Genomic DNA, 72,089 nt, shown 5'->3' with positions numbered 1-72,089 from the left:
CACGGGTCATCGTTTTTCATCAGAAAATAGATTTTTTGGACTGTAGAAAAATTGATTCAAAATGTCATTTGGATTGTGCCTCATGTTGAATAATTACTTTTTAAAGCCTCAATGTGACCAAAATTGCCATTTTTATAGACTTTTTCTCCTACTCAGAAGCTTCTATTTCGACCAATTTCAGGCATTAAAATGACTCTAAACTCACCTAATTTAGTTCCAAAAGTGATAATTCACAAGCAATAGTCATTTACAGTCAAAAAATTAAACATTAAAAAATTACCATTTCTGACCATCTGGAGACAGTTCGACAGGTCACGGGTCATCGTTTTTCATCAGAATATTGATTTTTTGGACTGTAGAAAAATTGATTCAAAATGTCATTTGGATTGTGCCTCATGTTGAATAACTACTTTTTAAAGCCACAATGTGACCAAAATTGTCATTTTTACAGACTTTTTCTCCTACTCAGAAGCTTCTATTTCGACCAATTTCAGGCATTAAAATGACTCTAAACTCACTTAATTTAGTTCCAAAAGTGATAATTCACAAGTAATAGTCATTTACAGTCAAAAAATTAAACATTAAAAAATTACCATTTCTGACCATCTGGAGACAGTTCGACAGGTCACGGGTCATCGTTTTTCATCAGAAAATTGATTTTTTGGACTGTAGAAAAATTTATTCAAAATGTCATTTGGATTGTGCCTCATGTTGAATAACTACTTTTTAAAGCCACAATGTGACCAAAATTGCCATTTTTACAGACTTTTTCTCCTACTCAGAAGCTTCTATTTCGACCAATTTCAGGCATTAAAATGACTCTAAACTCACTTAATTTAGTTCCAAAAGTGATAATTCACAAGTAATAGTCATTTACAGTCAAAAAATTAAACATTAAAAAATTACCATTTCTGACCATCTGGAGACAGTTCGACAGGTCACGGGTCATCGTTTTTCATCAGAAAATTGATTTTTTGGACTGTAGAAAAATTGATTCAAAATGTCATTTGGATTGTGCCTCATGTTGAATAACTACTTTTTAAAGCCACAATGTGACCAAAATTGCCATTTTTACAGACTTTTTCTCCTACTCTGAAGCTCCTATTTCGACCACTTTCAGGCATTAAAATGACTATAAACTCACTTAATTTAATTCCAAAAGTGATAATTCACAAGCAATAGTCATTTACAGTCAAAAAATAAAACATTAAAAAATTACCATTTCTGACCATCTGGAGACAGTTTGACAGGTCACGGGTCATCGTTTTTCATCAGAAAATTGATTTTTTGGATTGTAGAAAAATTGATTCAAAATGTCATTTGGATTGTGCCTCATGTTGAATAACTACGTTTTAAAGCCTCAATGTGACCAAAATTGCCATTATTACAGACTTTTTCTCCTACTCATAAGCTTCTATTTCGACTAATTTCAGGCATTAAAATGACTCTAAACTCACTTAATTTAGTTCCAAAAGTGAAAATTCACAAGCAATAGTCATTTACAGTTAAAAAATTAAACATTAAAAAATTACCATTTCTGACCATCTGGAGACAGTTCGACAGGTCACGGGTCATCGTTTTTCATCAGAAAATTGATTTTTTGGACTGTAGAAAAATTGATTCAAAATGTCATTTGGATTGTGCCTCATGTTGAATAATTACTTTTTAAAGCCTCAATGTGACCAAAATTGACATTTTTACAGACTTTTTCTCCTGCTCAGAAGCTTCTATTTCGACCAATTTCAGGCATTAATATGACTCTAAACTCACTTAATTTAGTTCCAAAAGTGATAATTCACAAGCAATAGTCATTTACAATCAAAAAATTAAACATTAAAAAATTACCATTTCTGACCATCTGGAGACAGTTCGACAGGTCACGGGTCATCGTTTTTCATCAGAAAATTCTTTTTTTGGACTGTAGAAAAATTGATTCAAAATGTCATTTGGATTGTGCCTCATGTTAAATACCTACTTTTTAAAGCCTCAATGTGACCAAAATTGCCATTTTTACAGGCTTTTTCTCCTACTCAGAAGCTTCTTTTTCGACCAATTTCAGGCATTAAAATGACTCTAAACTCACTTCATTTAGTTCCAAAAGTGATAATTCACAAGCAATAGTCATTTACAGTCAAAAAATTAAACATTCAAAAATTACCATTTCTGACCATCTGGAGACAGTTCGACAGGTCACGGGTCATCGTTTTTCATCAGAAAATTGATTTTTTGGACTGTAGAAAAATTGATTCAAAATGTCATTTGGATTGTGCCTCATGTTGAATAACTACTTTTTAAAGCCACAATGTGACCAAAATTGCCATTTTTACAGACTTTTTCTCCTACTCAGAAGCTTCTATTTCGACCAATTTCAGGCATTAAAATGACTCTAAACTCACTTAATTTAGTTCCAAAAGTGATAATTCACAAGCAATAGTCATTTACAGTCAAAAAATTAAACATTAAAAAATTACGATTTCTGACCATCTGGAGACAGTTCGACAGGTCACGGGTCATCGTTTTTCATCAGAAAATTGATTTTTTGGACTGTAGAAAAATTGATTCAAAATGTCATTTGGATTGTGCCTCATGTTGAATAACTACTTTTTAAAGCCTCAATGTGACCAAAATTGCCATTTTTACAGACTTTTTCTCCTACTCAGAAGCTTCTATTTCGACCAATTTCAGGCATTAAAATGACTCTAAACTCACTTAATTTAATTCCAAAAGTGATAATTCACAAGCAATAGTCATTTACAGTCAAAAAAGATAAACATTAAAAAATTACCATTTCTGACCATCTGGAGACAGTTCGACAGGTCACGGGTCATCATTTTTCATCAGAAAATAGATTTTTGGGATTGTAGAAAAATTGATTCAAAATGTCATTTGGATTGTGCCTCATGTTGAATAACTACGTTTTAAAGCCTCAATGTGACCAAAATTGCTATTATTACAGACTTTTTCTCCTACTCATAAGCTTCTATTTCGACTAATTTCAAGCATTAAAATGACTCTAAACTCACTTAATTTAGTTCCAAAAGTGAAAATTCACAAGCAATAGTCATTCACAGTTAAAAAATTAAACATTAAAAAATTACCATTTCTGACCATCTGGAGACAGTTCGACAGGTCACGGGTCATCGTTTTTCATCAGGAAATTGATTTTTTGGACTGTAGAAAAATTGACTCAAAATGTCATTTGGATTGTGCCTCATGTTGAATAATTACTTTTTAAAGCCTCAATGTGACCAAAATTGACATTTTTACAGACTTTTTCTCCTGCTCAGAAGCTTCTATTTCGACTAATTTCAGGCATTAATATGACTCTAAACTCACTTAATTTAGTTCCAAAAGTGAAAATTCACAAGCAATAGTCATTTACAGTCAAAAAATTAAACATTAAAAAATTACCATTTCTGACCATCTGGAGACAGTTCGACAGGTCACGGGTCATTGTTTTTCATCAGGAAATTGATTTTTTGGACTGTAGAAAAATTGATTCAAAATGTCATTTGAATTGTGCCTCATGTTGAATAATTACTTTTTAAAGCCTCAATGTGACCAAAATTGACATTTTTACAGACTTTTTCTCCTGCTCAGAAGCTTCTATTTCGACCAATTTCAGGCATTAATATGACTCTAAACTCACTTACTTTAATTCCAAAAGTGATAATTCACAAGCAATAGTCATTTACAGTCAAAAAATTAAACATTCAAAAATTACCATTTCTGACCATCTGGAGACAGTTCGACAGGTCACGGGTCATCGTTTTTCATCAGAAAATTGATTTTTTGGACTGTAGAAAAATTGATTCAAAATGTCATTTGGATTGTGCCTCATGTTGAATAACTACTTTTTAAAGCCACAATGTGACCAAAGTTGCCAGTATTACAGACTTTTTCTCCTACTCATAAGCTTCTATTTCGACTAATTTCAGGCATTAAAATGACTCTAAACTCACTTAATTTAGTTCCAAAAGTGATAATTCACAAGCAATAGTCATTTACAGTCAAAAAATAAAACATTAAAAAATTACCATTTCTGACCATCTGGAGACAGTTTGACAGGTCACGGGTCATCGTTTTTCATCAGGAAATTGATTTTTTGGACATTAGAAAAATTGATTCAAAATGTCATTTGGATTGTGCCTCATGTTGAATAATTACTTTTTAAAGCCTCAATGTGACCAAAATTGACATTTTTACAGACTTTTTCTCCTGCTCAGAAGCTTCTATTTCGACCAATTTCAGGCATTAATATGACTCTAAACTCACTTAATTTAGTTCCAAAAGTGAAAATTCACAAGCAATAGTCATTTACAGTCAAAAAATTTTACCTTAAAAAATTACCATTTCTGACCATCTGGAGACAGTTCGACAGGTCACGGGTCATCGTTTTTCATCCAAAAATTTTTTTTTTGGACTGTAGAAAAATTGATTCAAAATGTCATTTGGATTGTGCCTCATGTTGAATAACTACTTTTTAAAGCCTCAATGTGACCAAAATTGCCATTTTTACAGACTTTTTCTCCTACTCAGAAGCTTCTATTTCGACCAATTTCAGGCATTAAAATGACTCTAAACTCACTTAATTTAATTCCAAAAGTGATAATTCACAAGCAATAGTCATTTACAGTCAAAAAAGATAAACATTAAAAAATTACCATTTCTGACCATCTGGAGACAGTTCGACAGGTCACGGGTCATCATTTTTCATCAGAAAATAGATTTTTGGGATTGTAGAAAAATTGATTCAAAATGTCATTTGGATTGTGCCTCATGTTGAATAACTACTTTTTAAAGCCTCAATGTGACCAAAATTGCCATTATTACAGACTTTTTCTCCTACTCAGAAGCTTCTATTTCGACCACTTTCAGGCATTAAAATGACTATAAACTCACTTAATTTAATTCCAAAAGTGATAATTCACAAGCAATAGTCATTTACAGTCAAAAAATAAAACATTAAAAAATTACCATTTCTGACCATCTGGAGACAGTTCGACAGGTCACGGGTCATTGTTTTTCATCAGGAAATTGATTTTTTGGACTGTAGAAAAATTGATTCAAAATGTCATTTGGATTGTGCCTCATGTTGAATAATTACTTTTTAAAGCCTCAATGTGACCAAAATTGACATTTTTACAGACTTTTTCTCCTGCTCAGAAGCTTCTATTTCGACCAATTTCAGGCATTAATATGACTCTAAACTCACTTAATTTAGTTCCAAAAGTGAAAATTCACAAGCAATAGTCATTTACAGTCAAAAAATTAAACATTAAAAAATTACCATTTCTGACCATCTGGAGACAGTTCGACAGGTCACGGGTCATCGTTTTTCATCAGAAAATTGATTTTTTGGACTGTGGAAAAATTGATTCAAAATGTCATTTGGATTGTGCCTCATGTTGAATAACTACTTTTTAAAGCCAGAATGTGACCAAAATTGCCATTTTTACAGACTTTTTCTCCTACTCAGAAGCTTCTATTTCGACCAATTTCAGGCATTAAAATGACTCTAAACTCACTTAATTTAGTTACAAAAGTGATAATTCACAAGCAATAGTCATTTACAATCAAAAAATTAAACATTAAAAAATTACCATTTCTGACCATCTGGAGACAGTTCGACAGGTCACGGGTCATCGTTTTTCATCAGAAAATTGATTTTTTGGACTGTAGAAAAATTGATTCAAAATGTCATTTGGATTGTGCATCATGTTGAATAACTACTTTTTAAAGCCACAATGTGACCAAAATTGCCATTTTTACAGACTTTTTCTCCTACTCAGAAGCTTCTATTTCGACCAATTTCAGGCATTAAAATGACTCTAAACTCACTTAATTTAGTTCCAAAAGTGATAATTCACAAGCAATAGTCATTTACAGTCAAAAAATTAAACATTAAAAAATTACGATTTCTGACCATCTGGAGACAGTTCGACAGGTCACGGGTCATCGTTTTTCATCAGAAAATTGATTTTTTGGACTGTAGAAAAATTGATTCAAAATGTCATTTGGATTGTGCCTCGTGTTGAATAACTACTTTTTAAAGCCTCAATGTGACCAAAATTGCCATTTTTACAGACTTTTTCTCCTACTCAGAAGCTTCTATTTCGACCAATTTCAGGCATTAATATGACTCTAAACTCACTTAATTTAGTTACAAAAGTGAAAATTCACAAGCAATAGTCATTTACAGTCAAAAAATTAAACATTAAAAAATTACCATTTCTGACCATCTGGAGACAGTTCGACAGGTCACGGGTCATCGTTTTTCATCAGGAAATTGATTTTTTGGACTGTAGAAAAATTGATTCAAAATGTCATTTGGATTGTGCCTCATGTTGAATAATTACTTTTTAAAGCCTCAATGTGACCAAAATTGACATTTTTACAGACTTTTTCTCCTGCTCAGAAGCTTCTATTTCGACCAATTTCAGGCATTAATATGACTCTAAACTCACTTAATTTAGTTCCAAAAGTGAAAATTCACAAGCAATAGTCATTTACAGTCAAAAAATTAAACATTAAAAAATTACCATTTCTGACCATCTGGAGACAGTTCGACAGGTCACGGGTCATCGTTTTTCATCAGGAAATTGATTTTTTGGACTGTAGAAAAATTGATTCAAAATGTCATTTGGATTGTGCCTCATGTTGAATAATTACTTTTTAAAGCCTCAATGTGACCAAAATTGACATTTTTACAGACTTTTTCTCCTGCTCAGAAGCTTCTATTTCGACCAATTTCAGGCATTAATATGACTCTAAACTCACTTACTTTAATTCCAAAAGTGATAATTCACAAGCAATAGTCATTTACAGTCAAAAAATTAAACATTCAAAAATTACCATTTCTGACCATCTGGAGACAGTTCGACAGGTCACGGGTCATCGTTTTTCATCAGAAAATTGATTTTTTGGACTGTAGAAAAATTGATTCAAAATGTCATTTGGATTGTGCCTCATGTTGAATAACTACTTTTTAAAGCCACAATGTGACCAAAGTTGCCAGTATTACAGACTTTTTCTCCTACTCATAAGCTTCTATTTCGACTAATTTCAGGCATTAAAATGACTCTAAACTCACTTAATTTAGTTCCAAAAGTGATAATTCACAAGCAATAGTCATTTACAGTCAAAAAATAAAACATTAAAAAATTACCATTTCTGACCATCTGGAGACAGTTTGACAGGTCACGGGTCATCGTTTTTCATCAGAAAATTGATTTTTTGGATTGTAGAAAAATTGATTCAAAATGTCATTTGGATTGTGCCTCATGTTGAATAACTACGTTTTAAAGCCTCAATGTGACCAAAATTGCCATTATTACAGACTTTTTCTCCTACTCATAAGCTTCTATTTCGACTAATTTCAGGCATTAAAATGACTCTAAACTCACTTAATTTAGTTCCAAAAGTGAAAATTCACAAGCAATAGTCATTCACAGTTAAAAAATTAAACATTAAAAAATTACCATTTCTGACCATCTGGAGACAGTTCGACAGGTCACGGGTCATCGTTTTTCATCAGAAAATTGATTTTTTGGACTGTGGAAAAATTGATTCAAAATGTCATTTGGATTGTGCCTCATGTTGAATAACTACTTTTTAAAGCCAGAATGTGACCAAAATTGCCATTTTTACAGACTTTTTCTCCTACTCAGAAGCTTCTATTTTGACCAATTTCAGGCATTAAAATGACTCTAAACTCACCTAATTTAGTTACAAAAGTGATAATTCACAAGCAATAGTCATTTACAATCAAAAAATTAAACATTAAAAAATTACCATTTCTGACCATCTGGAGACAGTTCGACAGGTCACGGGTCATCATTTTTCATCAGAAAATAGATTTTTGGGATTGTAGAAAAATTGATTCAAAATGTCATTTGGATTGTGCCTCATGTTGAATAACTACTTTTTAAAGCCTCAATGTGACCAAAATTGCCATTATTACAGACTTTTTCTCCTACTCAGAAGCTTCTATTTCGACCACTTTCAGGCATTAAAATGACTATAAACTCACTTAATTTAATTCCAAAAGTGATAATTCACAAGCAATAGTCATTTACAGTCAAAAAATAAAACATTAAAAAATTACCATTTCTGACCATCTGGAGACAGTTCGACAGGTCACGGGTCATCGTTTTTCATCAGGAAATTGATTTTTTGGACATTAGAAAAATTGATTCAAAATGTCATTTGGATTGTGCCTCATGTTGAATAATTACTTTTTAAAGCCTCAATGTGACCAAAATTGACATTTTTACAGACTTTTTCTCCTGTTCAGAAGCTTCTATTTCGACCAATTTCAGGCATTAATATGACTCTAAACTCACTTAATTTAGTTCCAAAAGTGAAAATTCACAAGCAATAGTCATTTACAGTCAAAAAATTAAACATTAAAAAATTACCATTTCTGACCATCTGGAGACAGTTCGACAGGTCACGGGTCATCGTTTTTCATCAGAAAATTTATTTTTTGGACTGTAGAAAAATTGATTCAAAATGTCATTTGGATTGTGCCTCATGTTGAATAACTACTTTTTAAAGCCTCAATGTGACCAAAATTGCCATTTTTACAGACTTTTTCTCCTACTCAGAAGCTTCTATTTCGACCAATTTCAGGCATTAAAATGACTCTAAACTCACTTAATTTAATTCCAAAAGTGATAATTCACAAGCAATAGTCATTTACAGTCAAAAAAGATAAACATTAAAAAATTACCATTTCTGACCATCTGGAGACAGTTCGACAGGTCACGGGTCATCATTTTTCATCAGAAAATAGATTTTTGGGATTGTAGAAAAATTGATTCAAAATGTCATTTGGATTGTGCCTCATGTTGAATAACTACTTTTTAAAGCCTCAATGTGACCAAAATTGCCATTATTACAGACTTTTTCTCCTACTCAGAAGCTTCTATTTCGACCACTTTCAGGCATTAAAATGACTATAAACTCACTTAATTTAATTCCAAAAGTGATAATTCACAAGCAATAGTCATTTACAGTCAAAAAATAAAACATTAAAAAATTACCATTTCTGACCATCTGGAGACAGTTCGACAGGTCACGGGTCATCGTTTTTCATCAGGAAATTGATTTTTTGGACTGTAGAAAAATTGATTCAAAATGTCATTTGGATTGTGCCTCATGTTGAATAATTACTTTTTAAAGCCTCAATGTGACCAAAATTGACATTTTTACAGACTTTTTCTCCTGCTCAGAAGCTTCTATTTCGACCAATTTCAGGCATTAACCCCTTCCCTGCTCATGACGGAACCGTTCCGTCATGAGCCACGGTTGTCGTGTGCTCATGACGGAACGGTTCCGTCATGACAATCCTGCCGGCGGCCGCTCCGCCTGCGCGGCGCTGTTTCCCCGCCTGTGCGGGGCGACAACGCAAATGGGCGGAGTCATGACGGAACCGTTCCGTCATGAGCACAGCTCAACTGTGGCTCATGACGGAGCGGCTCCGTCATGAGCACAGGCCCGCCGCGCTGCCCCCCTGCCCCCCCCAGCGCTGCAGCGGAATGTCCGCAGCAGCGAAGGGGTTAATATGACTCTAAACTCACTTAATTTAGTTCCAAAAGTGAAAATTCACAAGCAATAGTCATTTACAGTCAAAAAATTAAACATTAAAAAATTACCATTTCTGACCATCTGGAGACAGTTCGACAGGTCACGGGTCATCGTTTTTCATCAGAAAATTGATTTTTTGGACTGTGGAAAAATTGATTCAAAATGTCATTTGGATTGTGCCTCATGTTGAATAACTACTTTTTAAAGCCAGAATGTGACCAAAATTGCCATTTTTACAGACTTTTTCTCCTACTCAGAAGCTTCTATTTCGACCAATTTCAGGCATTAAAATGACTCTAAACTCACTTAATTTAGTTACAAAAGTGATAATTCACAAGCAATAGTCATTTACAATCAAAAAATTAAACATTAAAAAATTACCATTTCTGACCATCTGGAGACAGTTCGACAGGTCACGGGTCATCGTTTTTCATCAGAAAATTGATTTTTTGGACTGTAGAAAAATTGATTCAAAATGTCATTTGGATTGTGCCTCATGTTGAATAACTACTTTTTAAAGCCACAATGTGACCAAAATTGCCATTTTTACAGACTTTTTCTCCTACTCAGAAGCTTCTATTTCGACCAATTTCAGGCATTAAAATGACTCTAAACTCACTTAATTTAGTTCCAAAAGTGATAATTCACAAGCAATAGTCATTTACAGTCAAAAAATTAAACATTAAAAAATTACGATTTCTGACCATCTGGAGACAGTTCGACAGGTCACGGGTCATCGTTTTTCATCAGAAAATTGATTTTTTGGACTGTAGAAAAATTGATTCAAAATATCATTTGGATTGTGCCTCATGTTGAATAACTACTTTTTAAAGCCTCAATGTGACCAAAATTGCCATTTTTACAGACTTTTTCTCCTACTCAGAAGCTTCTATTTCGACCAATTTCAGGCATTAAAATGACTCTAAACTCACTTAATTTAATTCCAAAAGTGATAATTCACAAGCAATAGTCATTTACAGTCCAAAAAGATAAACATTAAAAAATTACCATTTCTGACCATCTGGAGACAGTTCGACAGGTCACGGGTCATCATTTTTCATCAGAAAATAGATTTTTGGGATTGTAGAAAAATTGATTCAAAATGTCATTTGGATTGTGCCTCATGTTGAATAACTACTTTTTAAAGCCTCAATGTGACCAAAATTGCCATTATTACAGACTTTTTCTCCTACTCAGAAGCTTCTATTTCGACTAATTTCAGGCATTAAAATGACTCTAAACTCACTTACTTTAATTCCAAAAGTGATAATTCACAAGCAATAGTCATTTACAGTCAAAAAATTAAACATTCAAAAATTACCATTTCTGACCATCTGGAGACAGTTCGACAGGTCACGGGTCATCGTTTTTCATCAGAAAATTGATTTTTTGGACTGCAGAAAAATTGATTCAAAATGTCATTTGGATTGTGCCTCATGTTGAATAACTACTTTTTAAAGCCACAATGTGACCAAAGTTGCCATTTTTACAGACTTTTTCTCCTACTCAGAAGCTTCTATTTCGACCAATTCCAGGCATTAAAATGACTCTAAACTCACTTAATTTAGTTCCAAAAGTGATAATTCACAATCAATAGTCATTTACAGTCAAAAAATTCAACATTAAAAAATTACGATTTCTGACCATCTGGAGACAGTTCGACAGGTCACGGGTCATCGTTTTTCATCAGAAAATTGATTTTTTGGACTGTAGAAAAATTGATTCAAAATGTCATTTGGATTGTGCCTCATGTTGAATAACTACTTTTTAAAGCCTCAATGTGACCAAAATTGCCATTTTTACAGACTTTTTCTCCTACTCAGAAGCTTCTATTTCGACCAATTTCAGGCATTAAAATGACTCTAAACTCACTTAATTTAATTCCAAAAGTGATAATTCACAAGCAATAGTCATTTACAGTCAAAAAAGATAAACATTAAAAAATTACCATTTCTGACCATCTGGAGACAGTTCGACAGGTCACGGGTCATCATTTTTCATCAGAAAATAGATTTTTGGGATTGTAGAAAAATTGATTCAAAATGTCATTTGGATTGTGCCTCATGTTGAATAACTACTTTTTAAAGCCTCAATGTGACCAAAATTGCCATTATTACAGACTTTTTCTCCTACTCATAAGCTTCTTTTTCGTCCAATTTCAGGCATTAATATGACTCTAAACTCACTTACTTTAATTCCAAAAGTGATAATTCACAAGCAACAGTCATTTACAGTCAAAAAATTAAACATTCAAAAATTACCATTTCTGACCATCTGGAGACAGTTCGACAGGTCACGGGTCATCGTTTTTCATCAGAAAATTGATTTTTTGGACTGTAGAAAAATTGATTCAAAATGTCATTTGGATTGTGCCTCATGTTGAATAACTACTTTTTAAAGCCACAATGTGACCAAAGTTGCCAGTATTACAGACTTTTTCTCCTACTCATAAGCTTCTATTTCGACTAATTTCAGGCATTAAAATGACTCTAAACTCACTTAATTTAGTTCCAAAAGTGATAATTCACAAGCAATAGTCATTTACAGTCAAAAAATAAAACATTAAAAAATTACCATTTCTGACCATCTGGAGACAGTTTGACAGGTCACGGGTCATCGTTTTTCATCAGAAAATTGATTTTTTGGATTGTAGAAAAATTGATTCAAAATGTCATTTGGATTGTGCCTCATGTTGAATAACTACGTTTTAAAGCCTCAATGTGACCAAAATTGCCATTATTACAGACTTTTTCTCCTACTCATAAGCTTCTATTTCGACTAATTTCAGGCATTAAAATGACTCTAAACTCACTTAATTTAGTTCCAAAAGTGAAAATTCACAAGCAATAGTCATTCACAGTTAAAAAATTAAACATTAAAAAATTACCATTTCTGACCATCTGGAGACAGTTCGACAGGTCACGGGTCATCGTTTTTCATCAGGAAATTGATTTTTTAGACTGTAGAAAAATTGATTCAAAATGTCATTTGGATTGTGCCTCATGTTGAATAATTACTTTTTAAAGCCTCAATGTGACCAAAATTGACATTTTTACAGACTTTTTCTCCTGCTCAGAAGCTTCTATTTCGACCAATTTCAGGCATTAATATGACTCTAAACTCACTTAATTTAGTTCCAAAAGTGAAAATTCACAAGCAATAGTCATTTACAGTAAAAAAATTAAACATTAAAAAATTACCATTTCTGACCATCTGGAGACAGTTCGACAGGTCACGGGTCATCGTTTTTCATCAGAAAATTGGTTTTTTGGACTGTGGAAAAATTGATTCAAAATGTCATTTGGATTGTGCCTCATGTTGAATAATTACTTTTTAAAGCCTCAATGTGACCAAAATTGACATTTTTACAGACTTTTTCTCCTGCTCAGAAGCTTCTATTTCGACCAATTTCAGGCATTAATATGACTCTAAACTCACTTAATTTAGTTACAAAAGTGAAAATTCACAAGCAATAGTCATTTACAGTCAAAAAATTAAACATTAAAAAATTACCATTTCTGACCATCTGGAGACAGTTCGACAGGTCACGGGTCATCGTTTTTCATCAGGAAATTGATTTTTTGGACTGTAGAAAAATTGATTCAAAATGTCATTTGGATTGTGCCTCATGTTGAATAATTACTTTTTAAAGCCTCAATGTGACCAAAATTGACATTTTTACAGACTTTTTCTCCTGCTCAGAAGCTTCTATTTCGACCAATTTCAGGCATTAATATGACTCTAAACTCACTTAATTTAGTTCCAAAAGTGAAAATTCACAAGCAATAGTCATTTACAGTCAAAAAATTAAACATTAAAAAATTACCATTTCTGACCATCTGGAGACAGTTCGACAGGTCACGGGTCATCGTTTTTCATCAGGAAATTGATTTTTTGGACTGTAGAAAAATTGATTCAAAATGTCATTTGGATTGTGCCTCATGTTGAATAATTACTTTTTAAAGCCTCAATGTGACCAAAATTGACATTTTTACAGACTTTTTCTCCTGCTCAGAAGCTTCTATTTCGACCAATTTCAGGCATTAATATGACTCTAAACTCACTTACTTTAATTCCAAAAGTGATAATTCACAAGCAATAGTCATTTACAGTCAAAAAATTAAACATTCAAAAATTACCATTTCTGACCATCTGGAGACAGTTCGACAGGTCACGGGTCATCGTTTTTCATCAGAAAATTGATTTTTTGGACTGTAGAAAAATTGATTCAAAATGTCATTTGGATTGTGCCTCATGTTGAATAACTACTTTTTAAAGCCACAATGTGACCAAAGTTGCCAGTATTACAGACTTTTTCTCCTACTCATAAGCTTCTATTTCGACTAATTTCAGGCATTAAAATGACTCTAAACTCACTTAATTTAGTTCCAAAAGTGATAATTCACAAGCAATAGTCATTTACAGTCAAAAAATAAAACATTAAAAAATTACCATTTCTGACCATCTGGAGACAGTTTGACAGGTCACGGGTCATCGTTTTTCATCAGAAAATTGATTTTTTGGATTGTAGAAAAATTGATTCAAAATGTCATTTGGATTGTAGCTCATGTTGAATAACTACGTTTTAAAGCCTCAATGTGACCAAAATTGCCATTATTACAGACTTTTTCTCCTACTCATAAGCTTCTATTTCGACTAATTTCAGGCATTAAAATGACTCTAAACTCACTTAATTTAGTTACAAAAGTGAAAATTCACAAGCAATAGTCATTTACAGTCAAAAAATTAAACATTAAAAAATTACCATTTCTGACCATCTGGAGACAGTTCGACAGGTCACGGGTCATCGTTTTTCATCAGAAAATTGATTTTTTGGACTGTGGAAAAATTGATTCAAAATGTCATTTGGATTGTGCCTCATGTTGAATAACTACTTTTTAAAGCCAGAATGTGACCAAAATTGCCATTTTTACAGACTTTTTCTCCTACTCAGAAGCTTCTATTTTGACCAATTTCAGGCATTAAAATGACTCTAAACTCACTTAATTTAGTTACAAAAGTGATAATTCACAAGCAATAGTCATTTACAATCAAAAAATTAAACATTAAAAAATTACCATTTCTGACCATCTGGAGACAGTTCGACAGGTCACGGGTCATCATTTTTCATCAGAAAATAGATTTTTGGGATTGTAGAAAAATTGATTCAAAATGTCATTTGGATTGTGCCTCATGTTGAATAACTACTTTTTAAAGCCTCAATGTGACCAAAATTGCCATTATTACAGACTTTTTCTCCTACTCAGAAGCTTCTATTTCGACCACTTTCAGGCATTAAAATGACTATAAACTCACTTAATTTAATTCCAAAAGTGATAATTCACAAGCAATAGTCATTTACAGTCAAAAAATAAAACATTAAAAAATTACCATTTCTGACCATCTGGAGACAGTTCGACAGGTCACGGGTCATCGTTTTTCATCAGGAAATTGATTTTTTGGACATTAGAAAAATTGATTCAAAATGTCATTTGGATTGTGCCTCATGTTGAATAATTACTTTTTAAAGCCTCAATGTGACCAAAATTGACATTTTTACAGACTTTTTCTCCTGCTCAGAAGCTTCTATTTCGACCAATTTCAGGCATTAATATGACTCTAAACTCACTTAATTTAGTTCCAAAAGTGAAAATTCACAAGCAATAGTCATTTACAGTCAAAAAATTAAACATTAAAAAATTACCATTTCTGACCATCTGGAGACAGTTCGACAGGTCACGGGTCATCGTTTTTCATCAGAAAATTGATTTTTTGGACTGTAGAAAAATTGATTCAAAATGTCATTTGGATTGTGCCTCATGTTGAATAACTACTTTTTAAAGCCTCAATGTGACCAAAATTGCCATTTTTACAGACTTTTTCTCCTACTCAGAAGCTTCTATTTCGACCAATTTCAGGCATTAAAATGACTCTAAACTCACTTAATTTAATTCCAAAAGTGATAATTCACAAGCAATAGTCATTTACAGTCAAAAAAGATAAACATTAAAAAATTACCATTTCTGACCATCTGGAGACAGTTCGACAGGTCACGGGTCATCATTTTTCATCAGAAAATAGATTTTTGGGATTGTAGAAAAATTGATTCAAAATGTCATTTGGATTGTGCCTCATGTTGAATAACTACTTTTTAAAGCCTCAATGTGACCAAAATTGCCATTATTACAGACTTTTTCTCCTACTCAGAAGCTTCTATTTCGACCACTTTCAGGCATTAAAATGACTATAAACTCACTTAATTTAATTCCAAAAGTGATAATTCACAAGCAATAGTCATTTACAGTCAAAAAATAAAACATTAAAAAATTACCATTTCTGACCATCTGGAGACAGTTCGACAGGTCACGGGTCATCGTTTTTCATCAGGAAATTGATTTTTTGGACTGTAGAAAAATTGATTCAAAATGTCATTTGGATTGTGCCTCATGTTGAATAATTACTTTTTAAAGCCTCAATGTGACCAAAATTGACATTTTTACAGACTTTTTCTCCTGCTCAGAAGCTTCTATTTCGACCAATTTCAGGCATTAATATGACTCTAAACTCACTTAATTTAGTTCCAAAAGTGAAAATTCACAAGCAATAGTCATTTACAGTCAAAAAATTAAACATTAAAAAATTACCATTTCTGACCATCTGGAGACAGTTCGACAGGTCACGGGTCATCGTTTTTCATCAGAAAATTGATTTTTTGGACTGTAGAAAAATTGATTCAAAATGTCATTTGGATTGTGCCTCATGTTGAATAACTACTTTTTAAAGCCACAATGTGACCAAAATTGCCATTTTTACAGACTTTTTCTCCTACTCAGAAGCTTCTATTGCGACCAATTTCAGGCATTAAAATGACTCTAAACTCACTTAATTTAGTTCCAAAAGTGATAATTCACAAGCAATAGTCATTTACAGTCAAAAAATTAAACATTAAAAAATTACGATTTCTGACCATCTGGAGACAGTTCGACAGGTCACGGGTCATCGTTTTTCATCAGAAAATTGATTTTTTGGACTGTAGAAAAATTGATTCAAAATGTCATTTGGATTGTGCCTCATGTTGAATAACTACTTTTTAAAGCCTCAATGTGACCAAAATTGCCATTTTTACAGACTTTTTCTCCTACTCAGAAGCTTCTATTTCGACCAATTTCAGGCATTAAAATGACTCTAAACTCACTTAATTTAATTCCAAAAGTGATAATTCACAAGCAATAGTCATTTACAGTCAAAAAAGATAAACATTAAAAAATTACCATTTCTGACCATCTGGAGACAGTTCGACAGGTCACGGGTCATCATTTTTCATCAGAAAATAGATTTTTGGGATTGTAGAAAAATTGATTCAAAATGTCATTTGGATTGTGCCTCATGTTGAATAACTACTTTTTAAAGCCTCAATGTGACCAAAATTGCCATTATTACAGACTTTTTCTCCTACTCAGAAGCTTCTATTTCGACTAATTTCAGGCATTAAAATGACTCTAAACTCACTTACTTTAATTCCAAAAGTGATAATTCACAAGCAATAGTCATTTACAGTCAAAAAATTAAACATTCAAAAATTACCATTTCTGACCATCTGGAGACAGTTCGACAGGTCACGGGTCATCGTTTTTCATCAGAAAATTGATTTTTTGGACTGCAGAAAAATTGATTCAAAATGTCATTTGGATTGTGCCTCATGTTGAATAACTACTTTTTAAAGCCACAATGTGACCAAAGTTGCCATTTTTACAGACTTTTTCTCCTACTCAGAAGCTTCTATTTCGACCAATTTCAGGCATTAAAATGACTCTAAACTCACTTAATTTAGTTCCAAAAGTGATAATTCACAATCAATAGTCATTTACAGTCAAAAAATTAAACATTAAAAAATTACGATTTCTGACCATCTGGAGACAGTTCGACAGGTCACGGGTCATCGTTTTTCATCAGAAAATTGATTTTTTGGACTGTAGAAAAATTGATTCAAAATGTCATTTGGATTGTGCCTCATGTTGAATAACTACTTTTTAAATCCTCAATGTGACCAAAATTGCCATTTTTACAGACTTTTTCTCCTACTCAGAAGCTTCTATTTCGACCAATTTCAGGCATTAAAATGACTCTAAACTCACTTAATTTAATTCCAAAAGTGATAATTCACAAGCAATAGTCATTTACAGTCAAAAAAGATAAACATTAAAAAATTACCATTTCTGACCATCTGGAGACAGTTCGACAGGTCACGGGTCATCATTTTTCATCAGAAAATAGATTTTTGGGATTGTAGAAAAATTGATTCAAAATGTCATTTGGATTGTGCTCATGTTGAATAACTACTTTTTAAAGCCTCAATGTGACCAAAATTGCCATTATTACAGACTTTTTCTCCTACTCATAAGCTTCTATTCCGACCAATTTCAGGCATTAATATGACTCTAAACTCACTTACTTTAATTCCAAAAGTGATAATTCACAAGCAATAGTCATTTACAGTCAAAAAATTAAACATTCAAAAATTACCATTTCTGACCATCTGGAGACAGTTCGACAGGTCACGGGTCATCGTTTTTCATCAGAAAATTGATTTTTTGGACTGTAGAAAAATTGATTCAAAATGTCATTTGGATTGTGCCTCATGTTGAATAACTACTTTTTAAAGCCACAATGTGACCAAAGTTGCCAGTATTACAGACTTTTTCTCCTACTCATAAGCTTCTATTTCGACTAATTTCAGGCATTAAAATGACTCTAAACTCACTTAATTTAGTTCCAAAAGTGAAAATTCACAAGCAATAGTCATTCACAGTTAAAAAATTAAACATTAAAAAATTACCATTTCTGACCATCTGGAGACAGTTCGACAGGTCACGGGTCATCGTTTTTCATCAGAAAATTGATTTTTTGGATTGTAGAAAAATTGATTCAAAATGTCATTTGGATTGTGCCTCATGTTGAATAACTACGTTTTAAAGCCTCAATGTGACCAAAATTGCCATTATTACAGACTTTTTCTCCTACTCATAAGCTTCTATTTCGACTAATTTCAGGCATTAAAATGACTCTAAACTCACTTAATTTAGTTCCAAAAGTGAAAATTCACAAGCAATAGTCATTCACAGTCAAAAAATTAAACATTAAAAAATTACCATTTCTGACCATCTGGAGACAGTTCGACAGGTCACGGGTCATCGTTTTTCATCAGAAAATTGATTTTTTGGACTGTAGAAAAATTGATTCAAAATGTCATTTGGATTGTGCCTCATGTTGAATAATTACTTTTTAAAGCCTCAATGTGACCAAAATTGACATTTTTACAGACTTTTTCTCCTGCTCAGAAGCTTCTATTTCGACCAATTTCAGGCATTAATATGACTCTAAACTCACTTAATTTAGTTCCAAAAGTGAAAATTCACAAGCAATAGTCATTTACAGTCAAAAAATTAAACATTAAAAAATTACCATTTCTGACCATCTGGAGACAGTTCGACAGGTCACGGGTCATCGTTTTTCATCAGAAAATTGGTTTTTTGGACTGTGGAAAAATTGATTCAAAATGTCATTTGGATTGTGCCTCATGTTGAATAATTACTTTTTAAAGCCTCAATGTGACCAAAATTGACATTTTTACAGGCTTTTTCTCCTGCTCAGAAGCTTCTTTTTCGACCAATTTCAGGCATTAAAATGACTCTAAACTCACTTAATTTAGTTCCAAAAGTGAAAATTCACAAGCAATAGTCATTTACAGTCAAAAAATTAAACATTAAAAAATTACCATTTCTGACCATCTGGAGACAGTTCGACAGGTCACGGGTCATCGTTTTTCATCAGAAAATTGATTTTTTAGACTGTAGAAAAATTGATTCAAAATGTCATTTGGATTGTGCCTCATGTTGAATAACTACTTTTTAAAGCCTCAATGTGACCAAAATTGCCATTATTACAGACCTTTTCCCCTACTCAGAAGCTTCTAATTCGACTAATTTCAGGCATTAAAATGACTCTAAACTCACTTAATTTAATTCCAAAAGTGATAATTCACAAGCAATAGTCATTTAAAGTCAAAAAAGTTAAACATTAAAAAATTACCATTTCTGACCATCTGGAGACAGTTCGACAGGTCACGGGTCATCGTTTTTCATCAGAAAATTGATTTTTTTTGACTGTAGAAAAATTGATTCAAAATGTCATTTGGATTGTGCCTCATGTTGAATAATTACTTTTTAAAGCTTCAATGTGACCAAAATTGCCATTTTTACAGACTTTTTCTCCTGCTCAGAAGCTTCAATTTCGACAAATTTCAGGCATTAAAATGACTCTAAACTCACTTAATTTAGTTCCAAAAGTGAAAATTCACAAGCAATAGTCATTTACAGTCAAAAAATTAAACATTAAAAAATTACCATTTCTGACCATCTGGAGACAGTTCGACAGGTCACGGGTCATCGTTTTTCATCAGAAAATAGATTTTTTGGACTGTAGAAAAATTGATTCAAAATGTCATTTGGATTGTGCCTCATGTTGAATAATTACTTTTTAAAGCCTCAATGTGACCAAAATTGCCATTTTTATAGACTTTTTCTCCTACTCAGAAGCTTCTATTTCGACCAATTTCAGGCATTAAAATGACTCTAAACTCACCTAATTTAGTTCCAAAAGTGATAATTCACAAGCAATAGTCATTTACAGTCAAAAAATTAAACATTAAAAAATTACCATTTCTGACCATCTGGAGACAGTTCGACAGGTCACGGGTCATCGTTTTTCATCAGAAAATTGATTTTTTGGACTGTAGAAAAATTGATTCAAAATGTCATTTGGATTGTGCCTCATGTTGAATAACTACTTTTTAAAGCCACAATGTGACCAAAATTGCCATTTTTACAGACTTTTTCTCCTACTCAGAAGCTTCTATTTCGACCAATTTCAGGCATTAAAATGACTCTAAACTCACTTAATTTAGTTCCAAAAGTGATAATTCACAAGTAATAGTCATTTACAGTCAAAAAACTTAAACATTAAAAAATTACCATTTCTGACCATCTGGAGACAGTTCGACAGGTCACGGGTCATCGTTTTTCATCAGAAAATTGATTTTTTGGACTGTAGAAAAATTGATTCAAAATGTCATTTGGATTGTGCCTCATGTTGAATAACTACTTTTTAAAGCCACAATGTGACCAAAATTGCCATTTTTACAGACTTTTTCTCCTACTCAGAAGCTCCTATTTCGACCACTTTCAGGCATTAAAATGACTATAAACTCACTTAATTTAATTCCAAAAGTGATAATTCACAAGCAATAGTCATTTACAGTCAAAAAATAAAACATTAAAAAATTACCATTTCTGACCATCTGGAGACAGTTTGACAGGTCACGGGTCATCGTTTTTCATCAGAAAATTGATTTTTTGGATTGTAGAAAAATTGATTCAAAATGTCATTTGGATTGTGCCTCATGTTGAATAACTACGTTTTAAAGCCTCAATGTGACCAAAATTGCCATTATTACAGACTTTTTCTCCTACTCATAAGCTTCTATTTCGACTAATTTCAGGCATTAAAATGACTCTAAACTCACTTAATTTAGTTCCAAAAGTGAAAATTCACAAGCAATAGTCATTTACAGTTAAAAAATTAAACATTAAAAAATTACCATTTCTGACCATCTGGAGACAGTTCGACAGGTCACGGGTCATCGTTTTTCATCAGAAAATTGATTTTTTGGACTGTAGAAAAATTGATTCAAAATGTCATTTGGATTGTGCCTCATGTTGAATAATTACTTTTTAAAGCCTCAATGTGACCAAAATTGACATTTTTACAGACTTTTTCTCCTGCTCAGAAGCTTCTATTTCGACCAATTTCAGGCATTAATATGACTCTAAACTCACTTAATTTAGTTCCAAAAGTGAAAATTCACAAGCAATAGTCATTTACAGTCAAAAAATTAAACATTAAAAAATTACCATTTCTGACCATCTGGAGACAGTTCGACAGGTCACGGGTCATCGTTTTTCATCAGAAAATTGATTTTTTGGACTGTGGAAAAATTGATTCAAAATGTCATTTGGATTGTGCCTCATGTTGAATAACTACTTTTTAAAGCCAGAATGTGACCAAAATTGCCATTTTTACAGACTTTTTCTCCTACTCAGAAGCTTCTATTTCGACCAATTTCAGGCATTAAAATGACTCTAAACTCACTTAATTTAGTTACAAAAGTGATAATTCACAAGCAATAGTCATTTACAATCAAAAAATTAAACATTAAAAAATTACCATTTCTGACCATCTGGAGACAGTTCGACAGGTCACGGGTCATCGTTTTTCATCAGAAAATTCTTTTTTTGGACTGTAGAAAAATTGATTCAAAATGTCATTTGGATTGTGCCTCATGTTAAATAACTACTTTTTAAAGCCTCAATGTGACCAAAATTGCCATTTTTACAGGCTTTTTCTCCTACTCAGAAGCTTCTTTTTCGACCAATTTCAGGCATTAAAATGACTCTAAACTCACTTAATTTAGTTCCAAAAGTGATAATTCACAAGCAATAGTCATTTACAGTCAAAAAATTAAACATTCAAAACTTACCATTTCTGACCATCTGGAGACAGTTCGACAGGTCACGGGTCATCGTTTTTCATCAGAAAATTGATTTTTTGGACTGTAGAAAAATTGATTCAAAATGTCATTTGGATTGTGCCTCATGTTGAATAACTACTTTTTAAAGCCACAATGTGACCAAAATTGCCATTTTTACAGACTTTTTCTCCTACTCAGAAGCTTCTATTTCGACCAATTTCAGGCATTAAAATGACTCTAAACTCACTTAATTTAATTCCAAAAGTGATAATTCACAAGCAATAGTCATTTACAGTCAAAAAAGATAAACATTAAAAAATTACCATTTCTGACAATCTGGAGACAGTTTGACAGGTCACGGGTCATCATTTTTCATCAGAAAATAGATTTTTGGGATTGTAGAAAAATTGATTCAAAATGTCATTTGGATTGTGCCTCATGTTGAATAACTACGTTTTAAAGCCTCAATGTGACCAAAATTGCTATTATTACAGACTTTTTCTCCTACTCATAAGCTTCTATTTCGACCAATTTCAGGCATTAAAATGACTCTAAACTCACTTAATTTAGTTCCAAAAGTGAAAATTCACAAGCAATAGTCATTCACAGTTAAAAAATTAAACATTAAAAAATTACCATTTCTGACCATCTGGAGACAGTTCGACAGGTCACGGGTCATCGTTTTTCATCAGGAAATTGATTTTTTGGACTGTAGAAAAATTGATTCAAAATGTCATTTGGATTGTGCCTCATGTTGAATAATTACTTTTTAAAGCCTCAATGTGACCAAAATTGACATTTTTACAGACTTTTTCTCCTGCTCAGAAGCTTCTATTTCGACCAATTTCAGGCATTAATATGACTCTAAACTCACTTAATTTAGTTCCAAAAGTGAAAATTCACAAGCAATAGTCATTTACAGTCAAAAAATTAAACATTAAAAAATTACCATTTCTGACCATCTGGAGACAGTTCGACAGGTCACGGGTCATCGTTTTTCATCAGGAAATTGATTTTTTGGACTGTAGAAAAATTGATTCAAAATGTCATTTGGATTGTGCCTCATGTTGAATAATTACTTTTTAAAGCCTCAATGTGACCAAAATTGACATTTTTACAGACTTTTTCTCCTGCTCAGAAGCTTCTATTTCGACCAATTTCAGGCATTAATATGACTCTAAACTCACTTACTTTAATTCCAAAAGTGATAATTCACAAGCAATAGTCATTTACAGTCAAAAAATTAAACATTCAAAAATTACCATTTCTGACCATCTGGAGACAGTTCGACAGGTCACGGGTCATCGTTTTTCATCAGAAAATTGATTTTTTGGACTGTAGAAAAATTGATTCAAAATGTCATTTGGATTGTGCCTCATGTTGAATAAATACTTTTTAAAGCCACAATGTGACCAAAGTTGCCATTATGACAGACTTTTTCTCCTACTCATAAGCTTCTATTTCGACTAATTTCAGGCATTAAAATGACTCTAAACTCACTTAATTTAGTTCCAAAAGTGATAATTCACAAGCAATAGTCATTTACAGTCAAAAAATAAAACATTAAAAAACTTACCATTTCTGACCATCTGGAGACAGTTTGACAGGTCACGGGTCATCGTTTTTCATCAGAAAATTGATTTTTTGGATTGTAGAAAAATTGATTCAAAATGTCATTTGGATTGTGCCTCATGTTGAATAACTACGTTTTAAAGCCTCAATGTGACCAAAATTGCCATTATTACAGACTTTTTCTCCTACTCATAAGCTTCTATTTCGACTAATTTCAGGCATTAAAATGACTCTAAACTCACTTAATTTAGTTCCAAAAGTGAAAATTCACAAGCAATAGTCATTCACAGTTAAAAAATTAAACATTAAAAAATTACCATTTCTGACCATCTGGAGACAGTTCGACAGGTCACGGGTCATCGTTTTTCATCAGGAAATTGATTTTTTGGACTGTAGAAAAATTGATTCAAAATGTCATTTGGATTGTGCCTCATGTTGAATAATTACTTTTTAAAGCCTCAATGTGACCAAAATTGACATTTTTACAGACTTTTTCTCCTGCTCAGAAGCTTCTATTTCGACCAATTTCAGGCATTAATATGACTCTAAACTCACTTAATTTAGTTCCAAAAGTGAAAATTCACAAGCAATAGTCATTTACAGTCAAAAAATTAAACATTAAAAAATTACCATTTCTGACCATCTGGAGACAGTTCGACAGGTCACGGGTCATCGTTTTTCATCAGAAAATTGGTTTTTTGGACTGTGGAAAAATTGATTCAAAATGTCATTTGGATTGTGCCTCATGTTGAATAACTACTTTTTAAAGCCACAATGTGACCAAAATTGCCATTTTTACAGACTTTTTCTCCTACTCAGAAGCTTCTATTTCGACCAATTTCAGGCATTAAAATGACTCTAAACTCACTTAATTTAGTTCCAAAAGTGATAATTCACAAGCAATAGTCATTTACAGTCAAAAAAGATAAACATTAAAAAATTACCATTTCTGACCATCTCGAGACAGTTCGACAGGTCACGGGTCATCATTTTTCATCAGAAAATAGATTTTTGGGATTGTAGAAAAATTGATTCAAAATGTCATTTGGATTGTGCCTCATGTTGAATAACTACTTTTTAAAGCCTCAATGTGACCAAAATTGCCATTATTACAGACTTTTTCTCCTACTCAGAAGCTTCTATTTCGACTAATTTCAGGCATTAAAATGACTCTAAACTCACTTACTTTAATTCCAAAAGTGATAATTCACAAGCAATAGTCATTTACAGTCAAAAAATTAAACATTCAAAAATTACAATTTCTGACCATCTGGAGACAGTTCGACAGGTCACGGGTCATCGTTTTTCATCAGAAAATTGATTTTTTGGACTGTAGAAAAATTGATTCAAAATGTCATTTGGATTGTGCCTCAGGTTGAATAACTACTTTTTAAAGCCACAATGTGACCAAAGTTGCCATTTTTACAGACTTTTTCTCCTACTCAGAAGCTTCTATTTCGACCAATTTCAGGCATTAATATGACTCTAAATTCACTTAATTTAGTTCCAAAAGTGAAAATTCACAAGCAATAGTCATTTACAGTCAAAAAATTAAACATTAAAAAATTACCATTTCTGACCATCTGGAGACAGTTCGACAGGTCACGGGTCATCGTTTTTCATCAGAAAATTGGTTTTTTGGACTGTGGAAAAATTGATTCAAAATGTCATTTGGATTGTGCCTCATGTTGAATAACTACTTTTTAAAGCCACAATGTGACCAAAATTGCCATTTTTACAGACTTTTTCTCCTACTCAGAAGCTTCTATTTCGACCAATTTCAGGCATTAAAATGACTCTAAACTCACTTAATTTAGTTCCAAAAGTGATAATTCACAAGCAATAGTCATTTACAGTCAAAAAATTAAACATTAAAAAATTATGATTTCTGACCATCTGGAGACAGTTCGACAGGTCACGGGTCATCGTTTTTCATCAGAAAATTGATTTTTTGGACTGTAGAAAAATTGATTCAAAATGTCATTTGGATTGTGCCTCATGTTGAATAACTACTTTTTAAAGCCTCAATGTGACCAAAATTGCCATTTTTACAGACTTTTTCTCCTACTCAGAAGCTTCTATTTCGACCAATTTCAGGCATTAAAATGACTCTAAACTCACTTAATTTAATTCCAAAAGTGATAATTCACAAGCAATAGTCATTTACAGTCAAAAAAGATAAACATTAAAAAATTACCATTTCTGACCATCTCGAGACAGTTCGACAGGTCACGGGTCATCATTTTTCATCAGAAAATAGATTTTTGGGATTGTAGAAAAATTGATTCAAAATGTCATTTGGATTGTGCCTCATGTTGAATAACTACTTTTTAAAGCCTCAATGTGACCAAAATTGCCATTATTACAGACTTTTTCTCCTACTCAGAAGCTTCTATTTCGACTAATTTCAGGCATTAAAATGACTCTAAACTCACTTACTTTAATTCCAAAAGTGATAATTCACAAGCAATAGTCATTTACAGTCAAAAAATTAAACATTCAAAAATTACCATTTCTGACCATCTGGAGACAGTTCGACAGGTCACGGGTCATCGTTTTTCATCAGAAAATTGATTTTTTGGACTGTAGAAAAATTGATTCAAAATGTCATTTGGATTGTGCCTCAGGTTGAATAACTACTTTTTAAAGCCACAATGTGACCAAAGTTGCCATTTTTACAGACTTTTTCTCCTACTCAGAAGCTTCTATTTCGACCAATTTCAGGCATTAAAATGACTCTAAACTCACTTAATTTAGTTCCAAAAGTGATAATTCACAATCAATAGTCATTTACAGTCAAAAAATTAAACATTAAAAAATTACGATTTCTGACCATCTGGAGACAGTTCGACAGGTCACGGGTCATCGTTTTTCATCAGAAAATTGATTTTTTGGACTGTAGAAAAATTGATTCAAAATGTCATTTGGATTGTGCCTCATGTTGAATAACTACTTTTTAAAGCCTCAATGTGACCAAAATTGCCATTTTTACAAACTTTTTCTCCTACTCAGAAGCTTCTATTTCGACCACTTTCAGGCATTAAAATGACTATAAACTCACTTAATTTAATTCCAAAAGTGATAATTCACAAGCAATAGTCATTTACAGTCAAAAAATAAAACATTAAAAAATTACCATTTCTGACCATCTGGAGACAGTTCGACAGGTCACGGGTCATCGTTTTTCATCAGAAAATTGATTTTTTGGACTGTGGAAAAATTGATTCAAAATGTCATTTGGATTGTGCCTCATGTTGAATAACTACTTTTTAAAGCCAGAATGTGACCAAAATTGCCATTTTTACAGACTTTTTCTCCTACTCAGAAGCTTCTATTTCGACCAATTTCAGGCATTAAAATGACTCTAAACTCACTTAATTTAGTTACAAAAGTGATAATTCACAAGCAATAGTCATTTACAATCAAAAAATTAAACATTAAAAAATTACCATTTCTGACCATCTGGAGACAGTTCGACAGGTCACGGGTCATCGTTTTTCATCAGAAAATTCTTTTTTTGGACTGTAGAAAAATTGATTCAAAATGTCATTTGGATTGTGCCTCATGTTAAATAACTACTTTTTAAAGCCTCAATGTGACCAAAATTGCCATTTTTACAGGCTTTTTCTCCTACTCAGAAGCTTCTTTTTCGACCAATTTCAGGCATTAAAATGACTCTAAACTCACTTAATTTAGTTCCAAAAGTGATAATTCACAAGCAATAGTCATTTACAGTCAAAAAATTAAACATTCAAAAATTACCATTTCTGACCATCTGGAGACAGTTCGACAGGTCACGGGTCATTGTTTTTCATCAGAAAATTGATTTTTGGACTGTAGAAAAATTGATTCAAAATGTCATTTGGATTGTGCCTCATGTTGAATAACTACTTTTTAAAGCCACAATGTGACCAAAATTGCCATTTTTACAGACTTTTTCTCCTACACAGAAGCTTCTATTTCGACCAATTTCAGGCATTAAAATGACTCTAAACTCACTTAATTTAGTTCCAAAAGTGATAATTCACAAGCAATAGTCATTTACAGTCAAAAAATTAAACATTAAAAAATTACGATTTCTGACCATCTGGAGACTGTTCGACAGGTCACGGGTCATCGTTTTTCATCAGAAAATTGATTTTTTGGACTGTGGAAAAATTGATTCAAAATGTCATTTGGATTGTGCCTCATGTTGAATAACTACTTTTTAAAGCCAGAATGTGACCAAAATTGCCATTTTTACAGACTTTTTCTCCTACTCAGAAGCTTCTATTTCGACCAATTTCAGGCATTAAAATGACTCTAAACTCACTTAATTTAGTTACAAAAGTGATAATTCACAAGCAATAGTCATTTACAATCAAAAAATTAAACATTAAAAAATTACCATTTCTGACCATCTGGAGACAGTTCGACAGGTCACGGGTCATCGTTTTTCATCAGAAAATTCTTTTTTTGGACTGTAGAAAAATTGATTCAAAATGTCATTTGGATTGTGCCTCATGTTAAATAACTACTTTTTAAAGCCTCAATGTGACCAAAATTGCCATTTTTACAGGCTTTTTCTCCTACTCAGAAGCTTCTTTTTCGACCAATTTCAGGCATTAAAATGACTCTAAACTCACTTAATTTAGTTCCAAAAGTGATAATTCACAAGCAATAGTCATTTACAGTCAAAAAATTAAACATTCAAAAATTACCATTTCTGACCATCTGGAGACAGTTCGACAGGTCACGGGTCATTGTTTTTCATCAGAAAATTGATTTTTGGACTGTAGAAAAATTGATTCAAAATGTCATTTGGATTGTGCCTCATGTTGAATAACTACTTTTTAAAGCCACAATGTGACCAAAATTGCCATTTTTACAGACTTTTTCTCCTACACAGAAGCTTCTATTTCGACCAATTTCAGGCATTAAAATGACTCTAAACTCACTTAATTTAGTTCCAAAAGTGATAATTCACAAGCAATAGTCATTTACAGTCAAAAAATTAAACATTAAAAAATTACGATTTCTGACCATCTGGAGACTGTTCGACAGGTCACGGGTCATCGTTTTTCATCAGAAAATTGATTTTTTGGACTGTAGAAAAATTGATTCAAAATGTCATTTGGATTGTGCCTCATGTTGAATAACTACTTTTTAAAGCCTCAATGTGACCAAAATTGCCATTTTTACAGACTTTTTCTCCTACTCAGAAGCTTCTATTTCGACCAATTTCAGGCATTAAAATGACTCTAAACTCACTTAATTTAATTCCAAAAGTGATAATTCACAAGCAATAGTCATTTACAGTCAAAAAAGATAAACATTAAAAAATTACCATTTCTGACCATCTGGAGACAGTTCGACAGGTCACGGGTCATCATTTTTCATCAGAAAATAGATTTTTGGGATTGTAGAAAAATTGATTCAAAATGTCATTTGGATTGTGCCTCATGTTGAATAACTACTTTTTAAAGCCTCAATGTGACCAAAATTGCCATTATTACAGACTTTTTCTCCTACTCAGAAGCTTCTATTTCGACTAATTTCAGGCATTAAAATAACTCTAAACTCACTTACTTTAATTCCAAAAGTGATAATTCACAAGCAATAGTCATTTACAGTCAAAAAATTAAACATTCAAAAATTACCATTTCTGACCATCTGGAGACAGTTCGACAGGTCACGGGTCATCGTTTTTCATCAGAAAATTGATTTTTTGGACTGTAGAAAAATTGATTCAAAATGTCATTTGGATTGTGCCTCATGTTGAATAACTACTTTTTAAAGCCACAATGTGACCAAAGTTGCCATTATTACAGACTTTTTCTCCTACTCATAAGCTTCTATTTCGACTAATTTCAGGCATTAAAATGACTCTAAACTCACTTAATTTAGTTCCAAAAGTGATAATTCACAAGCAATAGTCATTTACAGTCAAAAAATAAAACATTAAAAAATTACCATTTCTGACCATCTGGAGACAGTTTGACAGGTCACGGGTCATCGTTTTTCATCAGAAAATTGATTTTTTTGGATTGTAGAAAAATTGATTCAAAATGTCATTTGGATTGTGCCTCATGTTGAATAACTACGTTTTAAAGCCTCAATGTGACCAAAATTGCCATTATTACAGACTTTTTCTCCTACTCATAAGCTTCTATTTCGACTAATTTCAGGCATTAAAATGACTCTAAACTCACTTAATTTAGTTCCAAAAGTGAAAATTCACAAGCAATAGTCATTCACAGTTAAAAAATTAAACATTAAAAAATTACCATTTCTGACCATCTGGAGACAGTTCGACAGGTCACGGGTCATCGTTTTTCATCAGGAAATTGATTTTTTGGACTGTAGAAAAATTGATTCAAAATGTCATTTGGATTGTGCCTCATGTTGAATAATTACTTTTTAAAGCCTCAATGTGACCAAAATTGACATTTTTACAGACTTTTTCTCCTGCTCAGAAGCTTCTATTTCGACCAATTTCAGGCATTAATATGACTCTAAACTCACTTAATTTAGTTCCAAAAGTGAAAATTCACAAGCAATAGTCATTTACAGTCAAAAAATTAAACATTAAAAAATTACCATTTCTGACCATCTGGAGACAGTTCGACAGGTCACGGGTCATCGTTTTTCATCAGAAAATTGGTTTTTTGGACTGTGGAAAAATTGATTCAAAATGTCATTTGGATTGTGCCTCATGTTGAATAACTACTTTTTAAAGCCACAATGTGACCAAAATTGCCATTTTTACAGACTTTTTCTCCTACTCAGAAGCTTCTATTTCGACCAATTTCAGGCATTAAAATGACTCTAAACTCACTTAATTTAGTTCCAAAAGTGATAATTCACAAGCAATAGTCATTTACAGTCAAAAAATTAAACATTAAAAAATTACGATTTCTGACCATCTGGAGACAGTTCGACAGGTCACGGGTCATCGTTTTTCATCAGAAAATTGATTTTTTGGACTGTAGAAAAATTGATTCAAAATGTCATTTGGATTGTGCCTCATGTTGAATAACTACTTTTTAAAGCCTCAATGTGACCAAAATTGCCATTTTTACAGACTTTTTCTCCTACTCAGAAGCTTCTATTTCGACCAATTTCAGGCATTAAAATGACTCTAAACTCACTTAATTTAATTCCAAAAGTGATAATTCACAAGCAATAGTCATTTACAGTCAAAAAAGATAAACATTAAAAAATTACCATTTCTGACCATCTGGAGACAGTTCGACAGGTCACGGGTCATCATATTTCATCAGAAAATAGATTTTTGGGATTGTAGAAAAATTGATTCAAAATGTCATTTGGATTGTGCCTCATGTTGAATAACTACTTTTTAAAGCCTCAATGTGACCAAAATTGCCATTATTACAGACTTTTTCTCCTACTCAGAAGCTTCTATTTCGACTAATTTCAGGCATTAAAATGACTCTAAACTCACTTACTTTAATTCCAAAAGTGATAATTCACAAGCAATAGTCATTTACAGTCAAAAAATTAAACATTCAAAAATTACCATTTCTGACCATCTGGAGACAGTTCGACAGGTCACGGGTCATCGTTTTTCATCAGAAAATTGATTTTTTGGACTGTAGAAAAATTGATTCAAAATGTCTTTTGGATTGTGCCTCATGTTGAATAACTACTTTTTAAAGCCACAATGTGACCAAAGTTGCCATTTTTACAGACTTTTTCTCCTACTCAGAAGCTTCTATTTCGACCACTTTCAGGCATTAAAATGACTATAAACTCACTTAATTTAATTCCAAAAGTGATAATTCACAAGCAATAGTCATTTACAGTCAAAAAATAAAACATTAAAAAATTACCATTTCTGACCATCTGGAGACAGTTTGACAGGTCACGGGTCATCGTTTTTCATCAGAAAATTGATTTTTTGGATTGTAGAAAAATTGATTTAAAATGTCATTTGGATTGTGCCTCATGTTGAATAACTACGTTTTAAAGCCTCAATGTGACCAAAATTGCCATTATTATAGACTTTTTCTCCTACTCATAAGCTTCTATTTCGACTAATTTCAGGCATTAAAATGACTCTAAACTCACTTAATTTAGTTCCAAAAGTGAAAATTCACAAGCAATAGTCATTCACAGTTAAAAAATTAAACATTAAAAAATTACCATTTCTGACCATCTGGAGACAGTTCGACAGGTCACGGGTCATCGTTTTTCATCAGGAAATTGATTTTTTGGACTGTAGAAAAATTGATTCAAAATGTCATTTGGATTGTGCCTCATGTTGAATAATTACTTTTTAAAGCCTTAATGTGACCAAAATTGACATTTTTACAGACTTTTTCTCCTGCTCAGAAGCTTCTATTTCGACCAATTTCAGGCATTAATATGACTCTAAACTCACTTAATTTAGTTCCAAAAGTGAAAATTCACAAGCAATAGTCATTTACAGTCAAAAAATTAAACATTAAAAAATTACCATTTCTGACCATCTGGAGACAGTTCGACAGGTCACGGGTCATCGTTTTTCATCAGAAAATTGATTTTTTGGACTGTGGAAAAATTGATTCAAAATGTCATTTGGATTGTGCCTCATGTTGAATAACTACTTTTTAAAGCCAGAATGTGACCAAAATTGCCATTTTTACAGACTTTTTCTCCTACTCAGAAGCTTCTATTTCGACCAATTTCAGGCATTAAAATGACTCTAAACTCACTTAATTTAGTTACAAAAGTGATAATTCACAAGCAATAGTCATTTACAATCAAAAAATTAAACATTAAAAAATTACCATTTCTGACCATCTGGAGACAGTTCGACAGGTCACGGGTCATCGTTTTTCATCAGAAAATTCTTTTTTTGGACTGTAGAAAAATTGATTCAAAATGTCATTTGGATTGTGCCTCATGTTAAATAACTACTTTTTAAAGCCTCAATGTGACCAAAATTGCCATTTTTACAGGCTTTTTCTCCTACTCAGAAGCTTCTTTTTCGACCAATTTCAGGCATTAAAATGACTCTAAACTCACTTAATTTAGTTCCAAAAGTGATAATTCACAAGCAATAGTCATTTACAGTCAAAAAATTAAACATTCAAAAATTACCATTTCTGACCATCTGGAGACAGTTCGACAGGTCACGGGTCATCGTTTTTCATCAGAAAATTGATTTTTGGACTGTAGAAAAATTGATTCAAAATGTCATTTGGATTGTGCCTCATGTTGAATAACTACTTTTTAAAGCCACAATGTGACCAAAATTGCCATTTTTACAGACTTTTTCTCCTACACAGAAGCTTCTATTTCGACCAATTTCAGGCATTAAAATGACTCTAAACTCACTTAATTTAGTTCCAAAAGTGATAATTCACAAGCAATAGTCATTTACAGTCAAAAAATTAAACATTAAAAAATTACGATTTCTGACCATCTGGAGACTGTTCGACAGGTCACGGGTCATCGTTTTTCATCAGAAAATTGATTTTTTGGACTGTAGAAAAATTGATTCAAAATGTCATTTGGATTGTGCCTCATGTTGAATAACTACTTTTTAAAGCCTCAATGTGACCAAAATTGCCATTTTTACAGACTTTTTCTCCTACTCAGAAGCTTCTATTTCGACCAATTTCAGGCATTAAAATGACTCTAAACTCACTTAATTTAATTCCAAAAGTGATAATTCACAAGCAATAGTCATTTACAGTCAAAAAAGATAAACATTAAAAAATTACCATTTCTGACCATCTGGAGACAGTTCGACAGGTCACGGGTCATCGTTTTTCATCAGAAAATTGATTTTTTGGACTGTAGAAAAATTGATTCAAAATGTCATTTGGATTGTGCCTCATGTTGAATAACTACTTTTTAAAGCCACAATGTGACCAAAGTTGCCATTATTACAGACTTTTTCTCCTACTCATAAGCTTCTATTTCGACTAATTTCAGGCATTAAAATGACTCTAAACTCACTTAATTTAGTTCCAAAAGTGATAATTCACAAGCAATAGTCATTTACAGTCAAAAAATAAAACATTAAAAAATTACCATTTCTGACCATCTGGAGACAGTTTGACAGGTCACGGGTCATCGTTTTTCATCAGAAAATTGATTTTTTTGGATTGTAGAAAAATTGATTCAAAATGTCATTTGGATTGTGCCTCATGTTGAATAACTACGTTTTAAAGCCTCAATGTGACCAAAATTGCCATTATTACAGACTTTTTCTCCTACTCATAAGCTTCTATTTCGACTAATTTCAGGCATTAAAATGACTCTAAACTCACTTAATTTAGTTCCAAAAGTGAAAATTCACAAGCAATAGTCATTCACAGTTAAAAAATTAAACATTAAAAAATTACCATTTCTGACCATCTGGAGACAGTTCGACAGGTCACGGGTCATCGTTTTTCATCAGGAAATTGATTTTTTGGACTGTAGAAAAATTGATTCAAAATGTCATTTGGATTGTGCCTCATGTTGAATAATTACTTTTTAAAGCCTCAATGTGACCAAAATTGACATTTTTACAGACTTTTTCTCCTGCTCAGAAGCTTCTATTTCGACCAATTTCAGGCATTAATATGACTCTAAACTCACTTAATTTAGTTCCAAAAGTGAAAATTCACAAGCAATAGTCATTTACAGTCAAAAAATTAAACATTAAAAAATTACCATTTCTGACCATCTGGAGACAGTTCGACAGGTCACGGGTCATCGTTTTTCATCAGAAAATTGGTTTTTTGGACTGTGGAAAAATTGATTCAAAATGTCATTTGGATTGTGCCTCATGTTGAATAACTACTTTTTAAAGCCACAATGTGACCAAAATTGCCATTTTTACAGACTTTTTCTCCTACTCAGAAGCTTCTATTTCGACCAATTTCAGGCATTAAAATGACTCTAAACTCACTTAATTTAGTTCCAAAAGTGATAATTCACAAGCAATAGTCATTTACAGTCAAAAAATTAAACATTAAAAAATTACGATTTCTGACCATCTGGAGACAGTTCGACAGGTCACGGGTCATCGTTTTTCATCAGAAAATTGATTTTTTGGACTGTAGAAAAATTGATTCAAAATGTCATTTGGATTGTGCCTCATGTTGAATAACTACTTTTTAAAGCCTCAATGTGACCAAAATTGCCATTTTTACAGACTTTTTCTCCTACTCAGAAGCTTCTATTTCGACCAATTTCAGGCATTAAAATGACTCTAAACTCACTTAATTTAATTCCAAAAGTGATAATTCACAAGCAATAGTCATTTACAGTCAAAAAAGATAAACATTAAAAAATTACCATTTCTGACCATCTGGAGACAGTTCGACAGGTCACGGGTCATCATATTTCATCAGAAAATAGATTTTTGGGATTGTAGAAAAATTGATTCAAAATGTCATTTGGATTGTGCCTCATGTTGAATAACTACTTTTTAAAGCCTCAATGTGACCAAAATTGCCATTATTACAGACTTTTTCTCCTACTCAGAAGCTTCTATTTCGACTAATTTCAGGCATTAAAATGACTCTAAACTCACTTACTTTAATTCCAAAAGTGATAATTCACAAGCAATAGTCATTTACAGTCAAAAAATTAAACATTCAAAAATTACCATTTCTGACCATCTGGAGACAGTTCGACAGGTCACGGGTCATCGTTTTTCATCAGAAAATTGATTTTTTGGACTGTAGAAAAATTGATTCAAAATGTCTTTTGGATTGTGCCTCATGTTGAATAACTACTTTTTAAAGCCACAATGTGACCAAAGTTGCCATTTTTACAGACTTTTTCTCCTACTCAGAAGCTTCTATTTCGACCAATTTCAGGCATTAAAATGACTCTAAACTCACTTAATTTAGTTCCAAAAGTGATAATTCACAATCAATTGTCATTTACAGTCAAAAAATTAAACATTAAAAAATTACGATTTCTGACCATCTGGAGACAGTTCGACAGGTCACGGGTCATCGTTTTTCATCAGAAAATTGATTTTTTGGACTGTAGAAAAATTGATTCAAAATGTCATTTGGATTGTGCCTCATGTTGAATAACTACTTTTTAAAGCCTCAATGTGACCAAAATTGCCATTTTTACAGACTTTTTCTCCTACTCAGAAGCTTCTATTTCGACCACTTTCAGGCATTAAAATGACTATAAACTCACTTAATTTAATTCCAAAAGTGATAATTCACAAGCAATAGTCATTTACAGTCAAAAAATAAAACATTAAAAAATTACCATTTCTGACCATCTGGAGACAGTTTGACAGGTCACGGGTCATCGTTTTTCATCAGAAAATTGATTTTTTGGATTGTAGAAAAATTGATTTAAAATGTCATTTGGATTGTGCCTCATGTTGAATAACTACGTTTTAAAGCCTCAATGTGACCAAAATTGCCATTATTATAGACTTTTTCTCCTACTCATAAGCTTCTATTTCGACTAATTTCAGGCATTAAAATGACTCTAAACTCACTTAATTTAGTTCCAAAAGTGAAAATTCACAAGCAATAGTCATTCACAGTTAAAAAATTAAACATTAAAAAATTACCATTTCTGACCATCTGGAGACAGTTCGACAGGTCACGGGTCATCGTTTTTCATCAGGAAATTGATTTTTTGGACTGTAGAAAAATTGATTCAAAATGTCATTTGGATTGTGCCTCATGTTGAATAATTACTTTTTAAAGCCTTAATGTGACCAAAATTGACATTTTTACAGACTTTTTCTCCTGCTCAGAAGCTTCTATTTCGACCAATTTCAGGCATTAATATGACTCTAAACTCACTTAATTTAGTTCCAAAAGTGAAAATTCACAAGCAATAGTCATTTACAGTCAAAAAATTAAACATTAAAAAATTACCATTTCTGACCATCTGGAGACAGTTCGACAGGTCACGGGTCATCGTTTTTCATCAGAAAATTGATTTTTTGGACTGTGGAAAAATTGATTCAAAATGTCATTTGGATTGTGCCTCATGTTGAATAACTACTTTTTAAAGCCAGAATGTGACCAAAATTGCCATTTTTACAGACTTTTTCTCCTACTCAGAAGCTTCTATTTCGACCAATTTCAGGCATTAAAATGACTCTAAACTCACTTAATTTAGTTACAAAAGTGATAATTCACAAGCAATAGTCATTTACAATCAAAAAATTAAACATTAAAAAATTACCATTTCTGACCATCTGGAGACAGTTCGACAGGTCACGGGTCATCGTTTTTCATCAGAAAATTCTTTTTTTGGACTGTAGAAAAATTGATTCAAAATGTCATTTGGATTGTGCCTCATGTTAAATAACTACTTTTTAAAGCCTCAATGTGACCAAAATTGCCATTTTTACAGGCTTTTTCTCCTACTCAGAAGCTTCTTTTTCGACCAATTTCAGGCATTAAAATGACTCTAAACTCACTTAATTTAGTTCCAAAAGTGATAATTCACAAGCAATAGTCATTTACAGTCAAAAAATTAAACATTCAAAAATTACCATTTCTGACCATCTGGAGACAGTTCGACAGGTCACGGGTCATCGTTTTTCATCAGAAAATTGATTTTTGGACTGTAGAAAAATTGATTCAAAATGTCATTTGGATTGTGCCTCATGTTGAATAACTACTTTTTAAAGCCACAATGTGACCAAAATTGCCATTTTTACAGACTTTTTCTCCTACTCAGAAGCTTCTATTTCGACCAATTTCAGGCATTAAAATGACTCTAAACTCACTTAATTTAGTTCCAAAAGTGATAATTCACAAGCAATAGTCATTTACAGTCAAAAAATTAAACATTAAAAAATTACGATTTCTGACCATCTGGAGACTGTTCGACAGGTCACGGGTCATCGTTTTTCATCAGAAAATTGATTTTTTGGACTGTAGAAAAATTGATTCAAAATGTCATTTGGATTGTGCCTCATGTTGAATAACTACTTTTTAAAGCCTCAATGTGACCAAAATTGCCATTTTTACAGACTTTTTCTCCTACTCAGAAGCTTCTATTTCGACCAATTTCAGGCATTAAAATGACTCTAAACTCACTTAATTTAATTCCAAAAGTGATAATTCACAAGCAATAGTCATTTACAGTCAAAAAAGATAAACATTAAAAAATTACCATTTCTGACCATCTGGAGACAGTTCGACAGGTCACGGGTCATCATTTTTCATCAGAAAATAGATTTTTGGGATTGTAGAAAAATTGATTCAAAATGTCATTTGGATTGTGCCTCATGTTGAATAACTACTTTTTAAAGCCTCAATGTGACCAAAATTGCCATTATTACAGACTTTTTCTCCTACTCAGAAGCTTCTATTTCGACTAATTTCAGGCATTAAAATGACTCTAAACTCACTTACTTTAATTCCAAAAGTGATAATTCACAAGCAATAGTCATTTACAGTCAAAAAATTAAACATTCAAAAATTACCATTTCTGACCATCTGGAGACAGTTCGACAGGTCACGGGTCATCGTTTTTCATCAGAAAATTGATTTTTTGGACTGTGGAAAAATTGATTCAAAATGTCATTTGGATTGTGCCTCATGTTGAATAACTACTTTTTAAAGCCAGAATGTGACCAAAATTGCCATTTTTACAGACTTTTTCTCCTACTCAGAAGCTTCTTTTTCGACCAATTTCAGGCATTAAAATGACTCTAAACTCACTTAATTTAGTTACAAAAGTGATAATTCACAAGCAATAGTCATTTACAATCAAAAAATTAAACATTAAAAAATTACCATTTCTGACCATCTGGAGACAGTTCGACAGGTCACGGGTCATCGTTTTTCATCAGAAAATTCTTTTTTTGGACTGTAGAAAAATTGATTCAAAATGTCATTTGGATTGTGCCTCATGTTAAATAACTACTTTTTAAAGCCTCAATGTGACCAAAATTGCCATTTTTACAGGCTTTTTCTCCTACTCAGAAGCTTCTTTTTCGACCAATTTCAGGCATTAAAATGACTCTAAACTCACTTAATTTAGTTCCAAAAGTGATAATTCACAAGCAATAGTCATTTACAGTCAAAAAATTAAACATTCAAAAATTACCATTTCTGACCATCTGGAGACAGTTCGACAGGTCACGGGTCATCGTTTTTCATCAGAAAATTGATTTTTGGACTGTAGAAAAATTGATTCAAAATGTCATTTGGATTGTGCCTCATGTTGAATAACTACTTTTTAAAGCCACAATGTGACCAAAATTGCCATTTTTACAGACTTTTTCTCCTACTCAGAAGCTTCTATTTCGACCAATTTCAGGCATTAAAATGACTCTAAACTCACTTAATTTAGTTCCAAAAGTGATAATTCACAAGCAATAGTCATTTACAGTCAAAAAATTAAACATTAAAAAATTACGATTTCTGACCATCTGGAGACTGTTCGACAGGTCACGGGTCATCGTTTTTCATCAGAAAATTGATTTTTTGGACTGTAGAAAAATTGATTCAAAATGTCATTTGGATTGTGCCTCATGTTGAATAACTACTTTTTAAAGCCTCAATGTGACCAAAATTGCCATTTTTACAGACTTTTTCTCCTACTCAGAAGCTTCTATTTCGACCAATTTCAGGCATTAAAATGACTCTAAACTCACTTAATTTAATTCCAAAAGTGATAATTCACAAGCAATAGTCATTTACAGTCAAAAAAGATAAACATTAAAAAATTACCATTTCTGACCATCTGGAGACAGTTCGACAGGTCACGGGTCATCATTTTTCATCAGAAAATAGATTTTTGGGATTGTAGAAAAATTGATTCAAAATGTCATTTGGATTGTGCCTCATGTTGAATAACTACTTTTTAAAGCCTCAATGTGACCAAAATTGCCATTATTACAGACTTTTTCTCCTACTCAGAAGCTTCTATTTCGACTAATTTCAGGCATTAAAATGACTCTAAACTCACTTACTTTAATTCCAAAAGTGATAATTCACAAGCAATAGTCATTTACAGTCAAAAAATTAAACATTCAAAAATTACCATTTCTGACCATCTGGAGACAGTTCGACAGGTCACGGGTCATCGTTTTTCATCAGAAAATTGATTTTTTGGACTGTAGAAAAATTGATTCAAAATGTCATTTGGATTGTGCCTCATGTTGAATAACTACTTTTTAAAGCCACAATGTGACCAAAGTTGCCATTTTTACAGACTTTTTCTCCTACTCAGAAGCTTCTATTTCGACCAATTTCAGGCATAAAAATGACTCTAAACTCACTTAATTTAGTTCCAAAAGTGATAATTAACAATCAATAGTCATTTACAGTCAAAAAATTAAACATTAAAAAATTACGATTTCTGACCATCTGGAGACAGTTCGACAGGTCACGGGTCATCGTTTTTCATCAGAAAATTGATTTTTTGGACTGTAGAAAAATTGATTCAAAATGTCATTTGGATTGTGCCTCATGTTGAATAACTACTTTTTAAAGCCTCAATGTGACCAAAATTGCCATTTTTACAGACTTTTTCTCCTACTCAGAAGCTTCTATTTCGACCAATTTCAGGCATTAAAATGACTCTAAACTCACTTAATTTAATTCCAAAAGTGATAATTCACAAGCAATAGTCATTTACAGTCAAAAAAGATAAACATTAAAAAATTACCATTTCTGACCATCTGGAGACAGTTCGACAGGTCACGGGTCATCATTTTTCATCAGAAAATAGATTTTTGGGATTGTAGAAAAATTGATTCAAAATGTCATTTGGATTGTGCCTCATGTTGAATAACTACTTTTTAAAGCCTCAATGTGACCAAAATTGCCATTATTACAGACTTTTTCTCCTACTCAGAAGCTTCTATTTCGACTAATTTCAGGCATTAAAATGACTCTAAACTCACTTACTTTAATTCCAAAAGTGATAATTCACAAGCAATAGTCATTTACAGTCAAAAAATTAAACATTCAAAAATTACCATTTCTGACCATCTGGAGACAGTTCGACAGGTCACGGGTCATCGTTTTTCATCAGAAAATTGATTTTTTGGACTGTAGAAAAATTGATTCAAAATGTCATTTGGATTGTGCCTCATGTTGAATAACTACTTTTTAAAGCCACAATGTGACCAAAGTTGCCATTTTTACAGACTTTTTCTCCTACTCAGAAGCTTCTATTTCGACCAATTTCAGGCATTAAAATGACTCTAAACTCACTTAATTTAATTCCAAAAGTGATAATTCACAAGCAATAGTCATTTACAGTCAAAAAATAAAACATTAAAAAATTACCATTTCTGACCATCTGGAGACAGTTTGACAGGTCACGGGTCATCGTTTTTCATCAGAAAATTGATTTTTTGGATTGTAGAAAAATTGATTCAAAATGTCATTTGGATTGTGCCTCATGTTGAATAACTACGTTTTAAAGCCTCAATGTGACCAAAATTGCCATTATTACAGACTTTTTCTCCTACTCATAAGCTTCTATTTCGACTAATTTCAGGCATTAAAATGACTCTAAACTCACTTAATTTAGTTCCAAAAGTGAAAATTCACAAGCAATAGTCATTCACAGTTAAAAAATTAAACATTAAAAAATTACCATTTCTGACCATCTGGAGACAGTTCGACAGGTCACGGGTCATCGTTTTTCATCAGGAAATTGATTTTTTGGACTGTAGAAAAATTGATTCAAAATGTCATTTGGATTGTGCCTCATGTTGAATAATTACTTTTTAAAGCCTCAATGTGACCAAAATTGACATTTTTACAGACTTTTTCTCCTGCTCAGAAGCTTCTATTTCGACCAATTTCAGGCATTAATATGACTCTAAACTCACTTAATTTAGTTCCAAAAGTGAAAATTCACAAGCAATAGTCATTTACAGTCAAAAAATTAAACATTAAAAAATTACCATTTCTGACCATCTGGAGACAGTTCGACAGGTCACGGGTCATCGTTTTTCATCAGAAAATTGATTTTTTGGACTGTGGAAAAATTGATTCAAAATGTCATTTGGATTGTGCCTCATGTTGAATAACTACTTTTTAAAGCCACAATGTGACCAAAGTTGCCATTTTTACAGACTTTTTCTCCTACTCAGAAGCTTCTATTTCGACCAATTTCAGGCATTAAAATGACTCTAAATTCACTTAATTTAGTTCCAAAAGTGATAATTCACAAGCAATAGTCATTTACAGTCAAAAAATTAAACATTAAAAAATTACGATTTCTGACCATCTGGAGACAGTTCGACAGGTCACGGGTCATCGTTTTTCATCAGAAAATTGATTTTTTGGACTGTAGAAAAATTGATTCAAAATGTCATTTGGATTGTGCCTCATGTTGAATAACTACTTTTTAAAGCCTCAATGTGACCAAAATTGCCATTTTTACAGACTTTTTCTCCTACTCAGAAGCTTCTTTTTCGACCAATTTCAGGCATTAAAATGACTCTAAACTCACTTAATTTAGTTCCAAAAGTGATAATTCACAAGCAATAGTCATTTACAGTCAAAAAATTAAACATTCAAAAATTACCATTTCTGACCATCTGGAGACAGTTCGACAGGTCACGGGTCATCGTTTTTCATCAGAAAATTGATTTTTGGACTGTAGAAAAATTGATTCAAAATGTCATTTGGATTGTGCCTCATGTTGAATAACTACTTTTTAAAGCCACAATGTGACCAAAATTGCCATTTTTACAGACTTTTTCTCCTACTCAGAAGCTTCTATTTCGACCAATTTCAGGCATTAAAATGACTCTAAACTCACTTAATTTAGTTCCAAAAGTGATAATTCACAAGCAATAGTCATTTACAGTCAAAAAATTAAACATTAAAAAATTACGATTTCTGACCATCTGGAGACTGTTCGACAGGTCACGGGTCATCGTTTTTCATCAGAAAATTGATTTTTTGGACTGTAGAAAAATTGATTCAAAATGTCATTTGGATTGTGCCTCATGTTGAATAACTACTTTTTAAAGCCTCAATGTGACCAAAATTGCCATTTTTACAGACTTTTTCTCCTACTCAGAAGCTTCTATTTCGACCAATTTCAGGCATTAAAATGACTCTAAACTCACTTAATTTAATTCCAAAAGTGATAATTCACAAGCAATAGTCATTTACAGTCAAAAAAGATAAACATTAAAAAATTACCATTTCTGACCATCTGGAGACAGTTCGACAGGTCACGGGTCATCATTTTTCATCAGAAAATAGATTTTTGGGATTGTAGAAAAATTGATTCAAAATGTCATTTGGATTGTGCCTCATGTTGAATAACTACTTTTTAAAGCCTCAATGTGACCAAAATTGCCATTATTACAGACTTTTTCTCCTACTCAGAAGCTTCTATTTCGACTAATTTCAGGCATTAAAATGACTCTAAACTCACTTACTTTAATTCCAAAAGTGATAATTCACAAGCAATAGTCATTTACAGTCAAAAAATTAAACATTCAAAAATTACCATTTCTGACCATCTGGAGACAGTTCGACAGGTCACGGGTCATCGTTTTTCATCAGAAAATTGATTTTTTGGACTGTAGAAAAATTGATTCAAAATGTCATTTGGATTGTGCCTCATGTTGAATAACTACTTTTTAAAGCCACAATGTGACCAAAGTTGCCATTTTTACAGACTTTTTCTCCTACTCAGAAGCTTCTATTTCGACCAATTTCAGGCATAAAAATGACTCTAAACTCACTTAATTTAGTTCCAAAAGTGATAATTAACAATCAATAGTCATTTACAGTCAAAAAATTAAACATTAAAAAATTACGATTTCTGACCATCTGGAGACAGTTCGACAGGTCACGGGTCATCGTTTTTCATCAGAAAATTGATTTTTTGGACTGTAGAAAAATTGATTCAAAATGTCATTTGGATTGTGCCTCATGTTGAATAACTACTTTTTAAAGCCTCAATGTGACCAAAATTGCCATTTTTACAGACTTTTTCTCCTACTCAGAAGCTTCTATTTCGACCAATTTCAGGCATTAAAATGACTCTAAACTCACTTAATTTAATTCCAAAAGTGATAATTCACAAGCAATAGTCATTTACAGTCAAAAAAGATAAACATTAAAAAATTACCATTTCTGACCATCTGGAGACAGTTCGACAGGTCACGGGTCATCATTTTTCATCAGAAAATAGATTTTTGGGATTGTAGAAAAATTGATTCAAAATGTCATTTGGATTGTGCCTCATGTTGAATAACTACTTTTTAAAGCCTCAATGTGACCAAAATTGCCATTATTACAGACTTTTTCTCCTACTCAGAAGCTTCTATTTCGACTAATTTCAGGCATTAAAATGACTCTAAACTCACTTACTTTAATTCCAAAAGTGATAATTCACAAGCAATAGTCATTTACAGTCAAAAAATTAAACATTCAAAAATTACCATTTCTGACCATCTGGAGACAGTTCGACAGGTCACGGGTCATCGTTTTTCATCAGAAAATTGATTTTTTGGACTGTAGAAAAATTGATTCAAAATGTCATTTGGATTGTGCCTCATGTTGAATAACTACTTTTTAAAGCCACAATGTGACCAAAGTTGCCATTTTTACAGACTTTTTCTCCTACTCAGAAGCTTCTATTTCGACCAATTTCAGGCATTAAAATGACTCTAAACTCACTTAATTTAATTCCAAAAGTGATAATTCACAAGCAATAGTCATTTACAGTCAAAAAATAAAACATTAAAAAATTACCATTTCTGACCATCTGGAGACAGTTTGACAGGTCACGGGTCATCGTTTTTCATCAGAAAATTGATTTTTTGGATTGTAGAAAAATTGATTCAAAATGTCATTTGGATTGTGCCTCATGTTGAATAACTACGTTTTAAAGCCTCAATGTGACCAAAATTGCCATTATTACAGACTTTTTCTCCTACTCATAAGCTTCTATTTCGACTAATTTCAGGCATTAAAATGACTCTAAACTCACTTAATTTAGTTCCAAAAGTGAAAATTCACAAGCAATAGTCATTCACAGTTAAAAAATTAAACATTAAAAAATTACCATTTCTGACCATCTGGAGACAGTTCGACAGGTCACGGGTCATCGTTTTTCATCAGGAAATTGATTTTTTGGACTGTAGAAAAATTGATTCAAAATGTCATTTGGATTGTGCCTCATGTTGAATAATTACTTTTTAAAGCCTCAATGTGACCAAAATTGACATTTTTACAGACTTTTTCTCCTGCTCAGAAGCTTCTATTTCGACCAATTTCAGGCATTAATATGACTCTAAACTCACTTAATTTAGTTCCAAAAGTGAAAATTCACAAGCAATAGTCATTTACAGTCAAAAAATTAAACATTAAAAAATTACCATTTCTGACCATCTGGAGACAGTTCGACAGGTCACGGGTCATCGTTTTTCATCAGAAAATTGATTTTTTGGACTGTGGAAAAATTGATTCAAAATGTCATTTGGATTGTGCCTCATGTTGAATAACTACTTTTTAAAGCCACAATGTGACCAAAGTTGCCATTTTTACAGACTTTTTCTCCTACTCAGAAGCTTCTATTTCGACCAATTTCAGGCATTAAAATGACTCTAAACTCACTTAATTTAGTTCCAAAAGTGATAATTCACAAGCAATAGTCATTTACAGTCAAAAAATTAAACATTAAAAAATTACGATTTCTGACCATCTGGAGACAGTTCGACAGGTCACGGGTCATCGTTTTTCATCAGAAGATTGATTTTTTGGACTGTAGAAAAATTGATTCAAAATGTCATTTGGATTGTGCCTCATGTTGAATAACTACTTTTTAAAGCCTCAATGTGACCAAAATTGCCATTTTTACAGACTTTTTCTCCTACTCAGAAGCTTCTTTTTCGACCAATTTCAGGCATTAAAATGACTCTAAACTCACTTAATTTAGTTCCAAAAGTGATAATTCACAAGCAATAGTCATTTACAGTCAAAAAATTAAACATTCAAAAATTACCATTTCTGACCATCTGGAGACAGTTCGACAGGTCACGGGTCATCGTTTTTCATCAGAAAATTGATTTTTGGACTGTAGAAAAATTGATTCAAAATGTCATTTGGATTGTGCCTCATGTTGAATAACTACTTTTTAAAGCCACAATGTGACCAAAATTGCCATTTTTACAGACTTTTTCTCCTACTCAGAAGCTTCTATTTCGACCAATTTCAGGCATTAAAATGACTCTAAACTCACTTAATTTAGTTCCAAAAGTGATAATTCACAAGCAATAGTCATTTACAGTCAAAAAATTAAACATTAAAAAATTACGATTTCTGACCATCTGGAGACTGTTCGACAGGTCACGGGTCATCGTTTTTCATCAGAAAATTGATTTTTTGGACTGTAGAAAAATTGATTCAAAATGTCATTTGGATTGTGCCTCATGTTGAATAACTACTTTTTAAAGCCTCAATGTGACCAAAATTGCCATTTTTACAGACTTTTTCTCCTACTCAGAAGCTTCTATTTCGACCAATTTCAGGCATTAAAATGACTCTAAACTCACTTAATTTAATTCCAAAAGTGATAATTCACAAGCAATAGTCATTTACAGTCAAAAAAGATAAACATTAAAAAATTACCATTTCTGACCATCTGGAGACAGTTCGACAGGTCACGGGTCATCATTTTTCATCAGAAAATAGATTTTTGGGATTGTAGAAAAATTGATTCAAAATGTCATTTGGATTGTGCCTCATGTTGAATAACTACTTTTTAAAGCCTCAATGTGACCAAAATTGCCATTATTACAGACTTTTTCTCCTACTCAGAAGCTTCTATTTCGACTAATTTCAGGCATTAAAATGACTCTAAACTCACTTACTTTAATTCCAAAAGTGATAATTCACAAGCAATAGTCATTTACAGTCAAAAAATTAAACATTCAAAAATTACCATTTCTGACCATCTGGAGACAGTTCGACAGGTCACGGGTCATCGTTTTTCATCAGAAAATTGATTTTTTGGACTGTAGAAAAATTGATTCAAAATGTCATTTGGATTGTGCCTCATGTTGAATAACTACTTTTTAAAGCCACAATGTGACCAAAGTTGCCATTTTTACAGACTTTTTCTCCTACTCAGAAGCTTCTATTTCGACCAATTTCAGGCATAAAAATGACTCTAAACTCACTTAATTTAGTTCCAAAAGTGATAATTCACAATCAATAGTCATTTACAGTCAAAAAATTAAACATTAAAAAATTACGATTTCTGACCATCTGGAGACAGTTCGACAGGTCACGGGTCATCGTTTTTCATCAGAAAATTGATTTTTTGGACTGTAGAAAAATTGATTCAAAATGTCATTTGGATTGTGCCTCATGTTGAATAACTACTTTTTAAAGCCTCAATGTGACCAAAATTGCCATTTTTACAGACTTTTTCTCCTACTCAGAAGCTTCTATTTCGACCAATTTCAGGCATTAAAATGACTCTAAACTCACTTAATTTAATTCCAAAAGTGATAATTCACAAGCAATAGTCATTTACAGTCAAAAAAGATAAACATTAAAAAATTACCATTTCTGACCATCTGGAGACAGTTCGACAGGTCACGGGTCATCATTTTTCATCAGAAAATAGATTTTTGGGATTGTAGAAAAATTGATTCAAAATGTCATTTGGATTGTGCCTCATGTTGAATAACTACTTTTTAAAGCCTCAATGTGACCAAAATTGCCATTATAACAGACTTTTTCTCCTACTCAGAAGCTTCTATTTCGACTAATTTCAGGCATTAAAATGACTCTAAACTCACTTACTTTAATTCCAAAAGTGATAATTCACAAGCAATAGTCATTTACAGTCAAAAAATTAAACATTCAAAAATTACCATTTCTGACCATCTGGAGACAGTTCGACAGGTCACGGGTCATCGTTTTTCATCAGAAAATTGATTTTTTGGACTGTAGAAAAATTGATTCAAAATGTCATTTGGATTGTGCCTCATGTTGAATAACTACTTTTTAAAGCCACAATGTGACCAAAGTTGCCATTTTTACAGACTTTTTCTCCTACTCAGAAGCTTCTATTTCGACCAATTTCAGGCATTAAAATGACTCTAAACTCACTTAATTTAATTCCAAAAGTGATAATTCACAAGCAATAGTCATTTACAGTCAAAAAATAAAACATTAAAAAATTACCATTTCTGACCATCTGGAGACAGTTTGACAGGTCACGGGTCATCGTTTTTCATCAGAAAATTGATTTTTTGGATTGTAGAAAAATTGATTCAAAATGTCATTTGGATTGTGCCTCATGTTGAATAACTACGTTTTAAAGCCTCAATGTGACCAAAATTGCCATTATTACAGACTTTTTCTCCTACTCATAAGCTTCTATTTCGACTAATTTCAGGCATTAAAATGACTCTAAACTCACTTAATTTAGTTCCAAAAGTGAAAATTCACAAGCAATAGTCATTCACAGTTAAAAAATTAAACATTAAAAAATTACCATTTCTGACCATCTGGAGACAGTTCGACAGGTCACGGGTCATCGTTTTTCATCAGGAAATTGATTTTTTGGACTGTAGAAAAATTGATTCAAAATGTCATTTGGATTGTGCCTCATGTTGAATAATTACTTTTTAAAGCCTCAATGTGACCAAAATTGACATTTTTACAGACTTTTTCTCCTGCTCAGAAGCTTCTATTTCGACCAATTTCAGGCATTAATATGACTCTAAACTCACTTAATTTAGTTCCAAAAGTGAAAATTCACAAGCAATAGTCATTTACAGTCAAAAAATTAAACATTAAAAAATTACCATTTCTGACCATCTGGAGACAGTTCGACAGGTCACGGGTCATCGTTTTTCATCAGAAAATTGATTTTTTGGACTGTGGAAAAATTGATTCAAAATGTCATTTGGATTGTGCCTCATGTTGAATAACTACTTTTTAAAGCCACAATGTGACCAAAGTTGCCATTTTTACAGACTTTTTCTCCTACTCAGAAGCTTCTATTTCGACCAATTTCAGGCATTAAAATGACTCTAAACTCACTTAATTTAGTTCCAAAAGTGATAATTCACAAGCAATAGTCATTTACAGTCAAAAAATTAAACATTAAAAAATTACGATTTCTGACCATCTGGAGACAGTTCGACAGGTCACGGGTCATCGTTTTTCATCAGAAAATTGATTTTTTGGACTGTAGAAAAATTGATTCAAAATGTCATTTGGATTGTGCCTCATGTTGAATAACTACTTTTTAAAGCCTCAATGTGACCAAAATTGCCATTTTTACAGACTTTTTCTCCTACTCAGAAGCTTCTATTTCGACTAATTTCAGGCATTAAAATGACTCTAAACTCACTTACTTTAATTCCAAAAGTGATAATTCACAAGCAATAGTCATTTACAGTCAAAAAATTAAACATTCAAAAATTACCATTTCTGACCATCTGGAGACAGTTCGACAGGTCACGGGTCATCGTTTTTCATCAGAAAATTGATTTTTTGGACTGTAGAAAAATTGATTCAAAATGTCATTTGGATTGTGCCTCATGTTGAATAACTACTTTTTAAAGCCTCAATGTGACCAAAATTGCCATTTTTACAGACTTTTTCTCCTACTCAGAAGCTTCTATTTCGACCAATTTCAGGCATTAAAATGACTCTAAACTCACTTAATTTAATTCCAAAAGTGATAATTCACAAGCAATAGTCATTTACAGTCAAAAAAGATAAACATTAAAAAATTACCATTTCTGACCATCTGGAGACAGTTCGACAGGTCACGGGTCATCATTTTTCATCAGAAAATTGATTTTTTGGACTGTAGAAAAATTGATTCAAAATGTCATTTGGATTGTGCCTCATGTTGAATAACTACTTTTTAAAGCCTCAATGTGACCAAAATTGCCATTTTTACAGACTTTTTCTCCTACTCATAAGCTTCTATTTAGACTAATTTCAGGCACTAAAATGACTCTAAACTCACTTAATTTAGTTCCAAAAGTGAAAATTCACAAGCAATAGTCATTCACAGTTAAAAAATTAAACATTAAAAAATTACCATTTCTGACCATCTGGAGACAGTTCGACAGGTCACGGGTCATCGTTTTTCATCAGGAAATTGATTTTTTGGACTGTAGAAAAATTGATTCAAAATGTCATTTGGATTGTGCCTCATGTTGAATAATTACTTTTTAAAGCCTCAATGTGACCAAAATTGACATTTTTACAGACTTTTTCTCCTGCTCAGAAGCTTCTATTTCGACCAATTTCAGGCATTAATATGACTCTAAACTCACTTAATTTAGTTCCAAAAGTGAAAATTCACAAGCAATAGTCATTTACAGTCAAAAAATTAAACATTAAAAAATTACCATTTCTGACCATCTGGAGACAGTTCGACAGGTCACGGGTCATCGTTTTTCATCAGAAAATTGATTTTTTGGACTGTGGAAAAATTGATTCAAAATGTCATTTGGATTTTGCCTCAAGTTGAATAACTACTTTTTAAAGCCAGAATGTGACCAAAATTGCCATTTTTACAGACTTTTTCTCCTACTCAGAAGCTTCTATTTCGACCAATTTCAGGCATTAAAATGACTCTAAACTCACTTAATTTAGTTACAAAAGTGATAATTCACAAGCAATAGTCATTTACAATCAAAAAATTAAACATTAAAAAATTACCATTTCTGACCATCTGGAGACAGTTCGACAGGTCACGGGTCATCGTTTTTCATCAGAAAATTCTTTTTTTGGACTGTAGAAAAATTGATTCAAAATGTCATTTGGATTGTGCCTCATGTTAAATAACTACTTTTAAAGCCTCAATGTGACCAAAATTGCCATTTTTACAGGCTTTTTCTCCTACTCAGAAGCTTCTTTTTCGACCAATTTCAGGCATTAAAATGACTCTAAACTCACTTAATTTAGTTCCAAAAGTGATAATTCACAAGCAATAGTCATTTACAGTCAAAAAATTAAACATTCAAAAATTACCATTTCTGACCATCTGGAGACAGTTCGACAGGTCACGGGTCATCGTTTTTCATCAGAAAATTGATTTTTTGGACTGTAGAAAAATTGATTCAAAATGTCATTTGGATTGTGCCTCATGTTGAATAACTACTTTTTAAAGCCACAATGTGACCAAAATTGCCATTTTTACAGACTTTTTCTCCTACTCAGAAGCTTCTATTTCGACCAATTTCAGGCATTAAAATGACTCTAAACTCACTTAATTTAGTTCCAAAAGTGATAATTCACAAGCAATAGTCATTTACAGTCAAAAAATTAAACATTAAAAAATTACGATTTCTGACCATCTGGAGACAGTTCGACAGGTCACGGGTCATCGTTTTTCATCAGAAAATTGATTTTTTGGACTGTAGAAAAATTGATTCAAAATGTCATTTGGATTGTGCCTCATGTTGAATAACTACTTTTTAAAGCCTCAATGTGACCAAAATTGCCATTTTTACAGACTTTTTCTCCTACTCAGAAGCTTCTATTTCGACCAATTTCAGGCATTAAAATGACTCTAAACTCACTTAATTTAATTCCAAAAGTGATAATTCACAAGCAATAGTCATTTACAGTCAAAAAAGATAAACATTAAAAAATTACCATTTCTGACCATCTGGAGACAGTTCGACAGGTCACGGGTCATCATTTTTCATCAGAAAATAGATTTTTGGGATTGTAGAAAAATTGATTCAAAATGTCATTTGGATTGTGCCTCATGTTGAATAACTACTTTTTAAAGCCTCAATGTGACCAAAATTGCCATTATTACAGACTTTTTCTCCTACTCAGAAGCTTCTATTTCGACTAATTTCAGGCATTAAAATGACTCTAAACTCATTTACTTTAATTCCAAAAGTGATAATTCACAAGCAATAGTCATTTACAGTCAAAAAATTAAACATTCAAAAATTACCATTTCTGACCATCTGGAGACAGTTCGACAGGTCACGGGTCATCATTTTTCATCAGAAAATAGATTTTTGGGATTGTAGAAAAATTGATTCAAAATGTCATTTGGATTGTGCCTCATGTTGAATAACTACTTTTTAAAGCCACAATGTGACCAAAGTTGCCATTTTTACAGACTTTTTCTCCTACTCAGAAGCTTCTATTTCGACCAATTTCAGGCATTAAAATGACTCTAAACTCACTTAATTTAGTTCCAAAAGTGATAATTCACAAGCAATAGTCATTTACAGTCAAAAAAGATAAACATTAAAAAATTACCATTTCTGACCATCTGGAGACAGATCGACAGGTCACGGGTCATCATTTTTCATCAGAAAATTGATTTTTTGGATTGTAGAAAAATTGATTCAAAATGTCATTTGGATTGTGCCTCATGTTGAATAACTACTTTTTAAAGCCTCAATGTGACCAAAATTGCCATTATTACAGACTTTTTCTCCTACTCAGAAGCTTCTATTTCGACTAATTTCAGGCATTAAAATGACTCTAAACTCACTTAATTTAATTCCAAAAGTGATAATTCACAAGCAATAGTCATTTACAGTCAAAAAATTAAACATTAAAAAATTACCATTTCTGACCATCTGGAGACAGTTCGACAGGTCACGGGTCATCGTTTTTCATCAGAAAATTGATTTTTTGGATTGTAGAAAAATTGATTCAAAATGTCATTTGGATTGTGCCTCATGTTGAATAACTACTTTTTAAAGCCTCAATGTGACCAACATTGCCATTATTACAGACTTTTTCCCCTACTCAGAAGCTTCTAATTCGACTAATTTCAGGCATTAAAATGACTCTAAACTCACTTAATTTAGTTCCAAAAGTGAAAATTCACAAGCAATAGTCATTTAAAGTCAAAAAAATTAAACATTAAAAAATTACGATTTCTGACCATCTGGAGACAGTTCGACAGGTCACGGGTCATCGTTTTTCATCAGAAAATTGATTTTTTGGACTGTAGAAAAATTGATTCAAAATGTCATTTGGATTGTGCCTCATGTTGAATAACTACTTTTTAAAGCCTCAATGTGACCAAAATTGCCATTTTTACAGACTTTTTCTCCTACTCAGAAGCTTCTATTTCGACCAATTTCAGGCATTAAAATGACTCTAAACTCACTTAATTTAATTCCAAAAGTGATAATTCACAAGCAATAGTCATTTACAGTCAAAAAAGATAAACATTAAAAAATTACCATTTCTGACCATCTGGAGACAGTTCGACAGGTCACGGGTCATCATTTTTCATCAGAAAATAGATTTTTGGGATTGTAGAAAAATTGATTCAAAATGTCATTTGGATTGTGCCTCATGTTGAATAACTACTTTTTAAAGCCTCAATGTGACCAAAATTGCCATTATTACAGACTTTTTCTCCTACTCAGAAGCTTCTATTTCGACTAATTTCAGGCATTAAAATGACTCTAAACTCACTTACTTTAATTCCAAAAGTGATAATTCACAAGCAATAGTCATTTACAGTCAAAAAATTAAACATTCAAAAATTACCATTTCTGACCATCTGGAGACAGTTCGACAGGTCACGGGTCATCGTTTTTCATCAGAAAATTGATTTTTTGGACTGTAGAAAAATTGATTCAAAATGTCATTTGGATTGTGCCTCATGTTGAATAACTACTTTTTAAAGCCACAATGTGACCAAAGTTGCCATTTTTACAGACTTTTTCTCCTACTCAGAAGCTTCTATTTCGACCAATTTCAGGCATTAAAATGACTCTAAACTCACTTAATTTAATTCCAAAAGTGATAATTCACAAGCAATAGTCATTTACAGTCAAAAAATAAAACATTAAAAAATTACCATTTCTGACCATCTGGAGACAGTTTGACAGGTCACGGGTCATCGTTTTTCATCAGAAAATTGATTTTTTGGATTGTAGAAAAATTGATTCAAAATGTCATTTGGATTGTGCCTCATGTTGAATAACTACGTTTTAAAGCCTCAATGTGACCAAAATTGCCATTATTACAGACTTTTTCTCCTACTCATAAGCTTCTATTTCGACTAATTTCAGGCATTAAAATGACTCTAAACTCACTTAATTTAGTTCCAAAAGTGAAAATTCACAAGCAATAGTCATTCACAGTTAAAAAATTAAACATTAAAAAATTACCATTTCTGACCATCTGGAGACAGTTCGACAGGTCACGGGTCATCGTTTTTCATCAGGAAATTGATTTTTTGGACTGTAGAAAAATTGATTCAAAATGTCATTTGGATTGTGCCTCATGTTGAATAATTACTTTTTAAAGCCTCAATGTGACCAAAATTGACATTTTTACAGACTTTTTCTCCTGCTCAGAAGCTTCTATTTCGACCAATTTCAGGCATTAATATGACTCTAAACTCACTTAATTTAGTTCCAAAAGTGAAAATTCACAAGCAATAGTCATTTACAGTCAAAAAATTAAACATTAAAAAATTACCATTTCTGACCATCTGGAGACAGTTCGACAGGTCACGGGTCATCGTTTTTCATCAGAAAATTGATTTTTTGGACTGTGGAAAAATTGATTCAAAATGTCATTTGGATTGTGCCTCATGTTGAATAACTACTTTTTAAAGCCACAATGTGACCAAAGTTGCCATTTTTACAGACTTTTTCTCCTACTCAGAAGCTTCTATTTCGACCAATTTCAGGCATTAAAATGACTCTAAACTCACTTAATTTAGTTCCAAAAGTGATAATTCACAAGCAATAGTCATTTACAGTCAAAAAATTAAACATTAAAAAATTACGATTTCTGACCATCTGGAGACAGTTCGACAGGTCACGGGTCATCGTTTTTCATCAGAAAATTGATTTTTTGGACTGTAGAAAAATTGATTCAAAATGTCATTTGGATTGTGCCTCATGTTGAATAACTACTTTTTAAAGCCTCAATGTGACCAAAATTGCCATTTTTACAGACTTTTTCTCCTACTCAGAAGCTTCTTTTTCGACCAATTTCAGGCATTAAAATGACTCTAAACTCACTTAATTTAGTTCCAAAAGTGATAATTCACAAGCAATAGTCATTTACAGTCAAAAAATTAAACATTCAAAAATTACCATTTCTGACCATCTGGAGACAGTTCGACAGGTCACGGGTCATCGTTTTTCATCAGAAAATTGATTTTTGGACTGTAGAAAAATTGATTCAAAATGTCATTTGGATTGTGCCTCATGTTGAATAACTACTTTTTAAAGCCACAATGTGACCAAAATTGCCATTTTTACAGACTTTTTCTCCTACTCAGAAGCTTCTATTTCGACCAATTTCAGGCATTAAAATGACTCTAAACTCACTTAATTTAGTTCCAAAAGTGATAATTCACAAGCAATAGTCATTTACAGTCAAAAAATTAAACATTAAAAAATTACGATTTCTGACCATCTGGAGACTGTTCGACAGGTCACGGGTCATCGTTTTTCATCAGAAAATTGATTTTTTGGACTGTAGAAAAATTGATTCAAAATGTCATTTGGATTGTGCCTCATGTTGAATAACTACTTTTTAAAGCCTCAATGTGACCAAAATTGCCATTTTTACAGACTTTTTCTCCTACTCAGAAGCTTCTATTTCGACCAATTTCAGGCATTAAAATGACTCTAAACTCACTTAATTTAATTCCAAAAGTGATAATTCACAAGCAATAGTCATTTACAGTCAAAAAAGATAAACATTAAAAAATTACCATTTCTGACCATCTGGAGACAGTTCGACAGGTCACGGGTCATCATTTTTCATCAGAAAATAGATTTTTGGGATTGTAGAAAAATTGATTCAAAATGTCATTTGGATTGTGCCTCATGTTGAATAACTACTTTTTAAAGCCTCAATGTGACCAAAATTGCCATTATTACAGACTTTTTCTCCTACTCAGAAGCTTCTATTTCGACTAATTTCAGGCATTAAAATGACTCTAAACTCACTTACTTTAATTCCAAAAGTGATAATTCACAAGCAATAGTCATTTACAGTCAAAAAATTAAACATTCAAAAATTACCATTTCTGACCATCTGGAGACAGTTCGACAGGTCACGGGTCATCGTTTTTCATCAGAAAATTGATTTTTTGGACTGTAGAAAAATTGATTCAAAATGTCATTTGGATTGTGCCTCATGTTGAATAACTACTTTTTAAAGCCACAATGTGACCAAAGTTGCCATTTTTACAGACTTTTTCTCCTACTCAGAAGCTTCTATTTCGACCAATTTCAGGCATAAAAATGACTCTAAACTCACTTAATTTAGTTCCAAAAGTGATAATTCACAATCAATAGTCATTTACAGTCAAAAAATTAAACATTAAAAAATTACGATTTCTGACCATCTGGAGACAGTTCGACAGGTCACGGGTCATCGTTTTTCATCAGAAAATTGATTTTTTGGACTGTAGAAAAATTGATTCAAAATGTCATTTGGATTGTGCCTCATGTTGAATAACTACTTTTTAAAGCCTCAATGTGACCAAAATTGCCATTTTTACAGACTTTTTCTCCTACTCAGAAGCTTCTATTTCGACCAATTTCAGGCATTAAAATGACTCTAAACTCACTTAATTTAATTCCAAAAGTGATAATTCACAAGCAATAGTCATTTACAGTCAAAAAAGATAAACATTAAAAAATTACCATTTCTGACCATCTGGAGACAGTTCGACAGGTCACGGGTCATCATTTTTCATCAGAAAATAGATTTTTGGGATTGTAGAAAAATTGATTCAAAATGTCATTTGGATTGTGCCTCATGTTGAATAACTACTTTTTAAAGCCTCAATGTGACCAAAATTGCCATTATAACAGACTTTTTCTCCTACTCAGAAGCTTCTATTTCGACTAATTTCAGGCATTAAAATGACTCTAAACTCACTTACTTTAATTCCAAAAGTGATAATTCACAAGCAATAGTCATTTACAGTCAAAAAATTAAACATTCAAAAATTACCATTTCTGACCATCTGGAGACAGTTCGACAGGTCACGGGTCATCGTTTTTCATCAGAAAATTGATTTTTTGGACTGTAGAAAAATTGATTCAAAATGTCATTTGGATTGTGCCTCATGTTGAATAACTACTTTTTAAAGCCACAATGTGACCAAAGTTGCCATTTTTACAGACTTTTTCTCCTACTCAGAAGCTTCTATTTCGACCAATTTCAGGCATTAAAATGACTCTAAACTCACTTAATTTAATTCCAAAAGTGATAATTCACAAGCAATAGTCATTTACAGTCAAAAAATAAAACATTAAAAAATTACCATTTCTGACCATCTGGAGACAGTTTGACAGGTCACGGGTCATCGTTTTTCATCAGAAAATTGATTTTTTGGATTGTAGAAAAATTGATTCAAAATGTCATTTGGATTGTGCCTCATGTTGAATAACTACGTTTTAAAGCCTCAATGTGACCAAAATTGCCATTATTACAGACTTTTTCTCCTACTCATAAGCTTCTATTTCGACTAATTTCAGGCATTAAAATGACTCTAAACTCACTTAATTTAGTTCCAAAAGTGAAAATTCACAAGCAATAGTCATTCACAGTTAAAAAATTAAACATTAAAAAATTACCATTTCTGACCATCTGGAGACAGTTCGACAGGTCACGGGTCATCGTTTTTCATCAGGAAATTGATTTTTTGGACTGTAGAAAAATTGATTCAAAATGTCATTTGGATTGTGCCTCATGTTGAATAATTACTTTTTAAAGCCTCAATGTGACCAAAATTGACATTTTTACAGACTTTTTCTCCTGCTCAGAAGCTTCTATTTCGACCAATTTCAGGCATTAATATGACTCTAAACTCACTTAATTTAGTTCCAAAAGTGAAAATTCACAAGCAATAGTCATTTACAGTCAAAAAATTAAACATTAAAAAATTACCATTTCTGACCATCTGGAGACAGTTCGACAGGTCACGGGTCATCGTTTTTCATCAGAAAATTGATTTTTTGGACTGTGGAAAAATTGATTCAAAATGTCATTTGGATTGTGCCTCATGTTGAATAACTACTTTTTAAAGCCACAATGTGACCAAAGTTGCCATTTTTACAGACTTTTTCTCCTACTCAGAAGCTTCTATTTCGACCAATTTCAGGCATTAAAATGACTCTAAACTCACTTAATTTAGTTCCAAAAGTGATAATTCACAAGCAATAGTCATTTACAGTCAAAAAATTAAACATTAAAAAATTACGATTTCTGACCATCTGGAGACAGTTCGACAGGTCACGGGTCATCGTTTTTCATCAGAAAATTGATTTTTTGGACTGTAGAAAAATTGATTCAAAATGTCATTTGGATTGTGCCTCATGTTGAATAACTACTTTTTAAAGCCTCAATGTGACCAAAATTGCCATTTTTACAGACTTTTTCTCCTACTCAGAAGCTTCTATTTCGACTAATTTCAGGCATTAAAATGACTCTAAACTCACTTACTTTAATTCCAAAAGTGATAATTCACAAGCAATAGTCATTTACAGTCAAAAAATTAAACATTCAAAAATTACCATTTCTGACCATCTGGAGACAGTTCGACAGGTCACGGGTCATCGTTTTTCATCAGAAAATTGATTTTTTGGACTGTAGAAAAATTGATTCAAAATGTCATTTGGATTGTGCCTCATGTTGAATAACTACTTTTTAAAGCCTCAATGTGACCAAAATTGCCATTTTTACAGACTTTTTCTCCTACTCAGAAGCTTCTATTTCGACCAATTTCAGGCATTAAAATGACTCTAAACTCACTTAATTTAATTCCAAAAGTGATAATTCACAAGCAATAGTCATTTACAGTCAAAAAAGATAAACATTAAAAAATTACCATTTCTGACCATCTGGAGACAGTTCGACAGGTCACGGGTCATCATTTTTCATCAGAAAATTGATTTTTTGGACTGTAGAAAAATTGATTCAAAATGTCATTTGGATTGTGCCTCATGTTGAATAACTACTTTTTAAAGCCTCAATGTGACCAAAATTGCCATTTTTACAGACTTTTTCTCCTACTCATAAGCTTCTATTTAGACTAATTTCAGGCACTAAAATGACTCTAAACTCACTTAATTTAGTTCCAAAAGTGAAAATTCACAAGCAATAGTCATTCACAGTTAAAAAATTAAACATTAAAAAATTACCATTTCTGACCATCTGGAGACAGTTCGACAGGTCACGGGTCATCGTTTTTCATCAGGAAATTGATTTTTTGGACTGTAGAAAAATTGATTCAAAATGTCATTTGGATTGTGCCTCATGTTGAATAATTACTTTTTAAAGCCTCAATGTGACCAAAATTGACATTTTTACAGACTTTTTCTCCTGCTCAGAAGCTTCTATTTCGACCAATTTCAGGCATTAATATGACTCTAAACTCACTTAATTTAGTTCCAAAAGTGAAAATTCACAAGCAATAGTCATTTACAGTCAAAAAATTAAACATTAAAAAATTACCATTTCTGACCATCTGGAGACAGTTCGACAGGTCACGGGTCATCGTTTTTCATCAGAAAATTGATTTTTTGGACTGTGGAAAAATTGATTCAAAATGTCATTTGGATTTTGCCTCAAGTTGAATAACTACTTTTTAAAGCCAGAATGTGACCAAAATTGCCATTTTTACAGACTTTTTCTCCTACTCAGAAGCTTCTATTTCGACCAATTTCAGGCATTAAAATGACTCTAAACTCACTTAATTTAGTTACAAAAGTGATAATTCACAAGCAATAGTCATTTACAATCAAAAAATTAAACATTAAAAAATTACCATTTCTGACCATCTGGAGACAGTTCGACAGGTCACGGGTCATCGTTTTTCATCAGAAAATTCTTTTTTTGGACTGTAGAAAAATTGATTCAAAATGTCATTTGGATTGTGCCTCATGTTAAATAACTACTTTTAAAGCCTCAATGTGACCAAAATTGCCATTTTTACAGGCTTTTTCTCCTACTCAGAAGCTTCTTTTTCGACCAATTTCAGGCATTAAAATGACTCTAAACTCACTTAATTTAGTTCCAAAAGTGATAATTCACAAGCAATAGTCATTTACAGTCAAAAAATTAAACATTCAAAAATTACCATTTCTGACCATCTGGAGACAGTTCGACAGGTCACGGGTCATCGTTTTTCATCAGAAAATTGATTTTTTGGACTGTAGAAAAATTGATTCAAAATGTCATTTGGATTGTGCCTCATGTTGAATAACTACTTTTTAAAGCCACAATGTGACCAAAATTGCCATTTTTACAGACTTTTTCTCCTACTCAGAAGCTTCTATTTCGACCAATTTCAGGCATTAAAATGACTCTAAACTCACTTAATTTAGTTCCAAAAGTGATAATTCACAAGCAATAGTCATTTACAGTCAAAAAATTAAACATTAAAAAATTACGATTTCTGACCATCTGGAGACAGTTCGACAGGTCACGGGTCATCGTTTTTCATCAGAAAATTGATTTTTTGGACTGTAGAAAAATTGATTCAAAATGTCATTTGGATTGTGCCTCATGTTGAATAACTACTTTTTAAAGCCTCAATGTGACCAAAATTGCCATTTTTACAGACTTTTTCTCCTACTCAGAAGCTTCTATTTCGACCAATTTCAGGCATTAAAATGACTCTAAACTCACTTAATTTAATTCCAAAAGTGATAATTCACAAGCAATAGTCATTTACAGTCAAAAAAGATAAACATTAAAAAATTACCATTTCTGACCATCTGGAGACAGTTCGACAGGTCACGGGTCATCATTTTTCATCAGAAAATAGATTTTTGGGATTGTAGAAAAATTGATTCAAAATGTCATTTGGATTGTGCCTCATGTTGAATAACTACTTTTTAAAGCCTCAATGTGACCAAAATTGCCATTATTACAGACTTTTTCTCCTACTCAGAAGCTTCTATTTCGACTAATTTCAGGCATTAAAATGACTCTAAACTCATTTACTTTAATTCCAAAAGTGATAATTCACAAGCAATAGTCATTTACAGTCAAAAAATTAAACATTCAAAAATTACCATTTCTGACCATCTGGAGACAGTTCGACAGGTCACGGGTCATCATTTTTCATCAGAAAATAGATTTTTGGGATTGTAGAAAAATTGATTCAAAATGTCATTTGGATTGTGCCTCATGTTGAATAACTACTTTTTAAAGCCACAATGTGACCAAAGTTGCCATTTTTACAGACTTTTTCTCCTACTCAGAAGCTTCTATTTCGACCAATTTCAGGCATTAAAATGACTCTAAACTCACTTAATTTAGTTCCAAAAGTGATAATTCACAAGCAATAGTCATTTACAGTCAAAAAAGATAAACATTAAAAAATTACCATTTCTGACCATCTGGAGACAGATCGACAGGTCACGGGTCATCATTTTTCATCAGAAAATAGATTTTTTGGATTGTAGAAAAATTGATTCAAAATGTCATTTGGATTGTGCCTCATGTTGAATAACTACTTTTTAAAGCCTCAATGTGACCAAAATTGCCATTATTACAGACTTTTTCTCCTACTCAGAAGCTTCTATTTCGACTAATTTCAGGCATTAAAATGACTCTAAACTCACTTAATTTAATTCCAAAAGTGATAATTCACAAGCAATAGTCATTTACAGTCAAAAAATTAAACATTAAAAAATTACCATTTCTGACCATCTGGAGACAGTTCGACAGGTCACGGGTCATCGTTTTTCATCAGAAAATTGATTTTTTGGATTGTAGAAAAATTGATTCAAAATGTCATTTGGATTGTGCCTCATGTTGAATAACTACTTTTTAAAGCCTCAATGTGACCAACATTGCCATTATTACAGACTTTTTCCCCTACTCAGAAGCTTCTAATTCGACTAATTTCAGGCATTAAAATGACTCTAAACTCACTTAATTTAGTTCCAAAAGTGAAAATTCACAAGCAATAGTCATTTAAAGTCAAAAAAGTTAAACATTAAAAAATTACCATTTCTGACCATCTGGAGACAGTTCGACAGGTCACGGGTCATCGTTTTTCATCAGAAAATTGATTTTTTGGATTGTAGAAAAATTGATTCAAAATGTCATTTGGATTGTGCCTCATGTTGAATAACTACTTTTTAAAGCCACAATGTGACCAAAATTGCCATTTTTACAGACTTTTTCTCCTACTCAGAAGCTTCTATTTCGACCAATTTCAGGCTTTAAAATGACTCTAAACTCACTTAATTTAGTTCCAAAAGTGATAATTCACAAGCAATAGTCATTTACAGTCAAAAAATTAAACATTAAAAAATTACGATTTCTGAACATCTGGAGACAGTTCGACAGGTCACGGGTCATCGTTTTTCATCAGAAAATTGATTTTTTGGACTGTAGAAAAATTGATTCAAAATGTCATTTGGATTGTGCCTCATGTTGAATAACTACTTTTTAAAGCCTCAATGTGACCAAAATTGCCATTTTTACAGACTTTTTCTCCTACTCAGAAGCTTCTATTTCGACCAATTTCAGGCATTACAATGACTCTAAACTCACTTAATTTAATTCCAAAAGTGATAATTCACAAGCAATAGTCATTTACAGTCAATAAAGATAAACATTAAAAAATTACCATTTCTGACCATCTGGAGACAGTTCGACAGGTCACGGGTCATCATTTTTCATCAGAAAATAGATTTTTTGGATTGTAGAAAAATTGATTCAAAATGTCATTTGGATTGTGCCTCATGTTGAATAACTACTTTTTAAAGCTTCAATGTGACCAAAATTGCCATTATTACAGACTTTTTCTCCTACTCAGAAGCTTCTATTTCGACTAATTTCAGGCATTAAAATGACTCTAAACTCACTTAATTTAATTCCAAAAGTGATAATTCACAAGCAATAGTCATTTACAGTCAAAAAATTAAACATTAAAAAATTACCATTTCTGACCATCTGGAGACAGTTCGACAGGTCACGGGTCATCGTTTTTCATCAGAATATTGATTTTTTGGACTGTAGAAAAATTGATTCAAAATGTCATTTGGATTGTGCCTCATGTTGAATAACTACTTTTTAAAGCCACAATGTGACCAAAATTGCCATTTTTACAGACTTTTTCTACTACTCAGAAGCTTCTATTTCGACCAATTTCAGGCATTAAAATGACTCTAAACTCACTTAATTTAGTTCCAAAAGTGAAAATTCACAAGCAATAGTCATTTAAAGTCAAAAAAGTTAAACATTAAAAAATTACCATTTCTGACCATCTGGAGACAGTTCGACAGGTCACGGGTCATCGTTTTTCATCAGAAAATTGATTTTTTTTGACTGTAGAAAAATTGATTCAAAATGTCATTTGGATTGTGCCTCATGTTGAATAATTACTTTTTAAAGCTTCAATGTGACCAAAATTGCCATTTTTACAGACTTTTTCTCCTGCTCAGAAGCTTCAATTTCGACAAATTTCAGGCATTAAAATGACTCTAAACTCACTTAATTTAGTTCCAAAAGTGAAAATTCACAAGCAATAGTCATTTACAGTCAAAAAATTAAACATTAAAAAATTACCATTTCTGACCATCTGGAGACAGTTCGACAGGTCACGGGTCATCGTTTTTCATCAGAAAATAGATTTTTTGGACTGTAGAAAAATTGATTCAAAATGTCATTTGGATTGTGCCTCATGTTGAATAATTACTTTTTAAAGCCTCAATGTGACCAAAATTGCCATTTTTACAGACTTTTTCTCCTACTCAGAAGCTTCTATTTCGACCAATTTCAGGCATTAAAATGACTCTAAACTCACTTAATTTAGTTCCAAAAGTGATAATTCACAAGTAATAGTCATTTACAGTCAAAAAATTAAACATTAAAAAATTACCATTTCTGACCATCTGGAGACAGTTCGACAGGTCACGGGTCATCGTTTTTCATCAGAAAATTGATTTTTTGGACTGTAGAAAAATTGATTCAAAATGTCATTTGGATTGTGCCTCATGTTGAATAACTACTTTTTAAAGCCTCAATGTGACCAACATTGCCATTATTACAGACTTTTTCCCCTACTCAGAAGCTTCTAATTCGACTAATTTCAGGCATTAAAATGACTCTAAACTCACTTAATTTAGTTCCAAAAGTGATAATTCACAAGCAATAGTCATTTAAAGTCAAAAAAGTTAAACATTAAAAAATTACCATTTCTGACCATCTGGAGACAGTTCGACAGGTCACGGGTCATCGTTTTTCATCAGAAAATTGATTTTTTGGATTGTAGAAAAATTGATTCAAAATGTCATTTGGATTGTGCCTCATGTTGAATAACTACTTTTTAAAGCCTCAATGTGACCAACATTGCCATTATTACAGACTTTTTCCCCTACTCAGAAGCTTCTAATTCGACTAATTTCAGGCATTAAAATGACTCTAAACTCACTTAATTTAGTTCCAAAAGTGAAAATTCACAAGCAATAGTCATTTAAAGTCAAAAAAGTTAAACATTAAAAAATTACCATTTCTGACCATCTGGAGACAGTTCGACAGGTCACGGGTCATCGTTTTTCATCAGAAAATTGATTTTTTGGACTGTAGAAAAATTGATTCAAAATGTCATTTGGATTGTGCCTCATGTTGAATAATTACTTTTTAAAGCTTCAATGTGACCAAAATTGCGAATAATTTCAGGCATTAAAATGACTCTAAACTAACTTAATTTAGTTCCAAAAGTGAAAATTCACAAGCAATAGTCATTTAAAGTCAAAAAAGTTAAACATTAAAAAATTACCATTTCTGACCATCTGGAGACAGTTCGACAGGTCACGGGTCATCGTTTTTCATCAGAAAATTGATTTTTTGGATTGTAGAAAAATTGATTCAAAATGTCATTTGGATTGTGCCTCATGTTGAATAACTACTTTTTAAAGCCACAATGTGACCAAAATTGCCATTTTTACAGACTTTTTCTCCTACTCAGAAGCTTCTATTTTGACCAATTTCAGGCTTTAAAATGACTCTAAACTCACTTAATTTAGTTCCAAAAGTGATAATTCACAAGCAATAGTCATTTACAGTCAAAAAATTAAACATTAAAAAATTACGATTTCTGAACATCTGGAGACAGTTCGACAGGTCACGGGTCATCGTTTTTCAACAGAAAATTGATTTTTTGGACTGTAGAAAAATTGATTCAAAATGTCATTTGGATTGTGCCTCATGTTGAATAACTACTTTTTAAAGCCTCAATGTGACCAAAATTGCCATTTTTACAGACTTTTTCTCCTACTCAGAAGCTTCTATTTCGACCAATTTCAGGCATTAAAATGACTCTAAACTCACTTAATTTAATTCCAAAAGTGATAATTCACAAGCAATAGTCATTTACAGTCAATAAAGATAAACATTAAAAAATTACCATTTCTGACCATCTGGAGACAGTTCGACAGGTCACGGGTCATCGTTTTTCATCAGAAAATTGATTTTTTTTGACTGTAGAAAAATTGATTCAAAATGTCATTTGGATTGTGCCTCATGTTGAATAATTACTTTTTAAAGCTTCAATGTGACCAAAATTGCCATTTTTACAGACTTTTTCTCCTGCTCAGAAGCTTCAATTTCGACAAATTTCAGGCATTAAAATGACTCTAAACTCACTTAATTTAGTTCCAAAAGTGAAAATTCACAAGCAATAGTCATTTACAGTCAAAAAATTAAACATTAAAAAATTACCATTTCTGACCATCTGGAGACAGTTCGACAGGTCACGGGTCATCGTTTTTCATCAGAAAATAGATTTTTTGGACTGTAGAAAAATTGATTCAAAATGTCATTTGGATTGTGCCTCATGTTGAATAATTACTTTTTAAAGCCTCAATGTGACCAAAATTGCCATTTTTACAGACTTTTTCTCCTACTCAGAAGCTTCTATTTCGACCAATTTCAGGCATTAAAATGACTCTAAACTCACCTAATTTAGTTCCAAAAGTGATAATTCACAAGTAATAGTCATTTACAGTCAAAAAATTAAACATTAAAAAATTACCATTTCTGACCATCTGGAGACAGTTCGACAGGTCACGGGTCATCGTTTTTCATCAGAAAATTGATTTTTTGGACTGTAGAAAAATTGATTCAAAATGTCATTTGGATTGTGCCTCATGTTGAATAACTACTTTTTAAAGCCACAATGTGACCAAAATTGCCATTTTTACAGACTTTTTCTCCTACTCAGAAGCTTCTATTTCGACCAATTTCAGGCATTAAAATGACTCTAAACTCACCTAATTTAGTTTCAAAAGTGATAATTCACAAGCAATAGTCATTTACAGTCAAAAAATTAAACATTAAAAAATTACCATTTCTGACCATCTGGAGACAGTTCGACAGGTCACGGGTCATCGTTTTTCATCAGAATATTGATTTTTTGGACTGTAGAAAAATTGATTCAAAATGTCATTTGGATTGTGCCTCATGTTGAATAACTACTTTTTAAAGCCACAATGTGACCAAAATTGCCATTTTTACAGACTTTTTCTCCTACTCAGAAGCTTCTATTTCGACCAATTTCAGGCATTAAAATGACTCTAAACTCACTTAATTTAGTTCCAAAAGTGATAATTCACAAGTAATAGTCATTTACAGTCAAAAAATTAAACATTAAAAAATTACCATTTCTGACCATCTGGAGACAGTTCGACAGGTCACGGGTCATCGTTTTTCATCAGAAAATTGATTTTTTGGACTGTAGAAAAATTGATTCAAAATGTCATTTGGATTGTGCCTCATGTTAAATAACTACTTTTTAAAGCCACAATGTGACCAAAATTGCCATTTTTACAGACTTTTTCTCCTACTCAGAAGCTTCTATTTCGACCAATTTCAGGCATTAAAATGACTCTAAACTCACCTAATTTAGTTCCAAAAGTGATAATTCACAAGCAATAGTCATTTACAGTCAAAAAATTAAACATTAAAAAATTACCATTTCTGACCATCTGGAGACAGTTCGACAGGTCACGGGTCATCGTTTTTCATCAGAATATTGATTTTTTGGACTGTAGAAAAATTGATTCAAAATGTCATTTGGATTGTGCCTCATGTTGAATAACTACTTTTTAGAGGCCACAATGTGACCAAAATTGCCATTTTTACAGACTTTTTCTCCTACTCAGAAGCTTCTATTTCGACCAATTTCAGGCATTAAAATGACTCTAAACTCACTTAATTTAGTTCCAAAAGTGATAATTCACAAGTAATAGTCATTTACAGTCAAAAAATTAAACATTAAAAAATTACCATTTCTGACCATCTGGAGACAGTTCGACAGGTCACGGGTCATCGTTTTTCATCAGAAAATTGATTTTTTGGACTGTAGAAAAATTGATTCAAAATGTCATTTGGATTGTGCCTCATGTTGAATAACTACTTTTTAAAGCCACAATGTGACCAAAATTGCCATTTTTACAGACTTTTTCTCCTACTCAGAAGCTTCTATTTCGACCACTTTCAGGCATTAAAATGACTATAAACTCACTTAATTTAATTCCAAAAGTGATAATTCACAAGCAATAGTCATTTACAGTCAAAAAATAAAACATTAAAAAATTACCATTTCTGACCATCTGGAGACAGTTTGACAGGTCACGGGTCATCGTTTTTCATCAGAAAATTGATTTTTTGGATTGTAGAAAAATTGATTCAAAATGTCATTTGGATTGTGCCTCATGTTGAATAACTACGTTTTAAAGCCTCAATGTGACCAAAATTGCCATTATTACAGACTTTTTCTCCTACTCATAAGCTTCTATTTCGACTAATTTCAGGCATTAAAATGACCCTAAACTCAATTTAGTTCCAAAAGTGAAAATTCACAAGCAATAGTCATTTACAGTTAAAAAATTAAACATTAAAAAATTACCATTTCTGACCATCTGGAGACAGTTCGACAGGTCACGGGTCATCGTTTTTCATCAGAAAATTGATTTTTTGGACTGTAGAAAAATTGATTCAAAATGTCATTTGGATTGTGCCTCATGTTGAATAACTACTTTTTAAAGCCTCAATGTGACCAACATTGCCATTATTACAGACTTTTTCCCCTACTCAGAAGCTTCTAATTCGACTAATTTCAGGCATTAAAATGACTCTAAACTCACTTAATTTAGTTCCAAAAGTGAAAATTCACAAGCAATAGTCATTTAAAGTCAAAAAAGTTAAACATTAAAAAATTACCATTTCTGACCATCTGGAGACAGTTCGACAGGTCACGGGTCATCGTTTTTCATCAGAAAATTGATTTTTTGGATTGTAGAAAAATTGATTCAAAATGTCATTTGGATTGTGCCTCATGTTGAATAACTACTTTTTAAAGCCTCAATGTGACCAACATTGCCATTATTACAGACTTTTTCCCCTACTCAGAAGCTTCTAATTCGACTAATTTCAGGCATTAAAATGACTCTAAACTCACTTAATTTAGTTCCAAAAGTAAAAATTCACAAGCAATAGTCATTTAAAGTCAAAAAAGTTAAACATTAAAAAATTACCATTTCTGACCATCTGGAGACAGTTCAACAGGTCACGGGTCATCGTTTTTCATCAGAAAATTGATTTTTTGGACTGTAGAAAAATTGATTCAAAATGTCATTTGGATTGTGCCTCATGTTGAATAATTACTTTTTAAAGCTTCAATGTGACCAAAATTGCGAATAATTTCAGGCATTAAAATGACTCTAAACTAACTTAATTTAGTTCCAAAAGTGAAAATTCACAAGCAATAGTCATTTAAAGTCAAAAAAGTTAAACATTAAAAAATTACCATTTCTGACCATCTGGAGACAGTTCGACAGGTCACGGGTCATCGTTTTTCATCAGAAAATTGATTTTTTGGATTGTAGAAAAATTGATTCAAAATGTCATTTGGATTGTGCCTCATGTTGAATAACTACTTTTTAAAGCCACAATGTGACCAAAATTGCCATTTTTACAGACTTTTTCTCCTACTCAGAAGCTTCTATTTCGACCAATTTCAGGCTTTAAAATGACTCTAAACTCACTTAATTTAGTTCCAAAAGTGATAATTCACAAGCAATAGTCATTTACAGTCAAAAAATTAAACATTAAAAAATTACGATTTCTGAACATCTGGAGACAGTTCGACAGGTCACGGGTCATCGTTTTTCAACAGAAAATTGATTTTTTGGACTGTAGAAAAATTGATTCAAAATGTCATTTGGATTGTGCCTCATGTTGAATAACTACTTTTTAAAGCCTCAATGTGACCAAAATTGCCATTTTTACAGACTTTTTCTCCTACTCAGAAGCTTCTATTTCGACCAATTTCAGGCATTAAAATGACTCTAAACTCACTTAATTTAATTCCAAAAGTGATAATTCACAAGCAATAGTCATTTACAGTCAATAAAGATAAACATTAAAAAATTACCATTTCTGACCATCTGGAGACAGTTCGACAGGTCACGGGTCATCATTTTTCATCAGAAAATAGATTTTTTGGATTGTAGAAAAATTGATTCAAAATGTCATTTGGATTGTGCCTCATGTTGAATAACTACTGTTTAAAGCTTCAATGTGACCAAAATTGCCATTATTACAGACTTTTTCTCCTACTCAGAAGCTTCTATTTCGACTAATTTCAGGCATTAAAATGACTCTAAACTCACTTAATTTAATTCCAAAAGTGATAATTCACAAGCAATAGTCATTTACAGTCAAAAAATTAAACATTAAAAAATTACCATTTCTGACCATCTGGAGACAGTTCGACAGGTCACGGGTCATCGTTTTTCATCAGAATATTGATTTTTTGGACTGTAGAAAAATTGATTCAAAATGTCATTTGGATTGTGCCTCATGTTGAATAACTACTTTTTAAAGCCACAATGTGACCAAAATTGCCATTTTTACAGACTTTTTCTACTACTCAGAAGCTTCTATTTCTACCAATTTCAGGCATTAAAATGACTCTAAACTCACTTAATTTAGTTCCAAAAGTGAAAATTCACAAGCAATAGTCATTTAAAGTCAAAAAAGTTAAACATAAAAAAATTACCATTTCTGACCATCTGGAGACAGTTCGACAGGTCACGGGTCATCGTTTTTCATCAGAAAATTGATTTTTTTTGACTGTAGAAAAATTGATTCAAAATGTCATTTGGATTGTGCCTCATGTTGAATAATTACTTTTTAAAGCTTCAATGTGACCAAAATTGCCATTTTTACAGACTTTTTCTCCTGCTCAGAAGCTTCAATTTCGACAAATTTCAGGCATTAAAATGACTCTAAACTCACTTAATTTAGTTCCAAAAGTGAAAATTCACAAGCAATAGTCATTTACAGTCAAAAAATTAAACATTAAAAAATTACCATTTCTGACCATCTGGAGACAGTTCGACAGGTCACGGGTCATCGTTTTTCATCAGAAAATAGATTTTTTGGACTGTAGAAAAATTGATTCAAAATGTCATTTGGATTGTGCCTCATGTTGAATAATTACTTTTTAAAGCCTCAATGTGACCAAAATTGCCATTTTTACAGACTTTTTCTCCTACTCAGAAGCTTCTATTTCGACCAATTTCAGGCATTAAAATGACTCTAAACTCACCTAATTTAGTTCCAAAAGTGATAATTCACAAGTAATAGTCATTTACAGTCAAAAAATTAAACATTAAAAAATTACCATTTCTGACCATCTGGAGACAGTTCGACAGGTCACGGGTCATCGTTTTTCATCAGAAAATTGATTTTTTGGACTGTAGAAAAATTGATTCAAAATGTCATTTGGATTGTGCCTCATGTTAAATAACTACTTTTTAAAGCCACAATGTGACCAAAATTGCCATTTTTACAGACTTTTTCTCCTACTCAGAAGCTTCTATTTCGACCAATTTCAGGCATTAAAATGACTCTAAACTCACCTAATTTAGTTCCAAAAGTGATAATTCACAAGCAATAGTCATTTACAGTCAAAAAATTAAACATTAAAAAATTACCATTTCTGACCATCTGGAGACAGTTCGACAGGTCACGGGTCATCGTTTTTCATCAGAATATTGATTTTTTGGACTGTAGAAAAATTGATTCAAAATGTCATTTGGATTGTGCCTCATGTTGAATAACTACTTTTTAGAGGCCACAATGTGACCAAAATTGCCATTTTTACAGACTTTTTCTCCTACTCAGAAGCTTCTATTTCGACCAATTTCAGGCATTAAAATGACTCTAAACTCACTTAATTTAGTTCCAAAAGTGATAATTCACAAGTAATAGTCATTTACAGTCAAAAAATTAAACATTAAAAAATTACCATTTCTGACCATCTGGAGACAGTTCGACAGGTCACGGGTCATCGTTTTTCATCAGAAAATTGATTTTTTGGACTGTAGAAAAATTGATTCAAAATGTCATTTGGATTGTGCCTCATGTTGAATAACTACTTTTTAAAGCCACAATGTGACCAAAATTGCCATTTTTACAGACTTTTTCTCCTACTCAGAAGCTTCTATTTCGACCACTTTCAGGCATTAAAATGACTATAAACTCACTTAATTTAATTCCAAAAGTGATAATTCACAAGCAATAGTCATTTACAGTCAAAAAATAAAACATTAAAAAATTACCATTTCTGACCATCTGGAGACAGTTTGACAGGTCACGGGTCATCGTTTTTCATCAGAAAATTGATTTTTTGGATTGTAGAAAAATTGATTCAAAATGTCATTTGGATTGTGCCTCATGTTGAATAACTACGTTTTAAAGCCTCAATGTGACCAAAATTGCCATTATTACAGACTTTTTCTCCTACTCATAAGCTTCTATTTCGACTAATTTCAGGCATTAAAATGACTCTAAACTCAATTTAGTTCCAAAAGTGAAAATTCACAAGCAATAGTCATTTACAGTTAAAAAATTAAACATTAAAAAATTACCATTTCTGACCATCTGGAGACAGTTCGACAGGTCACGGGTCATCGTTTTTCATCAGAAAATTGATTTTTTGGACTGTAGAAAAATTGATTCAAAATGTCATTTGGATTGTGCCTCATGTTGAATAACTACTTTTTAAAGCCTCAATGTGACCAACATTGCCATTATTACAGACTTTTTCCCCTACTCAGAAGCTTCTAATTCGACTAATTTCAGGCATTAAAATGACTCTAAACTCACTTAATTTAGTTCCAAAAGTGAAAATTCACAAGCAATAGTCATTTAAAGTCAAAAAAGTTAAACATTAAAAAATTACCATTTCTGACCATCTGGAGACAGTTCGACAGGTCACGGGTCATCGTTTTTCATCAGAAAATTGATTTTTTGGATTGTAGAAAAATTGATTCAAAATGTCATTTGGATTGTGCCTCATGTTGAATAACTACTTTTTAAAGCCTCAATGTGACCAACATTGCCATTATTACAGACTTTTTCCCCTACTCAGAAGC

This window comes from Triturus cristatus, chromosome 11 (genome assembly GCF_964204655.1).
Source record: "Triturus cristatus chromosome 11, aTriCri1.1, whole genome shotgun sequence".
Lineage (NCBI taxonomy): Eukaryota > Metazoa > Chordata > Amphibia > Caudata > Salamandridae > Triturus > Triturus cristatus.
Note: the sequence above shows the minus strand (reverse complement) of the source record.